This window comes from Gossypium raimondii, chromosome 7 (genome assembly GCF_025698545.1).
Source record: "Gossypium raimondii isolate GPD5lz chromosome 7, ASM2569854v1, whole genome shotgun sequence".
Taxonomy (NCBI): domain Eukaryota; kingdom Viridiplantae; phylum Streptophyta; class Magnoliopsida; order Malvales; family Malvaceae; genus Gossypium; species Gossypium raimondii.
This window is the reverse complement of record NC_068571.1, coordinates 26,898,095-26,970,183: the sequence shown is the minus strand read 5'-3', so window position 1 is coordinate 26,970,183 and position 72,089 is coordinate 26,898,095. Positions and strand designations below refer to the sequence as shown.

At 33.7% G+C, this 72,089-nt stretch overlaps 1 protein-coding gene, 1 long non-coding RNA gene and 1 other non-coding gene across 3 annotated transcripts; all 3 read left to right on the top strand.

Annotated features, from left to right (window-relative positions):
- The first annotated feature begins 28,543 nt into the window (after nt 1-28,543).
- LOC128042670 (small nucleolar RNA R71) lies at nt 28,544-28,649 on the top strand. The gene has a single exon (XR_008198185.1). It is a non-coding gene; the product is annotated as a small nucleolar RNA R71 (small nucleolar RNA).
- A 14,892-nt stretch (nt 28,650-43,541) lies between these two features.
- Nucleotides 43,542-45,349, top strand: LOC105798129 (uncharacterized). The gene is made up of 4 exons (XR_001134932.2): nt 43,542-43,879; nt 44,061-44,141; nt 44,313-44,396; nt 44,981-45,349. It is a non-coding gene; the product is annotated as an uncharacterized LOC105798129 (long non-coding RNA).
- Nucleotides 45,350-60,971: 15,622 nt separating this feature from the next.
- Nucleotides 60,972-62,606, top strand: LOC128042531 (uncharacterized). The gene is made up of 6 exons (XM_052633897.1): nt 60,972-60,981; nt 61,095-61,219; nt 61,536-61,661; nt 61,734-61,813; nt 61,970-62,197; nt 62,426-62,606. The coding sequence occupies exons 1-6, from the start codon at nt 60,972-60,974 to the stop codon at nt 62,604-62,606; spliced, it is 750 nt and encodes a 249-aa protein (XP_052489857.1).
- Nucleotides 62,607-72,089: the final 9,483 nt, after the last annotated feature.

Genomic DNA, 72,089 nt, shown 5'->3' with positions numbered 1-72,089 from the left:
GCAACTATTGCTATACGTGAATTCTGTTAGAGGTAAGTAACGTTCCCAAATTCTCGTGAATTCCATCACACAGCTTTGCAACAAGTCTTCCAACACTTGTATCACTTTTTTCTATTGCCATCTATTTGTGGATTATACGATGTACTGGAATTAAGCTTTATTCCTAAAGCTTCTTGCAAACTTTTCTAAAATCTCGATGTGAACCATGGATCTAGATCAGAGGTAATGAAAATTAGTACATTGTGAAGTCTCACTATTTCAGAAATGTACAACTCCGTCATTTTTTGTAAAGTTTAACTTGTATGAATAGTTAGGAAATGTGCACACTTCGTAAAGTGATCCATAATCACCTATATTGCATCCTTCTTAGTGGGAATCCCTGGCAAGCTTGACATAAAGTTCATGGTGATCCTTTCCCACTTCAATTTAGGAATTTTAAGTGGTTAAAGTAACCCTGACGGATACTACTATTCTACTTTCACCTTTTGGTAGGTTAGACACTTCGCCACAAATTCTGTGATAGCTCGCTTCAATCTAGGCCATCAATATAACTCTCAAAGATCACGATACATCTTTTTACTTCCTTGGTGCATTATATAATAACTATTATGATCTTCACTAAGAATCACATCTTCAAGCTCTTTATCATTAGGCACACAAAGTCTTTTACGGAAACATATTATTTTTTCTTCATTTAGTGCAAAGTCCTCGTGTACGCCTCATCCCACTTGACGAATCTTCTTCGCTAACGTTTCATCTAAAGTTTTCTTCTCTTTGATTTGTTGTGATAGGGTCTGTCTTCCTTGTAACTTTGCAAGTAGTCCTCCATCACTTGTTATCCTCAGTTGCGTGAAAAGTGCTCACAGCTCACTTACTATCTTTCCATTTAGGGCATCTGCTACCATATTTACCTTGCTAGGTGCAACACCCCAAACCTGGCCTGGAAGTTACGATCGGATCTGACATGCCACATAGAAGTGTTTTATGAAATCAAAGTCTGATGGGAAAAATTCGTTCAAGAAAATAAAAAATTTGATTAGTTCTTGCTTCTTAACACCAATTGGTAAGTTTTAAAAACACCATACGGTAAAACCTTTGTTATTGAAGGTTTAAAATTCGCAGAATCAAATTAAAAGAGTTTGTTCACGTTTGTCTTGTAAAAAATAGTTTTTGTTGTGAAAACTTATTTGCATCCGTTAGGCAGTTTCAAAACTTATTTGCATCCGTTAGGCAGTTTTTGTTGTGAAAACTTATTTGCATTCTGTGATAGGCATGGGCCCCAGGCTATATCTAACTGAATTCTATTGATTATCTGTATGCATGTTTTCTGTGGGGATTACACATTGAGTTTGCAAAAATACACCCTTTCTCTATTTAATCTGTACAGGTATTCCTCAGACTTGACGGGTCAGTGCAACGGAGGACTCGACGGTGGCCACACTTAAATTTTAGACTGTTTTCCGTTAATGCCTAGAATTTATTACTTATTTGGGGTTTTTGATGTATCTTCTGGACTATGGACTGGTTGGCTTTAAATTTGGGAGTTTATACTATTTTTTACGGATTTTTTTAAAAACTGAAACTCCACAAAACACAATTTTTTCCTAAAAACTAAGGTTTTTCGTAAATAGAAACGATTTTCCCTAAATTAATTGGTTATAAAAGCTTCCGCTAAGAGACAATTTTTCAAGCAAATCAACTAGTTTTTTTCGAATTAAATAAAAGCTAACTTACTGTAACACTTTTTAAACTCGACAATTTTATCTTTAAATCCCTTTCCATGTGACATCGCCAGATTTGGCCATAACGTCTAGGCCGAGTTTGAGGTGTTACATTTAGTGGTATCAGAGCCAAGTTGCAAAACTCGGCTATGGATTTGGGTTTTAAAACTTGGTTTTAAAGAGATGATTTTTAAATGGTTTGAAATATTTTTGACTGAGTATGTGGTACGCCGAGTCTCTGGCGTCAATTCTGTAAGTGTTCTAAAAAAATTGATAAGTTTTTAAAAATATGAGTAGTATATTCTGAAACTACTATAGGTAGTACACTGTACTAAGGACACTGTAGATAGTGTATATTGAAAACAGTAGTGAAACTGAAAACTGTAGTAAGACTGCGATTCATGATAACAAACTCTAAACTTGTGATACTATTTTGCATAAAATATCTACTAATAGATATCGAAACTGTAACTGATTCATAAAACTGTTAACACAAATAAGCTATGAATTCTACGATGAGTGACGAGGTATCCGCAGGCGGGGTACTAGAAGCCGAGGTAGAGGCCATAGAGGGGTTCGAGCTGAGTCATTGTCATTAGGAAGCATGCCAAATCTGGATACGAGCGAGACACCAGTTTCACCTGCTACAGAGACTGGGTCTCATGATCGCTGGCCAAGGACGTTGCCTTGTCCCAGGCTATGCTGAGGATATTAGAAAGGGTCGTTGGGCCCAACACTAGATCTGAGGGCCGAGGGTCGGTTATGGAACAACTCCGATCCAATAGGGCTGAGCTATTTAGGGGTGTCACTCAAGTTGCCCCTAGCGTGATCGAGTACTGGATGGAGGCCACGGAAAGAATCATGGAGAATCTGGACTTTACCCCTGTACGGAAATTGAAATGGGTTGTTTCTTTGCTTTGCGATGAAGCATACCAATGGTGGCTGATCGTTAAGGAGAGCACTCAGCCCGAACCACTGACTTGGGATTTCTATAAGTCTACTTTTTAAGGTAAATATGTGAGGGCAACCTACATTGACGCTAGAAGATGTGAGTTTCTGAATCTCACGTAAGGGGATCGTTCAGTGGCCGAGTATGAAGCCGAGTTTCTGAGATTGAGCTGCTATGCGCGAGGCATGGTGGCGACTGAATATGAGCGTTGTGTCTGCTTTGAGGACTGTTCTTCAGATTTTGAGGGAAAAATAGCTCTATGCTAAGTTCAGCATGTGCGAGTTCTGGTTAAGTGAAGTAACATTTCTAGGTCATGTAGTGTCTGCTAAGGGGATTCGAGTCGATCCTCAAAAAATTGAGGCTGTATTGAACTGAAAGTAGCCTAAGAATGTGTCTGAGATCCACAGCTTTTTGGGGCTGGTAGTTTATTACCGATGGTTTGTGGAAGGATTTTCACTGATCGCAACACCCTTGGCTAAGCTGTTACGTAAAGGTGTACCATTTGACTGGACTAATACACAGCAAGAGAGCTTTGAGAAGCTTAAGACTATAATGACCGAGGCTCCTATTTTGGTATAGCCTGAACCTGAAAAGGAGTTCACGGTTTATAGTGATCCATCACATATCGGTTTGGGATGTGTGTTGGTGCAGGATGGTAAGGTGGTTGCATATGCGTCTCGTCAGCTTAAGATACACGAGGCAAACTATCCGACGCACGATTTAAAGTTGGTCACTGTAGTCTTTGCATTGAAAATCTGAAGGAATTATCTGTACGGTGAGAAGTGTATTATCTACACTAATCATAAGAGCCTCAAGTATCTCCTCACTCAGAAGGAGTTAAATCTTAGGCAGCGTAGATGGGTTGAGCTGCTTAAGAATTATGATTGTACCATTTAGTACCATCCCGGTAAGGCCAATATGGTGGCCAATGCATTGAGCTGTAGGGCTATGACCGATCTGAGAGCAATGTTAGTTCGACTTAGCCTATTCGACGATGGAAGTCTAGTGGTAGAACTTTAGGTCAAACCAACGTGGATTGAATAGATTCGAGGTAAACAATTGGGGATAAGTCTCTCAGGTTGCGTTTTTGTCAGGCTGAGAATGGTGGCACTACTGATTTTGGGATAAACAGTGATGCGGTACTTTGTTTCTGCAGTCGAATTTGTGTACCGAATGATGAGGATTTAAGGCAGTCGATTCTAAGAAAGGCGCATGGTAGTACCTATACTATGCATCCCAACGGGAACAGGATATAACGAGATTTTCAAGAATTGTATTGGTGACCAGGGTTGAAGCGTGAGGTTACTGACTTCGTTGCTCAATGTTTGACTTTTTAGCAGGTTAAGGCTAAACATCAGTTACCTTCGGGTTTGCTGCAGCTAGTTAAGATGTTGTTATAGAAATGAGAGTGAGTAACGATGGAATTTGTTAGTAGGTTACCTCTAATACCCACTAAGAAATATTCTGTCTGGGTCATCGTGGATCGATTGACCAAGTCTGCTCACTTCATCCCGGTAAGGACAGACTTTTCTCTTTAGAAATTAGCTAAGCTCTACATATCGAAAATAGTGAGACTGCATGGGGTACCTATCTCGATCATTTCTGATCAGAATCCTCATTTCACGTCTCGGTTCTAGAAGAAGCTTCATGAGGCTCTGGGTTCAAGATTAGACTTCAGTACTGCTTTCCATCCTCAGACAGATGGTCAGTCGGAAAGGGTGATTCAGATAGCAGAGTTTGCCTATAATAATAGCTTCCAGTCTAACATTCAAATGGCACCTTACGAGGCACTGTACGGTCGTAAGTGTCGTACCCCTTTATGTTGGACTGAGTTAGGTGAGCGACGTGTTCTGGGTCCTGAGTTGGTCTCTGAGATAGAGGATAAGGTTAGATTGATTCAGGATCGTTTGAAAGCAGCTTCTGATAGGCAGAAATTGCATGTGGATTTGAAGAGGCGTGAGATCGAGTATTCTGTGAGGGACTTAGCTTTTCTCAGGGTCTCGCCATGGAAAAAGGTTCTGAGGTTCGGTCGCAAGGGCAAGCTGAGCCCTCAGTTTATTAGACCTTACTGCATTCTAAAATGTATGGGACCTGTCGCTTATTAGTTGGAGTTACCTCCAGAGTTGGACCGCATTCTTGATGTTTTTCACGTCTCGATGTTGAGGCACTACCACTTTGATCCCACACATGTTGTTTCTATTGAGGAGATTGAGGTTAGGCCGGACTTGACCTTCGAGGAGGAGCCGGTTTAGATTCTGGAGCGTGATGTAAAGGTCTTTCGAAAAAAGTCTATTCCCTTAGTGAAGGTTCTGTGGCATAATCATAGCACTGAGGAGGCCACGTGGGAGCCTGAGGATGCGATGCGTCAGCAATATCCTCATTTGTTCTGATCAGGTAAAATTTCGAGGATGAAATTTTCTTTTAGGGGGTACACTTGTAACTCCCCAAAATTTCTAATTTTGTTATTGTGAAAATATGACACAAATATCTGTTAGCTTTAGTGGTTATGTGTTTCGAGAGTGTTTGGGAGGTCCCAAGTTCAAGCCTTCACTTGGGTAAATTTTGGTATTTTGAATAAATTAGGCCTTACTCTTGTTTAGTAGGCTTTTATTTGATTGTTGGGTAAATTACATCAGAGTGGGCCTGTTGGTCTGGTGGTTAAATGGTGTGTTATTATGGTGGAGGTCTTGTGTTCGAATCCCTATGCAGGCAAGTGTATTATTATTCTTTCCTCAGATTTCGGGATAGAGTTGTGTAATAGGGGGATTCTGAGTAGTGGATGTGTAGTAGGAATTAGAGGAGAAGATTAAGGGATTTTGAGGGTTATCGGGATTTTATTTTATTTTTCCCATAACTAAATTTTGACTCTCTTTTCTAAAAAAAATTATGTTGTCTATTCTTCTCCCTCTCCTCTTGCCGAAATTCTCTGAGTTTTTCCATCTTTCTCTTCTTTTTCTTCTTCTTGATTTTTCCCTATTCCATTTATTTTCCTTCGTTTTCGCACGTGGTTAGTGCTCACTTAGTTTTGGTAAGTGTTTCTCTTCATTTCTGTCATGATTCTCTTAACGACTGAGTGACAATGTTTTTTCTCTGCAATTTGGGCGTAGGGGGTAGGCTCAGACTGGTGAATTCAGTGTTCTCGTTTTAGCAATAGTTAAACGGAAGGTTATCGTTAGTGGTAAGTTGGGTTTCTGTTCGTTCTTGGTTGTCGATTTGCTTGTGAATCCGTTAAATTGATGTTGAGTGTCTTGATTATAGGCTTTGGAGTGCTCGGGGACTGTTTTAGCATCAAACAAAACCAGGTGTGTACCCGAAACGCAAAAAAAAAAAGGATTCAGTGAAAAGTCGAAATTGCTTGTTGTTTGGACAGCAGCAGTAGGCTAAATTTGAAAATTCATAATAAATTGTGGAATTAAATCTTATTTATTCTTGTTTTTCATAAAAGAAACGATGTAAGTAATAGAAATGTAAATCGTGAGGTATAATAAACTTTGTGAGACAGGGTCAGATTGAATTCGGGTTCCCCTGTTCTGACTTTGGAGAATCATCAAAAATTGGAGAAAAATAATTAGGGGTTAAAATTTACATGTTTAAATTATTAATGAGTCTATTTTTAATAGAAACAAATGGAAATATCATCCAAAATTTTTACTAAGAGATAATTAATTTTTAGCAAAGAAAGGACGAAGCTATCAAATAGCAGAACAGGGGTAAGTTTGATTTTACTGTACTTATTGGCTAAACCAAAAATTCTAAAAATTTTATGGTAGAAAGGTATTTGAGTCTAGTTTCAAAGACATCAAGTGGATCTTAATTCAGAATTCTGTAGCTTAAGATATAAATAATTTAGTAGTAGTGACTCAAGTAGACACCTTTGAAGGAACATATAAGTAAATAGTGAAAACATATATGAACAATTAACTAGCACGGGTGACATTAAAAATGGATCATGTGGCCAATGCCAATTTGGGCCGAGTGGGCCACATGGGCATGTGAGTCCATTTTTCTGAAAAGTTCTGTAAGGTTGCACGGGTCGCCCAAGTCGACTGTAGACCTACTGTAGGGTCGGTAAGCTTTACTTAAACCCCTATATGTGTGATCTGTCTGTCTGATTTCTATACCGAGCATGACTTATGATATCTGAATGTATGTACTATTAATTGCATAATGGCATGACATATTTTGTATGTTGCATTTCATCGGGGTGGGTTGGTGATATTTAGAGGAAGTGTCTGAAAGGATATTAAGGCTGTTATTTGGCAGCTCAGCTGCAACCTTCTGATTATGTGCCGTATTTCAGTACAGCATGGTGTGTAAGGATGAGTGGGTTGATTTAATCCCAACAATGTGTGTAGGGTTGGACGAAGATGGTGTGTAGAGGGTGGTGGGTAGGATTCTGATTTACTGTATCTACATTCTGTATCTGATATGCGCCAAGGACCTCATGTATTTCTCGGATTGTATCTGTAAAATCCCAATTTTGGGCCTAATCAGATAGTGGTTTTGGGATCACAAATCCGATGAGGAAAAATTTATTTTTACTATATTTTTATGGCCTACAATTTCACGGAATGGTTTCGTGAAAATTTCGTTCAAAAATTTCGACGTTTGGGCACTCAATTTAGTCAAAAGGACCAAATTGTAAAAAGTGCAAAAGTTGAGTTTTATATGTTAAAGGTATTTAATTGTTATGGAACTATAAATTAGGGGTCCTTATATGGTAATTAGAACATTAGTTAGTGATGGACAAAAATGAACATGAGATAAGTGAAATAGGATTTTTTTAGAAAGGGCATTTTAGTCATTTAGTAAATAAATGAATTAAAATGGGAAAAAGATGTGAAAATTTTGTGTTCATCATCTTTGCTTGCTTCCAAATTTGAAAGAAGCGATAGCTAGGGTTTCTTCACTTTCTCAAGGTCATAGTAAGTGATTCCAAGCCCCGTTTTTAATGTTCTTTCCGTTTTTAGAATCCCGGTAGCTTAATTTAGCTTATTCTAGCAATAATTTAACCTAAGTTTTATATTTGGAAAAATACCCATAGGTGAAATATGTTTATTTTGGTGTTTTATGATAGAATTTGAAGCTAGAAACTATGTTAAACAACTTTTGCTAGTCGATTTTAAGTGAAAACGAGTAAATTGACATAATCGGTAAAATACCTAATGTTCATAAGTGTTAGAGTAACAATTTGATGTTGTAATGAAGGGAAAATTTTTCAGCATATTATAAAACATAAGAATAAGAGATGAAGTTTAATTTCCAAGCTTTGGGGCAAAAGTGTAATTATGTAAAAGTTTAGGGGCAAAAGTGTAATTTTTGCAAAATTGAATCAAGGACTGTTTTGATGAATATGAGTATTAAATAAGCTAAATTTGCTATTATAGATCAAGAAGAACGAAATCTGAAGCTAGACCAGGGAAAGAAAAAGATTGAGGACTAAACTGTTAGATTTGATCACATTTTTTGTACCGAGGTAAGTTTACGGTAAATAAATACAATATTTTAATAATTATTATTAAATTTTTTATTTTCCAGCAATTATATATTTATTTCATGAATTTATTTAATGTTGACTCAAGTATGAGATGACAGAGAATCAGTGTTAAAAAGTCCCGTTGAAACATAAGGAATGTATCGGATACAAATGTCATGACATTTGGGTAAAGAGGTCCCATGTAAGACCATGTCTGGGACATGGTGTTGGCACTGAGATAAGAGGTCCCATGTAAGACCATGTCTGGGACATGGTGTTGGCACCGAGATAAGAGGTCCCTTGTAAGACCATATTTGGGATATGGTGTTAGCACCGAGATGAGAGGTCTCCCGTAAGACCATGTCTGGATATGACATGGGCATCGATGTGAGAACTCTCATGTAAGACCATATCTGGGATATGGCATTGGTAGTACAAAAAACATCCCATGTAAGACCATGTCTGGGATATGACCCAAGTATTCTTAATATTCCAATGTGGCTCAACGGGCTAGAAAACGTATTATGTTCTATGGAAGTTCAAGTAAAAGTATAATTAGCAACTTCAAGTGAATTATAAGAGTTAAGAATATGTTATGATATCAGTGAGAACCAATATTTCAGCAAGAGAAGAGTAAGTTGTAATCTTAAGCTATCTAAATAGGTAAGTAAATAAACAAGTAAATGAGAGTAAGTAAAGAGGAAACTTAAGAACATGATACTTGCATATCATTATTTGTGTTAAATGTTGTTATTTATTTACTTGTAAACTTACTAAGATTTATGCTTACTTCTTTTATTTCTTATTCTTTCATATATTATTATCAAGCATAGTCGGGATCTTGAAGACGTCGGAGAGCGTTCACACTATCAACCACCACAACTCGATATTTTAAGACGATAAATGTTTCGAGCTATGGCATGTATAGGGACTTAGTCATTTTAATTGTATATTCTTACATTATGACCAAAAGATGATATGTAAATATTTGATGATGAATAGTTATTAAAATGGCTAAGTATGAAGGTGTTTGTTGTTATAAAAGTCTAGGTGATAAATTATGCATAGAAATCATGAAAAAGTAAAAATTAGCAGTGAATCAGTTTTTAGATAGCAGTAGTGACGGGATTTTGAAAAATCACCAAGGATAGTATAAAATGAATTAGAGAGTGGATGAGATGTATAATTAAACCTTATTGAGTCTATTTTCATAGAAAAATAACAGTGTAGACAAAGGAATTATATATTCTGAGATATTTTCATTTTAGTTAGACAAGGTCAAAGTGGTTTTCGGAATCCCTTGTTCTGAATTTGGAAAATCATTAAAAATTGTACAAAAATAGTTATGAGTTTTAATTTATATTTCTAGATTCCTTATTGAGTATATTTTCTCTAAAAACAAGTGAGAGCACCATATGAAGCGTGTATAATGATATAATTAAATTTTAGTGATGAGAGGTCAGAACAGTCGATCAGTGAAACAGGGGAGACTTTAACTAATAAACTATACTAATTGGCTGAACCAAAAATTATGAAAAATTTATGGTAAAAATAAATATGAGTTTATTTTTATGGAAAATTTACGGATCTAAATTTTCAGTTTCATACATCGAGTTATAATTAATTTAGTAACTGCTACGCAGGTGGATAGCTTTGTTGTGAATACTGAAATTAATTTTAAAAGCAAATTTTTATGCCTTAAACTAGTAAGTTAAGTCAAGTAACGCCTCGTGCTTGACTCTGAAAACGGTCTTGGGTAAGGGGCGTTACATTTTTGGTATCAGAGCAGGTTTAGTCGGTTCTCAGAATATTCAGTATGAATAAGAGTCTAGCTATACATGCCATACTTATATATTTTGATAGTGTGACGACTCCTAACGATTTTGAAATGTTCTCTTTTATGGTTATGGATCCCGAAAGAGCTGGTACAGGTGATGTAGAAATTAATGCGCCCGCTCTCACAGAAGGGACGGTACCACCAGATGTTAATGTTAGTGAAAGGCTCATTTCAATTAGTCAGGGAGAAGGGGATTGAGAAGCCTTTTTCCAAGCTATGAATGATTGGTTTGCCGAGTTCGTTCGCACGAATCCGGCTGTTAGACCTCCACCCCCTAATGATTCTCAGGTTCCCCATGTAGCTTCTCCAACTGTAGGTATAGTTATCAGGGAAAGGCCACTAAAGACGATGATGCAGAGAAAGCAGAATTTTGGCTCGAGAATACTATCAAAGTTTTTGATCAATTATCTTGTACACCTGAAGAATGTATGAAGTGTGTTGTCTCACTTCTCATAGATTCGACTTATCGTTGGTGGAAGACTCTTGTGTCAGTGGTACCTAGTGAGAGGGTTACTTGGGATTTCTTTCAGGAGGAGTTCCATAAAAAGTATATCAGTCAAAGGTTTATTGACCAGAGGGTAAGATGAATGTTACTGAGTATGAACGTGAATTTGTCAGACTCTGTAAGTATGCTCGAGAGTGTGTATCTGCAGAAGCTAACATGTGCAAGAGATTTGAAGACGGGCTTAATGATGATATTCGACTGTCAGTGGGTGTTTTAGAAATCAGAAAGTTTGTTGTTCTGGTTGAGAGAGCTTGTAAAGTAGAGGATTTGTTAAAAGAAAAAGAAAAGGGCAAAGCTAAAATTGAAGTTCAAGACTCGAAGAAAAGGCAGATGAGTCAAATAGTTCTCTTGCCATGATTCCTGTTATGTCTGCTCAGAAATGTTTGAGAAAAGGGTATGAAGCTTATCTTGCTTTTGTATTGAATACTAAAGATCCAGAGTTGAAAATTGAATCAATGCCAGTAGTTTGAGAGTTTTCCGATGTGTTTCTAGAAGAATTGTCAGGTTTGCCTCCTATTAGAGAAGTTGAATTTGGTATTGAGTTGATTCCATGTACAACTCCTATTTCTATTGCTCCTTATAGAATGGCCCCATTGGAATTGAAAGAATTGAAAGCTCAGTTGCAGGAATTAAATGATAAAGGTTTTGCAAGGCCTAGTTGTTCTCCGTGGGGCGCACCAATGCTTTTTGTGAAAAAGAAAGACGGTTCAATGAGATTATGCATAGATTACCGGCAGCTTAATAAGGTAACTATAAAGAACAAATATCCACTGCCTAGAATTGATGATCTGTTTGACCAGTTGAAAGGAGCTACTGTGTTTTCCAAGATAGACTTGAGATCCAGTTATTATTAGTTGAGGGTTAAAGAGTCAGATGTTTCGAAGACTGCTTTCCGAACTAGGTATGGTCACTATGAGTTTCTTGTGATGCCATTTGGATTGACTAATGCTCTTACTATTTTTATGGACTTAATGAATCGAATTTTTAGACCTTACTTAGATAAATTTGTAGTTGTGTTCATTGATGATATTCTAATTTATTCTCTTGATGAGATTGAACATGCTGAGCATTTGAGAACCGTTTTACAGATTTTGAGAGATAATGAGGTTTATGCCAAGTTTTGTAGAAGTGAGTTCTGGCTTCGGGAAGTTGGATTCCTTGGACACATGTTAAAGCCACATGAGAAAAACTATCCCCACATGACTTAGAGCTGGCTGCTATTGTATTTGCGTTGAAGATTTGAAGACATCATTAGTATGGTGAGATGTGCCGAATATTTACTGATCATAAAAACTTGAAATACTTGATGACTCAAAAAGATTTGAACTTGAGGAAAAGAAGATGGCTAGAGTTGATTAAAGATTATGAGTTAGTGATCGACTACCACCCGGGTAAGAAAAATGTTGTTGCTGATGCCTTGAGTAGAAAATATTTATTTGCATTGAGATCTTTGAATACCAGTTTGGCTTTATTAGATGACGTTTCCATTTTAGCTGAGTTGAGGGCTAAATCGATATTTCTTGAAGAAATCTATGAAGCTCAGAAAAATGACAGTGAGTTGCAAGTTAAAAGAGCTCAATGCGAAACGGTTGTAGAGTTAGATTTTCAAATTGGTTCTAACGGTTGTTTGATGTTTAAAGACAGAGTATGTGTGCCAAAGAATGATGAGCTTATTCAGAAGATCTTACAGGAAGCACATAGCAGTATTCATCTAGGTAGTACAAAGATGTATAATGATCTGAAGAAAATGTACTGGTGGGCAGGAATGAAAAGAGATATTTTAGAATTTGCTTTTAGATGCTTGATCTGTTAACAGGTGAAGGCTGAACATCAGGTACCTTCAGGTTTATTGCAGCCTGTGTTAGTTCCTGATTGGATATAGGACCGAGTTACCATGGATTTTGTAGCAGGGTTGCCGTTGACACCGAAAAAGAAAGATGCAGTATAGGTTGTGATTGATAAATTAATGAACTCAGCTCATTTTATTCCGGTTCGTATGGATTATTCACTTGACAAGTTGGCTGAATTGTATGTTTCAGAGATAGTCAGACTACATGGGGTACCGTTATCGATTATTTCAGACAGAGATCTGAGATTTACATCGCGGTTTTGGAGGAAATTGTAGGAAGCTTTGGGTAAAAAGTTAAATTTCAATACAACTTTTCATCCTCAGACCGATGGTCAGTCAGAGAGAGTTATTCAGTTACTTGAAGATATGCTCAGATGTTGTGTTTTAGAATTTCAAGGCAGTTGGGAGAAATATTTGCCGTTGGTAGAGTTTGACTATAATAATAGTTATCAGTCGAGTTTGAAGATGGCTCCTTATGAAGCTTTGTATGGACGTAAGTGTCGTACGCCTTTGTATTGGAAAGAGCTTAAGGAAAATCAGATTTACGGGGTTGATTTAGTCAAAGAAACGAAAGAGAAAGTAAAAGCTATCAGAGATTGTTTAAAAGCAGCTTCAGATAGACAGAAGTCTTATGCAGATTTAAAAAGAAAAGAGATAGAGTATCAAGTTGGTGACAAAGTGTTTTTGAAAGTATCCCCGTGGAAGAAAATTTTCAGATTTGGTAAGAAAGGCAAACTAAGTCCACGTTTCATTGGATCGTTCGAGGTGACTGAAAGAATTGGGCCCTTAGCATATCGGTTAGCTTTGCCAACTGAGTTAGAGAAGATCCATAATGTATTCCATGTATCTATGTTACGTCGTTATTGTTCCGATCTGTCACAGGTGATTTCACCGACAGAGGTTGAGATTCAGTCAGACATGACTTATGTTGAAGAACAGGTAAAAATTTTAGATAGAGAGATCAATCAACTAAGGAACAAAAGTATTGCACTTGTGAAGCTGTTATGGAATAGGCATGGGGTTGATGAGGCTACAAGGGAGCCTGAAGAGACTATGCGAAAATAGTACCCAAATCTTTTCACAAGTAAGATTTTCAAGGACGAAAATCCCTAAAAGGGGGGAGAAATGTAACATCCCGATTTTGGGCCTAGTCAGAATAGTGGTTTCGGGACCACAAAAATCCAATGAGGAAAAATTTATTTCTACTATATTTTTATGGCCTACAATTTCACGGAATGATTTCGTGAAAATTTCGTTCAAAAATTTCGATGTTTGGGCACTCAATTTAGTCAAAAGGACTAAATTGTAAAAAGTGTAAAAGTTGAGTTTTATATGTTAACGGTATTTAATTGTTATGGAACTATAAATTAGGGGTCCTTATATGGTAATTAGACCATTAGTTAGTGATGGACAAAAATGGACATGAGATAAGTGAAATAGGATTTTTTAGTAAGGGCATTTTAGTCATTCAGTAAATAAATGAATTAAAAAGGGAAAAAGATGTGAAAATTTTGTGTTCATCATCTTTGCTTGCTACCAAATTTGAAAGAAGCCATAGCTAGGGTTTCTTCACTTTCTCAAGCTCATAGTAAGTGATTCCAAGACTCGTTTTTAATGTTCGTTACGTTTTTGGAATCCCGGTAGCTTAATTTAGCTTATTCTATCAATAATTTAACCTAGGGTTTATATTTGGAAAAATAACCATAGGTGAAATACGTTTATTTTGATGTTTAATGATAGAATATGAAGCTAGAAATTATGTTAAACAACTTTTGCTAGTCGATTTTAAATGAAAACGAGTAAATTGACATAATCGGTAAAATACCTAATGTTCATAAGTACGTGTTAGAGTACCAATTTGATGTTGTCATAGAAGGTAAAAATGTTCAGCATGTTATAAAACATAAGAATAAGAGATGAAGTTTAATTTCCGAGCTTTGGGGAAAAAGTGTAATTATGTAAAAGTTTAGAGGCAAAATTATAATTTTGCCAAAATTGAATCAAGGACTGTTTTGATGAATGTGAGTTTCAAATAAGCTAAATTTGCTATTTTAGATCAAGAAGAACGAAATCCAGAGCTAGACCGGGGAAAGAAAAAGATTGAGGACTAAAGTGTTAGATTTGATTACATTTTTTGTACCGAGGTAAGTTTACGGTAAATAAATACAATATTGTAATAATTATTATTAATGTTGTTATTTTCCAGAAATTATATATTTATTTCATGAATTTATTTAATTTTGACTCAAGTATAAGATGACAGAGAATCAGTGTTAAAAAGTCATGTTGAAACATAAGGAATGTATGGGATACAAATGTCATGACATTTGGGTAAAGAGGTCCCATGTAAGACCATGTCAGGGACATGGCGTTGGCACCGAGATAAGAGGTCCCATGTAAGACCATGTCTGGGACATGGCGTTGGCACCAAGATAAGAGGTCCCATGTAAGACCATGTCTGGGACATGGCGTTGGCACCGAGATGAGAGGTCCCCCGTAAGACCATGTCTCGGACATGGCATGGGCACCGATATGAGAATTATCATGTAAGACCATATCTGGGATATGGCATTGGCAGTACAAAAAACATCCCATGTAAGACCATGTCTGGGACATGGCTTTGGCATGTTATCATCAGATATGAGACCCAAGTATCCTTAATATTCCAATGTGGCTCAACGGGCTAGAAAACATATTATCTTCTATGGAAGTTCAAGTAAAATTATAATTAGCAACTTCAAATGAGTTATAAGCGTGAAGAATATGTTATGATATCAGTGAGAACCAATATTTCAGCAAGAGAAGAGTAAGTTGTAATCTTAAGCTATCTAAATAGGTAAGTAAATAAACAAGTAAATGAGAGTAAGTAAAGAGGAAACTTAAGAACATGATACTTGCATATCATTATTTGTGTTAAATGTTGTTATTTATTTACTTGTAAACTTACTAAGATTTATGCTTACTTCTTTTATTTCTTATTATTTCATATATTATTATCAAGCATAGTCAGGATCTTGAAGACGTCGGAGAGCGTTCACACTATCAACCACCACAACTTGGTATTTTAAGATGATAAATGTTTCGAGCTATGGTATGTATAAGGACTTAGTCATTTTGATTGTATATTCTTAAATTATAACCAAAAGATGATATGTAAATATTTTATGATGAATAGTTATTAAAATGGCTAAGTATGAGGGTGTTTGTTGTTATAAAAGTCTAGGTGATAAATTATGCATAGAAATCATGAAAAAGTAAAAATTAGCAGTGAATCAGTTTTGAGACAGCAGTAGTGACGTGATTTTGAAAAACCACCAAGGATAGTAGAAAATGAATTAGAGGGTGGATGAGATATAGAATTAAAGCTTATTGAGTATATTTTCATAGAAAATAACAGTGTAGACAAAGGAATTATATATTCTGAGATATTTTCATTTTAGTTAGACAAGGTCAAAGTGGTTTTCAGAATCCCCTATTCTGAATTTGGAAAATCATTAAACATTGTAAAAAAATTTTTATAACTTGTAATTTATATTTCTAGATTCGTTATTGAGTATATTTTCTCTAGAAACAAGTGAGAATACCATATGAAGTCTGTACAATGAGATAATTAAATTTTAGTGATGAGAGGTCAGGACAGTCGATCAGTGAAATAGGAGATAGTTTAACTAAGAAACTATACTAATTGGCTGAACCAAAAATTCTGAAAAATTTATGGTAAAAATACATAAGAGTTTAGTTTTAGGGAAAATTTACGGCTCTAAATTTTGAGTTTCGTACCTCGAGCTATAATTAATTTAGTAACTGCTGCGCAGGTGGACAGCTTTGTTGTGAATAGTGAAATTAATTTTAAAAGCAAGTTTTTAAGCCTTAAACTAGTAAGTTAAGTCAAGTAATGCCTCGTGCTCGACTCTGGAAATGGTCTCGGGTAACAGGTGTTACAGTATCTGAATGGGCTGAGGCCCAAACTAATTCTTTGATGGGCATGGGCCCCAGGCTATATCTATCTGAATTCTATTGATTATTTGTATGCATGTTTTCTGTGGGGATTACACACTGAGTTTGCGAAAACTCACCCTTTCTCTGTTTAACCTGTACAGGTAATCCCCAGACTTGACGAGTCAATGCAGTGGAGGACTCAGCGGTGGCCACACGTAAATTTTAGACTGTTTTCCGTTAATGCCTCGAATTTATTACTTATTTGGGGTTTCTGATGTATCTTCTGGACTATGGATTGGTTGGCTTTAAATTTGAGACTTTATACTGCTTTTTATGGATTTTTTAAAAAATTGCAACTCCACAAAACACAGTTTTTTCCTAAAAACTAAGGTTTTTCGTAAATAGAAACGATTTTCCCTAAATTAATTGGTTACAAAAGCTTCCGCTAAGAGACAATTTTTAAAGCAAATCAACTAGTTTTTTTTAATTAAATAAAAGCTAACTTACTGTAACATTTTTTAAACTCGACAATCTTGTCTTCAAATTCCTTTCCATGTGACATCGCCAGATTCGACCATAACGTTTAGGCCGAGTTTGGGGTGTTACACTTTTGCTTCAGGTTTCTATTCAATCAACTAGTCATCACCCTAGCAGGATCTCTTAGTCTTCCACTAAAATGATGAGACAGCAAGAACTACTTATCTCTCGACCTCATAGTCCAGACCGGTTCGGGTTTAAGGTATTCACAGATAGACCATACCAATTTTGGGTTAATTCCCACCTAAATGACTTCTTAGGGTTGTCAAACCTATGGTTTAACTTCTTCTTCTCCAAACCAGCTGACCTGCTAAGAAAACCTTACACGACAATTAATTAGTCATACCTCCACTCGCTAATCTCTTATAAGAGGATTAGTTTCTCATGGATTTCGTAAACGCAATAAAATTGATGTAAAAGATAAACATGAATAATAAATCAAGAGAAAAGATTTAAGAGAATCCTAAATTGTATTTGAATACAGTGTAGAATCCACAAAAGAGTTGAACGAGTCTACAAGTTAGATCTCCCAACAAACACAAAGATAAAAACGAGAAGTAACCTAAAACCTAAAAAAAGGGAAAAACTAAAAACTGAAATTACAAAGAAAATTCTAAAGCATGAAAAATGTTCATAACAAGTGTTAAATAAGCCTATTTATAGATTTAGGGTTGTCCTCCTCAACCCTAGGTTAATTGATGCTCTCGTATTAAACATTTAATTGTGAAGATTAAAAAGCCTCTGGCTCATAAGTGTTTCTCGTACAAGACCGATGTCGCGACATCGAAGGCAGTATGCTCACGAAATCCCTTGGCTGTGTCACGACACCGAAGGCAGTCTTGGAATTCTTGTACTTTGCTCCCTATGTTGTTACATCAAACTCCCCGTGTTGCAACACAGCAACCAGTATTGAGTTTGTACGCCCTCTGGTGATATCCTACACACTCACTACGTATGTTAGCTCACCCTTAGGCCTCATTCGGCCCCTAAGGTCAATAGAAGACTCAAACCACACTTTTTATTGAATGTAAATGAAACTATGAAAACTTAATTAAAATAAATTGAAATTTCTTGTATTTAAGCTCCTCAAGTGCAAAAATTAGTTTAATCTGCTACACTGAATTACGATAGATCAGTAAGTTTATAAGGTGAGTTGTAATTGGTTCAATGAGTTGAAATGAAATGATATGAATTAATTGTTTGTAATAAGGACTGAATTGAATAGATTCAAAAATATTATGTATAATATTTAAATATGAAACGGTATTAATGTTGTGGTGAGTATGCTGTAAAATATAAGAATTGTTGATTGGTTGATTGGGACTATGATATGGAAATTGAGAATCGATTATAAATGAATGAGAGAAACTTGTTACTCTAATAATTGTTAAGGTAGGGTTGGGTATAATTGGCATTTCATACGATAGGAAGAGTTCAAGGACATATGACTACGTATCAGGGAGTGTGACCGCCTTCAAACGCACCACCATCCCGAGTGTGAATACTACAACCAAAGATGTAAGAATGAGGTGGTGTACCCAAGTATACAGGTCAAGTTGTAATATATTTTTTACAACGAAGTAAGTGAGTACTAAATTATTATTAACCTAATGGCAAATAGAATTAATTAGTAATCTAAATAAATTATATTACGAATAAACATAAATAAAAGATTTTTTAGGTTTTTATAAATAAAGAAATAAAAATTACATAAAAGAGTGAACTTCATAAAACTAATATTTAAACTAAATCAAATATAGGCCTGGGTGATTAGCTCACTTCGGTGGTCATAAGTAACTCCTATTTCCGATTTCTATTCAATTGACTAGTCTTTACCCTAGAAGGATATCTTGATATTCCACTAAACTAATGAATCGGTAGGAACTACTTATCTCTCCCCACAGTTCAAATCAATTTGGGGCTAAGGTATTCACAGATAGACCATACCAATTTTGGGTTATTTCCCACCTAAATGACTTCATACGACCCTCAAGCCTAATGTTTACGTTCTTTCTCTCCCCAATAGTTGATCCGCTAAGAAAACCCTACATAAAAATTAATTAATCACACCTCCACTCACTAACCCCCCATAAGAGAATTAGTTCCTCGTGGAATCCATAAACACAATAAACTTCATAAATAAGATTTGCATAAAGAATAGATCAAGAATAAGGTTTAAGAGAATCCTGATTGTATTTGATTGATGAAATTGCAGAAATCCACAATAGTTTGATTGCGTCTACAAATCAAGTTCACTGAAGAACATGAATGGAAATAACTTGAAAAGAAATCTAAAGCCTAAAAGAAAGAAAAACTGAAAACTAATTTATAGGGAAAAACTAAGAATATGAAAACCCCCTAATAAGTGTTAAATGAGCCTATTTATAGAATTAGAGTTAGTCGTCATCCTTAACCCTAGGTTTGCTGATGTTTTAGTGTTAATTTTCATTGTGTAGACAAAAATGCCCTTCACTCGTAATTGTTCCCGTACAGGGCCGGTGTCACGGTACCCTAGTTCCTATGTCGCGATATCAAAGGCAGTATACTCTGGTCCAAGTTTGGCTACAGGGGTGTGTCGTGACACCAAAGATAGTTTTGACATTCTTATATTTTGCTCCCTATGTTGCGACATTAGGCTTCCTATGTTGCAACACAGCGACTGGCCTGAAGCTATTTTGCCTTTGAATGATGTCCTGCATGCTCACTTAGTCTGTTAGCTCACCCTTAGCCCTCATTCGACCCCTAAGGTCAAAAAAGGATTCAATTTTCACTTTTTATTGAATTAAAAAAATAGAAAAACTAACTAAAACATAATGAAATTGCTTGTATTTGAGCTCTATAAGTATGAAAACTAGTTTAATATGCTACACTAAATTACGGAAGATCAAGCTTCCCCGCACTTAAGTCATTGCTTGTCCTTAAGTAAGGCAAGATAAAAATAAAAAGTAAAAGAAAACCCTTGAGAAAGTATAGTACAGAGATTGAATTCGGAGTACATAATAGGCATTTTCAACATTACACATAATCCTGGCATGATATATAAATGACTTACGACTTTCAATATCAAACACCTAAGTTCAATATATTACAAAGTATACAAATAGTAAGGTCTTTGAACATAGGTATCCATCAATAAATCATACAGTAATTTGATTATCTAGCAGAATACAAACAGACGTTATTGTAATTACCTAATGTGACGTCAATTCATTAATAGATATACCTAGATCACATAGGGCTTTTCGGCTTGTAATGTTCTGAGGCATGGGACAGGTATGGAAATAAAAGATAAGGAGCATCAAAACAATTTCAGGCACGAAACTAGTTTGACACATCATATTATTCCCTAGTCTTTACCCTTAATAACCCTTACCCACTCACCGCTTTAATTCTCCTTCTCTCAGCTTCCTTATTTCTCCATATAGGAAGTCACAATATAATAAAGCAACTACGGCTAGCTCATGATTTTTTGTGCACTAATGGAAAAATTTTTTCTACTTTTATGACTTTGTCACTTTTGATCTTTTTTAATACATCTCACTCAAAATGTTTTTATTTTTCACGTACTTTTTCTACTCGTTTTGACTTTTTCTGAATTTTTCTTTTGTTTCGCACATATTGGCTAACCTATAATCACTATATCACACTACTTCTTCCTATTTCACTCTTATGTTACAAAATCTGCCATGATGTTGCTACTTAACCCTCAATATGTATGGTCAAACGTCTAAATGCATGTAATTCAAGACCAAAGAAAAAAGGTAAGTACAAATTAATGTTTTGGCTCGGGTTTTGCATGAATGTTCATCAAGAAGAGTTTTCTAGCTCAAAAATAGGTACTAAAGATTGATAAATAGGGTTAGCATTTTTGCTTTGGGTATATGCCAGACAATGCCTTAGGTCATCCCTAGGCATCTCAATATTCATAAATTTAATCAATCAATCAATCAATCACAATTTCAACTATTTATCATACATACGAGCATGCTCGTTTCCCTGTATTTTATATATCATTTGGTTTATTCAATTACTCAAAACTTATTTATAGTGTAATATATAGAACTTAGTAGTCTAATGATAAAAAACCTAAAATCATTCATTATCACGCCAAATTTATAGTAAACACAATCAACCTATATATATGCTCCTAACCAATCACTTGTATTTCTACAACCTCAAGCACACAATTGACAATAAAAATTAAAAGAAAAGCATGAAAATCAAAAATAAATTTCCTATGTTACCCCTTACACTTTAGATAGCACATTGTCCCTAATGTGCAACCCTGAATAGATAAGGAAAGAAGTTACCCAATTGCTCGTGACATTGTAATAGTCTAATGGTAGGTGTTTCCTTCCTTGTTCGTTATAAGGTGAAAATTGTTGTGCTTCAATCATGTAGGGTTCTTACACTGAAAAAAAAATAAATATATAAAGATCTATTGTTAATCCTACTCCTAAAATGATAAACTAAAAACTATCTAAGTTAATTGCAGTCCCAAATATAAAATTTTTAGTCAATCATCATCCTCCTCATCAAAATCCATTTCATCCCCTTCACTTTCCTCATCCTCTTTATTTTCCCTTTCCTCGCTCCCTTACTCTTCCACTTCATGATGGGTATGAATCGAGCCAAGCATTTCTGATAGGTAATTAGGTATTCTCATGTTGTTCCATCGTGTAAATTCTTGAAGGACTAGGCATGTTTCTTGCATCCATTGTATCATTCTATCTATTTTTTCACTACTACTGTTGCCCATTTCTTTCCTAGATGTCAATTTTTCTTTTTGTTTGATCAAAGTCGGGGTGTCCATCTTTTCTTTTCTCCTCTGGTTCCAATATATAATTTGTTTTCGTTGAAGCTCAACGTATTGGGTATGCATAAAATCACCTATTAAGCTCCTTATTAGCCTTATAAATTGCTTGTTTTCTTCCATTGGAACATTTGCGTTCTTACAAAGTGTTGTCACGAGGTGGGGAAAGAAAATCTCGACCTTCTGGCCACTAATACATCTTTTCATACTTTGATGGATTTTTTCTCCAATGCATTTTTTTTAAAAATTCCATATAACAAAATAGCTCGAAATGTATTGACATTATAAGCATTAAGAGTAGGTGTGATTCTTGTGCAAATAAATTCATCTACATTTTAGCTAACCGGGAACACTATAGCTTGATTGAAATTGGTCAGAAGTCCTGTATGTATTTCCATTCACCTCAATTTTCAGTTAAGTATTTTACGATGTTTTCCATCTCAATATATTTAAAGCATTTTAAATCAGTTTCATAATAGGGGCATCGTAATATTTACAATTTTTTTCGGGGCGAATGGCACGTCCTTACCCTTTATTGTTACTGTCTTCCACATGACACCAAGTGGTCTCCAGGTTTCTTCATCCCTAAGAGCAGTATAAAATTCTTGGACGAGTAGGATAACAGCATTTTATTTTGTGATTATGCAAAAGTACTCCTATCTATGGTACCAGACTAGTGACCAAATTTCATTGCAAAGAACCATCAATGGCTCGAATCCTCTTTTATGAATAAATGTTTTACCTTGTAATTCAAGGAAATATTTTTCGGCATTGGGGTTTCAAAATTTCAAAGGATTCAAACCACTACTGGTTCTTGGGTATTAGTCTTTCTAGAGTTCCTAGGTGACATCTTCAACATTTTAAAGCTAGATACTAAATAATAAAAATCAAGCAATAATCAATAGAATAGTAAGAACAAGATAGGAACTCTTAACCTTGACTTTAAAGTCTTTGTTGTTTCTCTCCAAAGATTGTTGTGACGTCCCTTTATAATGCTTGATATATAGCCTGCACCGAAAAAAACACAAAGAAAAAGAAGGACTTACAGCACAATAACAAAGAAAAGAATGATTTTAGGGTTTTAGAATTTTTGTGAGGTTTAGAGAGGATTAAAAGGGTAAGAGAGGTTTATATTTTAATTAAAAGTGTTTTTGGGTTTTAAAATAAGGTTTTTTAAGTTTCAACCTGGGTAAAAATTAAGTTTAATGATAGTGGGTTGTGTGCTGGGTTAGGTCGGCACTACAAAAAAATGAAAGGATGTCGCAACACAAGGGTTTCGTGTCGTGACACCTCTGACAAGATGCTGATGTCAACACACGCTCTGAAATTTTTGAGCCATGGGATATCCTGCTACCTGTGTCACGACACAGAGGTGTTGTGTTGTGATATCAAGTTGATTTGCTCGATTTCTTGAATCTAGCTTCGGTGTTACGACCCGGAGGTGCCGTGTTGCGACCCCAACTCTATTTCAAACCCAATTATCAATTTTCAAAGTGTTTCGAGTTACATTAAACAATAATAAAAATTAGTTTCTAAACTACTTTTTAGTTATAAATACAATAATATACACAATTTTTAGTTTAGTTTGGAAATGTTAAGTTTTTCTATCGGATTCATACGTCAACTCTGTTAGTGTACACATGGATACTCTTTTGGTTCTATTTCTGTCAATATTTTTCAAACATCCATCGTTGCACTCCACCTTTCTCCATTTGCCCCGCTATCTGAATTTGCACTTTCATCCTGCACTTATCATAGAAAATGCCCTTTCTGGCTCATGGTAGTTAGGGATTTTTACACATATTTCAAAACATTGATTCCCTATTGTTGCCCTATTTACCTCATTCTATTGGTGGCCACATTGAAAACTCTCGGTTCACAGTCCTCATTGAAATCCAAAATTACGAAGTTTACAGAGATGGTAAAATTTCACACCTTAACCAACACATCTTCAAGTATTCCCTTTGCTTATACTGAAGACCCGTCTGCTAATTTTATTGTAATCTGTGTATTTTTAAGCTCCCCTAACCCAAGTTTTTCATATATAGATAAGGGAATTAAATTAATACTAGCTCCTAAGTCACACAGAGCCTTACTAGAGTGAATGTCCCCTATATTTATTGGGATTGTAAAACTCCATGGGTCTTTTAATATCGGGGGCATCTGTTTAGATATAATTGCACTACATGAGGCACTTACATTAATTGCTCTCCAGTTTCTATTTTTCTATGCCAAGACATAATTTGTTTTAAATACTTAGTGTATTTAGGAAATTTTTCAATTAAATCAATTAAAGGAAAATTAATGTTTAGAAATTTGAATAAGTTTAGAAAACTTACAAATTCTGTCTCATTTCGTCTTTGTTTTTCATCTAACCGTGAAGGGAATGGTACCCTTGCCAGTGCAAGTTCCTTGATTGGCTCTTCCTCCTTCTCAACAATTGGCTCGACTAACTCCTCTTGTTCAGCTTCAGTCTCAGCTTGTTACGGGTCCTGTTGAAGATTGTCGGTATCCCCTTTGTTCTTCTCTGGAGTTGGGTTTTCTGGGTTGCTTAGTGCTTGGCCCAAGTGGAGCACAATTACTTTCACTTACTCATCTTTTCTCTGAGGATTATTCTCATTGTTGCTAAAGATTTCGGTGCCAATATGTCTTTTGATGTTTCCCATCATGCTCATTAATTGGCTAATTTGATCTTCAAGCTTAGTCAATGTTTTTGTTTGTAACAGCCCGATTTTAGGTTTAATCAGAACAATGGTTTCGGGACCACAAATCTGACGAGGAAAAATTTATTTTAAAATTTTGACATTGGTTGCATTATGATAGGAAGGTTGCATGAAAATACTAATATGAAAATTTTATCAATTTAGTGATTAATTAATGAAAAAACCTATTTGTATAAAATGTAGAAATTGAATTTTAGAAGCTAGAAGAGTTAAATAGCTATGAAATTCAAAACTAGAGGTCCTTATATGGTAAATATACTATCAATCAAAAGATGGTAGATTTTATGGATGAATCATCCATGGAATTTGAGAAAAGAAAAGGACTAAATTGGAATTTAGGGAAATTAAAAGATGATAATTAATTACATGAACATATCATCTTTTTCTATCATCTTCTTCCCCAAAATTTACATGGAAACCCTAGGAGAGAGAAAAGAGACTTTCCTGGCATAAATTGATAAGTAATCATGTCTCGTTTTTAATAATTTTTATATTTTTGAGATCGAGATAACATGTTCTCTCTATTTTCAGGATTTATTTGAAAATTTATCAAGGTATGGAAATTGTGCCATGGATGAACATGCTGAAAATTGAAAATTTATGGTAGAAAATGAAAGGTTGTTAGTAAATAAACAACTTTTACAAAGTGATTTTGGCTGAAATTGATATTTAGGGACTAAATGGTGAACTTGTGAAATTCAAAGGAAAATTATGATTTTTTGTGAAATCTATGGACTGTTATAGATATATATGAATTTTGTTTAGGCTTGAAAATGGGATTGAATTGCATGAATTTCATTTTTCGAGCCTAGGGACGAAATAGGAATTAATGAAAAGTTTAAGGGCGAAAATGTAATTTTTCTAAAGAGTAAATTTTGAACTAAATTGAATAATGTGAGTGTTAAATAAGTTAATTGTATAGTTATAAATCAAGAATGACGAGAAATTGACCTTGATCGATACAAAGAAAAGTGAGAAAAAGTGAAAAATTATGAAAGAGTACATTCAGCAACAAAACAGTTTAGACAACAACAGTTCTATGACTTTGAAAAATCACCAAAAATGGTGTAAATTGAAAGAGGTTGAATAATATATGAAATTAAATCTTAATGAGTCTATTTTCACATAAAAGAAACGTGTATATAAAAGAATTTTATATTATGAGATATTTGAATTTCGGTGAGATAGGGTCAAAATGATTTCAAAATTTCCTGTTCTGACTTGGACAAATCATTAAAATTTGTAAAATAATAATTATGGGTTCTAATTTATATGTTTAAAATCCTTAATGATTCTATTTTCAAGAGAAATAAATGAGGACATCATTCTAATTCTGTATAGTGAGATAATTATTTTTTAGTGAAGAGAGGTCGGAACTGTAGAATAGTGAAACAGGGGAAACTTTAAAGAATAAACTGTACTTATTAGCTAAACCAAAAATTCTTAAAATTTAATGGTAAGAAGATATGTGAGTCTAGTTTCAGGGAAAATTAACGGATCTTAATTTGGAGCTTTGTAGCTCGAGATATAAATAAATTAGTGACTCTGAATCAGACAGACAGCTTGAATTTACATACAGGAAAATAGTGATAGTATGGATAATGTTGTTTAAATGTGTTATACACATTAAGGATGTGGAATGGAGAGGAGGAGGAGGAAAATTATATGTGAATATTCAGCTAATATGAGTTTATTTTAAAATAGCTAATTTACATGTTATAGGTTAGGGGACTAAATTGAATAAAAGTAAATTTTAGGGTAATTTTGTAAAAATGTCAAAATGACCAAATTTCGTGAAATGAATTTTTATTATTTAAGTTAATAAATTGAATAAAATATCAATTTAGATCAAGATCGGGCATAAAATTGAGGGAAATAAAAATTTCCAAAATGCCCCTATATCTTAGTATTTCGCAAATTAACTTTGTAAGTTCGTATGAACTATATTCTATACAATTTTGATTAAAGTGAAATTTATTTGGTGATGAATAGTATATATGTATATGTGTTAGTATTGAATTAAATTTAGAGAACTGAATTGAATAAGAAATATGTGTTTGTATCACTATAATTCAAACTTTATCATTATGTGTTTAATTTACTAATTATGTGGGGTAAGTATTTTAAGGTAAGTGTTTATTAAAATGATAAATTTATGATTGGGTATTGAAATTGAGACCGATACTGAACTGAATTATGGAATACTGAATATTGTTTTGAGTACTGAATTGAATTGTGAAGTTACTGAATATTGTTATGTATACTGCATTAAACTGTGAGATTACTGAAGTAATGAATTACTGCAATACTTTGAAACTGATTGAAATAAGGAATTATAATTGATACTGAACTAAGATGGAAATTGTACTGAAAGGTGAATTAAATACCCTATTAACTAGTCGGGCTAGTCGGATATAGTTGGCATGCCATAGAATATGGAAGAGTACGGGTTTTTGCCAGCTTACTGATCAGGCATTTATATGCCGACTACTATTACTGTTACTGTTATCGATTCGACACTTTGTGTGTCGAATACTGTTACAGTTACTGTTACCGATTCGGCACTTTATGTGTCGAATCATCGTTACTATCATCGTTATGATTCGCACTTTGTGTGTTGAATATCTTTATTCTTATCGCTATTCTATGATTACTATTTAGGTACTGTGTACCGTTAAGGTACAATGTGCCGTACTACTGTGTTTGGTTGGAATCCACGTATCCGCCAAAGCCCGAGTCTGTTAATAGGGGTAATTAAATGAAAAGTTAAATCGAGCGAAATGAAACAGTTGAGCTATTGAAAGAAAAGTGATTGTGGAATATAATTTGAAAATATGAATTGAATATGAAAATGTGAAATGAAAACATGAACTAATTATTCATGAGATAAATAATGGCTTAATGTGATAGTATATGATATTAACTAATGAAAGCCAAATTGAATTATTATTGGAAATATATTATCAAATTTAATACTTATTTTAGATTGAACGCGGGATTGAGTACAATCGTTCTGTGGCAAAGGATGAATTGTTGGATAAGACCATAGTTGGACTATGGCACAAAAAGAACGATATACTCATATCCGTAAGTTGTTCTTTGATTCAGTAAGAAATGGTAAGAGACTTATGTGTTTGAATTGAAAGAATTATAGATTATTATTGATGTCGATCTGAAGGAAGTGTGTTTATTGATTATATTGTATTTGACAAAAGAAACTATGAAGTATTAGAGTTATTTAAAATCCTACTAAGCATTCATTGCTTACGTATTTGTTTTTATTTATCCTACAGATTATCGGAAGCTCGATTGGGTTGGAAACTTGTCGGAGATATATCACACTATCCATTGGTTATATCGGTACGTTCGAATGATTGGATTTTGGATATAGTGGCATGTATAGGTATTTTGTTTAATAATGACCTTTTTCCATTAACACGAGTAGAGGCACGGGCATGTGTCCCCAACTTCTAAGAAAAAAATTTGAAAAGTTGAGAAATGACCGTATTTAATTTGTAAACTCCAGTAATGCTCCGTAACCTTGTTCCGGCGACGAATTTGGGTTAGGGGTATTTACATTGTTGTATTGGTGCACTCAATTTGCACCTGTTTTACATCAGCCCTCATTGATTGCATCTTCCCCTTGATCTGATCCAAATGTTGACCACATATAGTATGGTCATTTGGGTTGGCCCTTTCCTAAGGTTTCTGTAAATAATGAGGTTGTTAAGTATTATTTTCGGCATAATTAGAGTTATTACCTCCTCCCTTGTTTTCGCCCCATCTCAGATTTGGGTGATCTCTCCAGCCGAGATTATAAGTGTTTGAATAAGGGTTTCCACCCCTATTCCCAATGTATTTCATGTTCTTGATTGGATTATTAAGATAACGGGTGAAAGGTTTATGTCCTTCGAACGTCGACAAAGCACTGGATACAGACTCTATGCAGTTAAGTCTGTCAAAAATTTGTTCATATCTATCATCTTCTTGGAAAAATTTTACCGTTGACGGTCTCTGGCCATAACTAAATCTTTGATTTGGCCTCTGACAGGAATTCATTGGCATGTTTTCAATTAGATCATACACATCCTTTACGTTATGTTCATTAGAGCTACTCCTGCGGCTTCTTCTACTCCTGAACGTGCGTGTGCATCCAACCCATTGTAAAACATCTGCAATCTCATCCACTCGGGTAGACCATAGTGTGGGCATATTTTATCTATATTTTAAAATTTTTCCAGGCTTCCTGAAAGCTTTCTCCTTTTAGCTGCTTAAAGATAGCAATCTCTTTTCTTAGTTGGATTGTCTTACTAATTGGAAAGAACTTTTGTAGAAACTTCTTTGCAAGTTCATTCCGTGTGGTGATGGATCTTGTTGCCTGCGAATCTAACTAAGTAAACGCGTTATCAATCAAGAAGAAGGGGAATAGTTGAAGGCGAATAGCATCATTAATGACCCCGTTATACTTAAACGTATCCTGAAGGAATCATTTTAGATGCTGATTCGGGTCCTTCGTCATAATGCCTCTGAACTGTAAATTGTTTTGAATCATCTAGATCATGGCCAGTTTCATCTCGAAGTTATTTTTTGTAATGGTTGGTCTTGTGATGTTGCCTTAAACCATATCTAAATTTGATAGTGCGTAATCCTTTAGGGTTCTTTCTTCTCATGCCATATGCTGGTTTAACGGTAATTGCAGTGATGGTGGTGGTAAGTCTTGAATGTTAAGTTCGTTAATTTTGTTGAATAGGGGATTGTTTCGTGGTGGTGGTAACCAACATGTGGTTGGTTCTACATCTGTTGTTGTTGTTATTGTCGGTGGTTTCAATGTATTTGTCTTTCTAGATTAGTGGCTGGCTCTATAGGTGTCCCCTGACTACGAGTCGTACATTGAAACCAAAAAGAAAATAAAAGACCTTAGTGAAAATAAAGTAAAAAAATTGTACCTAGAATTTATAAATTTCCTAGTTATTCTATAAAAATGCAAAAATTAAAATTAATCTACTAGCGTTGCCTCTATAGAAATTGGGCCAACAACTTGACTGCCTCTAGACGTACCAACGCCCAGAATGTGTATATTGCAACTAAAGATGTAAGAATAAGGCGGTGTTCACAAGTATCCGGGTCAGTTTGTAATATAGTTTTTACAATGAAGTAGGTGAGTACTCTGAGGATCGTACCCAAGGGAGGCGAGTACTAAATTAATGTTAACCTAAACACAAATAGAATTAATTATTAATCTAAATAAATTATATTACGAATAAACATAAATAAGAGATTTTTAGGTTTTTATAAATAAATAAAAATTTCATAAAGGTGTGAACTTCATAAAACTAATATCTAAACTCAATCAAATTTAGGTATGGGTTATTAGCTCGCTACGATGGTCATAAATAACTCCTATTCCGAATTTTTATTCAATCAACTAGTTGTTACCCTAGCAAGATCTCTCAATCTTCCACTAAACTAATGAGTCGGCAAGAACTACTTATTTCTCGACCTTATAGATTAGACCGATTCTGGGCTAAGGTGTTCACAGATAACTCATACCAATTTTGGGTTAATTCCCACCTAAATGACTTCCTAGGGTTGTCAAGCCTAAGGTTTATATTATTCCTCTCCCGAACACCTGACCCACCAAGAAAATCCTACATAATAATTAGTTAATCACACCTCTACTCACTAACCCCCATAAGAAGATTAGTTCCTCATGGAATCCATAAATACAATAAATTTGATAAATAAGATATGCATAAAGAATAGATCATGAATAAGATTTAAGAGAACCCTGATTGTATTTGATTAATAAAATCGCAAAAATCCACAATATTTTGATTGCGTCTACAAATCAAGCTCTCCGAAGTACACGAATGGAAATAACTTGAAAAAAATCAAAAGAATAAAAGAAAGAAAAACTAAAAACTAAATTACAAGGAAAAATTTAGAATCTGAAAACTCCCCTCTAAAAAGTGCTAAATGATCCTATTTATATAATTAAGGGTAGTCGTCATCTTCACCCTAGGTTTGTTGACTTTTTGTGTTAATTTTCATCGTGCGGACCAAAACACTCTTTGCTCATAATTGTCCCTGTACAGGGTTGGTGTCGCAACACCCTAATGCCTATGCCATGACATCAAAGGCAATATAATTTGGTCTAGGTTTGGCTACAAGGGTGGGTTGCAACATCCTTTGGCTATGTCGCAACACTAAAGGTAGTCTTGAAATTCTTGTATTATGCTCCCTATGTTGCGACTTTAGGATTTATGTGTTATAACACGACAACCATCCTTGAGTTATTTTGCCTTTGAATGATGTCCTGCACACTCACTGAGTCCATTAGCTCACCTTTAGGCCTCATTCGGCCCCTAGGGTCATAAAAGGACTGAATTTACACTTTTTATTGAATTAAAACTAAAATAGAAAAACTAACTAAAACATAATGAAATTACTTGTATTTGAGCTCCTTAAGTATGAAAACTAGTTTAATTTGCTATACTGAATTACGACAGATCAGAGTGCTGGACCTCACATTTGTCAGTTATACAGACCAGTGTTGGGTGCATCTATTGTCAATTTTGATAATCCAGTGCAGGGTGTAACTTATTATTTTCGGATTTATCCAACAAGCACAGAGTGCCAAATTGGTGTGTTAGTTGGATCCATGTATCCGTCTGAGTTCGAGTCAGGTTAATAAGGAAATAAAACTTGGAATTGGAATAGCGATATGTGAAATGAATAGAACTAAAGATGGTTATATTCTTTGAATTCATGAGATGGAAATTGAGATGAAATGAAATAGTTAATGCTTAATATTTCAAATGTTTATGAAATAGAAGTGTTATGCCTTATACTAGTGACATTTGTTAGATTCGGGTAATGAAACTAAGAAATAGTAAAAGTTTACATGATAATTTGCATCTTACCAATTACTTTTAACTCATGCATTTGAATGAAATATATTATGTTTTAATGTTCAAATTATAGAAATATCATTAAGCTATACTCAGTGTACGGTTTTATTTTTCATGCGTAGGTTAGGTTCTTTTTGGTTTGATTGTCAACTTCAGCATCCAGCGGCAATCTCAGACTCAAGTGTTGGTGATGTTTTAGTTATTAATGGCATTTACCAAAAGAGTCATTTGTTTATGCTAAGTTAACTTTTGGATTTTGTTGGCATTTTGAGAATCATGTGTATATATATATGTTTGTATCATAGAAATGGTCATGTTAATGTAATCTTGTTGAGTAGTTTGGTATGTATGCTTAATGATTTAAATGGTGAGTAGGTGTTATATCATGAGATGAGTTTGGTAGGTAAATGGTAGTGAAAAAATGGATGGTTTGTATTGCACTTAAATTAATTTGGTAAGTTTTGGTGTATGTCTTTATGGTTGATATTTGAGTTATTTCAAGATGTTTTAAATGGTTAAATGAAGTATGCTAGGTTGATTATGTTGAGGTACCATTCAAGGCATATTACTTTGGTTTGAATGTATTATTTTGGTTGATATATGATATGTCGTATTTCGGTGTAACAGATTAAACTAGTTTTTGCACTTGAGGAGCTTGAATATAAGCATTTTTATTATGTTTTAATTAAGTTTTCTTAGTTTCGTTTACATTCAATAAAAAGTGTAATTTGCGTCTTTTATTGACCTTAGGGGTCGAATGAGGCCTAAGGGTGAGCTAATACACTTTCTGGGTGTGCAGAAGACTATTAGAGGGCGTACAAACTCAATATTGGTCGTTGTGTTGCAACACGAGGAGTTTAATGTCGCAACATAGGGAGCAGAAAGCAAGAATTCCAAGACTACCTTCATTGTCGCGACACAACCACTAAGGTGTCGTGACACCAATCCTATACGAGAAATACTTATGAGCCAAGGGCATTTTGGTCTGCACAATCAAATATTAAACACAAAAGCATGAACTGACTTAGGGTTGAGGAAGACGGTAACCCTAACTCTATTAATAGGCTCATTGGACACTTGTTATGAACAGTTTTTCATACTGTATAATTTTCTTTATAGTTTTATTTTTTAGTTTTTCCCTTTTTTCTTAAGCTTTAAGTTATTTTCAGTTTTGCATTTGTCGAGGGATCTGATTTGTGGAACTTGATAAACTTTTTGTGATTTCATGCTTCAATTAAATACAATTTAGGATTATCTTAAACCTTTGTCTCTTGATTTGTTATTAATGTTCATCTTTTGCATCAAGTTTATTATGTTTTTGAGATCCATGAGGAACTAATTCTCTTATGTGGATTAGTGAGTGAAGGTATGTTTAATTGATTGTTGTGCAGATTTTTCTTAGCGGATCAACTATTTGGAAGAGGAAAAGCTTAAACCTAGGCTTGGCGACCCTAAGAAGTCATCTAGGTGGGAATTAACCCAAAATTGGTATGGTCTATCCGTGAACACCTTAACCCTGAACCGGTCTAGACTGTGAGTTTGAGAGATAAGTAGTTCTTACCGACTCATTATTTTAGTGGAAGATAGAGAGATCCTGCTAGGATAACGGCTAGTTGATTGAACAAAGAACCTAAAGCAACAGTTAGTTATGATTACCGAAGTGAGCTAGTCACCCATGCTCAGATCTAATTCAGTTTCCATAGCAAATTGCCCAAAGTTTTTCCATTTATATTATTTTATTCTTTATTTATAAAAATACCAAAAAAATTATTTATGTTTTGTCATAATATAATTTATTTAAGTACTAATTAGCTCTATTTGTGCTTAGGATAGGATTAATTTAGTGATCGATTACCTTGGGTACGATCCTTGGAGTACTTACCTACTTCATTGTAACTATATTACAACTTGACCCGTATACTTGCGATAGGATTTTTACTCCGGACGTTGGTACGTCCAGAGGTGGTCAAGTTGTTGGCGTCATTGCCTTGTTGGCAACGTCACTAGATTGATTTTAATTTTTGTAGTTGCTAAAATAATTAGGAAATTTTTCATTATCGATAAGATTTTATTTTTCTTATTGTTTCTAACATCTTGTATTCTCTTTCTGGTTTAGTGTATGACTCGTAGTAGGGGAGCACCTATAGAGCCAACCACAGATCCAGAAAAAATACCTCATAGGAATTATCGATAGTAACAGCAGTAGCAACAGCAGAAGTAGAACCAACTGCCTACTGTAGGCAATTTACCACCATGAGACAACCCGCTATTTGACAAAATTAAAAATAATAATGCAGAAGATCTACCACCACCACCATAGCCATCCGAAAATAAACATATGGCGCGCAACGAAAGAACCCTAAGGGACTATGTGCTACCAAGTCTAGAGATGGTTCAAGGAAGCATAACAAGGCCAGCCATCATGGCTAATAATTTTGAGACCAAACCAACAAAGATCCAGAACAATTTGCAGTTTAGAGGCATAATGATGGAGGACACAATGATTCTATTCATCTTTGATTGTTCCCCTTTTCCTTAATACATAATGCTTTCTCTTGGTTAGATTCGTAGGCACTAGGATTTATCATGACATGGTATGAACTTGCAGGAAAATTCTTACAAAATTTCTTCCCTATTAGTAAACCAGCCTAACTAAGGAGGGAGATTGTGACTTTTAAACAATTAAAAGGAGAAAATTTTTATAAAGCTTGGGAGCGTGTTAAAATGCTAATTCAGATATACCAACGGATTACCTGAGTGGTTACGACTGCAAATGTTGTATAATGGGTTGGATGCACACGCACAATTAGGATTGGATGGAGCATAAAAGGAGCCCTAATAAATAGAACATACGATGATGCGTATGAATTAATGGAGAATATAGAAATAAATTCTTGCCAGTGACCAACTGAACGTTACAGATATGGCCAGAAGCCATCTACGGTAAAAGCTGTCTAAGAATATGATAGATTCCAACAAATAGTGGACAGACTCAACCATATAGAGTCCTCATCTGGTGTATCGTCCATATATGGATGAAACAAACCTCTATTCCATTATAGGAATAATCCTATCGAGGATGTGAACAACATTGGGAATATGGGTGGAAACCCTTATTCAAATACTTATAATCCCAAATGGAGAAATCACCTGAACTTGAGATGGGGTGGAAACCAGGGAGCAGGTAATAATCCTAACCAGGTTAAAAATTCTAATTATCAACCTCCTTATTTACAAAAGCCTCAAGAAAGGGCCAACCCAAATGACCATATTGTATTTGGCCAACGCTTGGATCGGATCAATGAGGAAATGTAGTAAATAAGGACAAATGTGAAACTGGTGCAATCTGAGTGCACCAAATCCACAAAAACATTGACTAAATTAGAAGATTAGATGAGTAAATTGATGAGTATGATGGGAGACATTAAGAGACAAATTGCATTGGCATTCCTAGTAATACTGAAGATAATCCTCGAAGGGAAGGGAAGGAGTATGTGAAAGCAATTGCACTCCTTTCGGGTAAAGCACTGAGTAGCCCAGGGACCCTAACACATGAGGGAACCAGAGAGAATGCTGAGGATGTTCGAGAAGACCCCTAAGAAGTTGACAAAGAATCGAAACCAGAGGAGATAGCCAAGCCGGTAATTCAGCCGAGAGATGGACCAGTTAAAGAACTCAAACCTGTAAAAGTACCATTCCATTCATGGTTGGAGGAGAAACAAAGGCGGGATGAATATGAACTTGTAAGTTTCCTGAACTTATTTAAAACATTAAATTTTAACTTGCCTCTTATTTATTTGATTGAAAAAGTCCCTAAAAAATTAAAATAGGAGAGTAAGTTAACATAAGTGCCTCATGTAGTGTGATTATATCTAGACAGGTCCCCCAAAAACTTAAGGACCTGAGAAGCTTTGCAATCCCCATAGAGATAGGGAATATTCACTTTGGTAAAGCCCTATGTGATTTAGGAGCTAGAATAAACTTAATGCCCTTATCTATATATGAAAAACTCGGGCTAGGAGACCTCAATAACACTCAAATCACATTACAATTAGCTGAAAAATCTTCAATGCATCTAAAGGAAGTATTGGAAAATGTGTTTGTCAAAGTGCACAACTTCATTATTTCAGCAGATTTTGTGATACTCAATTTTCAGGAATACCGTGAGATACCTATCTTGTTAGGTAGACCATTCTTAGCAACTTCAAAATCTACCATTGATATGGAAAAGAATGAATTAACCATGAAGATCAGTGGTGAAACTAAAATTTTTAAATGTGGTCACCAACAAGATGAGGTAGATAGAAAGAGATTAGGGAGACAATGTTATAAAATATCTGTAAAAATCCCTAACAACCCTGAGCCAGGGGAAGTATTTTTCGTGATTAATGCAGGTCAAAAACTAAATTCAAAGAGCGAGATCAGTGCAAGAAGGTGAAATGGCCTGATGGATGCTGGACAAACACTGATAGAAAAAAGACAAAGAGAGCATCATTGGGAACACTAATCAAGCTAACAGATGAATTTGGCAGCAAAACTTGACAATTTTAATTAAACTCTAATTTTATGTATATTATTGTATAATTTAACTATCTACTTAACTTAGACTATAATTTTTATTCACATTGTATTTTATAGGAATCGAGAACACTTTGGGAGCAGAAATTTGCCTCAAAATAGAGTTGCCGTCGCAACACGAAACTTCCGTGTCACAACACCGCGTCCAGTAGCAAAGGATCGAGAAAATCATCTAAATGTCACAATGCAAAAGACAGTCTACCCAAATTTCCAAAATTTAAGAGTGTGTTGTGACATCAAACCCCGATGTCGCGACAACGGCAAACTGTCAGGGATGTCGTAACATGGAACCCCTATGTCGCGACATCGCTGCAATTTCTGCATAGTTGACCCGACCTGATTGCGCAACCTGACGGCATAAACCATTTTTTAACCTGATTTTTAGCTTTAAAATACCATTTTAAAAACCTAGAAACTATTTTAACCTAAGACTAAACCCTTTTTAGCAATTAAACTCTCCCAAATCCTTCAAACTTTCTTAAAACCTCCTAAATCCTAAACCTCTTTTTTACTTTTCATAATTTTTTTGTTGCAAATTCCTACTTTTAAATTAATTTCGTGTAGAAATAACTGGAAAACAATCAAAGGAAAGACAATAGTCGAACTTTTCAAGGAATTCTAAAGAAATTATCCAAGATTAAAGGTTCCTAACTCATCTTTTTATTGTTCGATTGAAAATTTTGCTGTTAGTTTATTAGTATTAGCCTAAAACACCATTGAACATGCCTCCAAGAAAAGTTAGGAGAACTAATGAACCGAAACCATTAACGGTTCCAAATCCCTCTAATTTCCTGAATCAAAATGTTGAAAAATATTTTCTAGAACTTTAGGGAAAAACATTTATTCAAGAGAAGGGATTTGAATCGTCTATGGTTCTTTGCCTGGAAGTTTGGCCTTTGGTCTGATACCATAGATGGGAACGTTTCTGTGTGATCCCAAAATATTCTGATGTGGTCCCGATAGTTCAAGAATTTTATGCATCTTTGAGGGACTAAGAGTCTAAAAGGACTGAAGGCTTAACTTGGGAAACAGTACCAATACTAGGGAAGGAAGTACGAATTACCGCTAGAATTATTTGCGAATTTTATAAAGCTCCATTTTATGAGAAAGACATTGTAGAAGAAACAGATATGCATCAGAACATGGATACCAAAATATGAAACGGTGTGTCAGCAACCAGAAAGTGGGAGTTTTCTTTCCCCACTTAGTGGCAACTTTATGCAAAAGAGTGGGTATTCCAATGGTGTCTACTGAGCAGTCCACGAAGCCATCCCAAAGCGTAATTGGAGATACACTGTATACGTAGTACATAGAGCTTCGAGTGAAACAATTAAAAGAGTGGAACAAACACCAACAAGAGAAGATGACTACTCTAGTCTCATCTCAAAGGAATGCAAAATCGACAACCCGATAGGAAATTGGCAAGAGTAGATATTCAAAGTTGGATTGGATGATACACTGGATGCAAGAATCATGCCCAATTTTTCAAGAATTTGCACAGCAAAACAACATTAGAGTACCTAATTATACGTCGAATATGTTCGGGCCAACGCATCAAGAAGAAGAGCATGAAAGTGAAGAAGAAAGCGAAGATGAGGAAGGAGAGGAGGATGAGGAGATGGACTTTCAGGAAGATGATTAAACTTTTATTTTTAAAGAATGTAACCATTGGGATAATTTGTGTTAACTTTTGTTTATAGGAGTAGATTTTTATTTACTTTATTTTTTTGTTTTAAGTTTTATATGTAGGAACCCCACGTGGAAGAAGCACAAAATTTAGAACTCACAATGATCAAAGGAGGAAGCACCCACAAACAGTTTACAGAACTACCACGATCAATTGGGTAACTTCTTTCCTTATCCTTTCAAGGCTACACATTGAGAACAATTTGTTATCTAAAGTGTAGGAGGTAACATAGAAAATTTGTTTCAATTTTTATGTTTTTCTTTTAATTTTTTTGTCAATTGTGTGCTTGAGCTTGTAAAAATACAAGTGATTGGTTATGAGCATATATATAGGTTGATTGTATTTACTATCAATTTGGTATGATAGTAGATGATTGTAAAATTTTGATTATTACTAACTATTTAAACTAAAGTGTCTAATTGCTTAATTGGTCCTCTAGCTAATTAAAATTTCATAGCGATTGAACTTTTACTACTTTTACGATTTAATCCTTGTACTCTAAATAAATATCAATTCAATAAAATTACTATATTTTAATTCAATATATTACTAAATAAGAATCGTAAGTATTAAAAAATAATATTTACAGACTTGATCATCAGAAATGGGATTCTAAAACCACCAACACCACTGCAAAACGGGCTGTTACAAACTTAATGCCCTTCTCTATAGCTTGGAAGTTAGATATGGGGAATATTATGCCTACATTAGTCATACCACAAATTGCTAATAAAGCTCTGTGTGATAAGCTTATCTTTCTGACAAATTTCACCATTATAGATATGGAGGAAGATTTAGAGGTTCCATTTATATTTGGCAGGCCATTCCTTGTAACTAGAAGAGTACTAATTGATATTTAGGAGGTAAACTTATAATGAGGGTGAATGATCAACAAGCAACTTTTAATATTTTTTCTTCTTTGAAATATCCAAATGATCTAGAAGAATTTTTTTAGTTCATATGTTAGATAGGGTTTCTTTTGAGAATGTTTTTTCTATCAACTCTTTGAAACATATTTTGTTGTCTAAAACTGATAAAGTTTTAAATAGTTTCAAGAATTCATAAAAGCATTAGACTCAATTCCGAAGCATGTAGAATCTATATCCAAGTTTGAATAATTAGGATTGTCTTGGGGACTTTGAAGGTTATGAAGCTTTCAATTGAAGAGCCATTAGTTTTCGAGCTCAAGCAACTACGGTCTATTTAGGCTTTGCTTGATAGAATGGAAAGAAAATTGAAAATATGGAAAATTGAAATGGTTGAAAAATAAGAAGATGAAAAATATAATTTTCTTTCCACAGGTGTGCTTGGTAGGCAAGATGAAAAATGGAAACAAAAAGTAATTTTCTTTCCTTTTATTGCTTAGTAGAGTTGAAAAATGGAGGGAAGGAATAGAAAACATTTGAAAATTGTATAATTTAAACTAACATATTCTTCTTTCTCATTTTCTCTCCTATCTTCATTCCACTTTGGAAGCATTGGTTTTTGTCCATTAGGATGGAAAATGACCATCTCTCCTATTCTCTTTCCTATCACTTTTCTTCCCTACCAAGCAAATTCAAAATTTACAGCGTGTTTGGTTGGGGGGAATGCATGCGTATTCCCCCTATGCAGCGGGCCCACCAGAAAACGGTTGTTTGGTTCGCTGTTTTCCCATTCCCCCCCCCGAATCGGTTACTCCCCCATTACATTGATTGCGCGTAATAGGCATTATGCCCCCTTAGCTCCGATTACCCATTCCGCGTCTTTCCCTTTTTTCTCTTCCGTTTTTTGCCCTCGTCTTCAACACTCCGATTCTCCCACGCTTCCTTGCACAGGTAATTTCTTTTCCCTTCCACTCACTCTGTCGTCGATTATTGTTCATCGTTTCTTTGATTTTCTTCATTTTATCAAGAAGGAGAAACCGATTTCCAGAGGTATTTTCACTGTTCATTTAAAATCGATTTCCCTTTTCTCATTTTAGGTTCTTGTTCATCGCACTCTTCCCCGATTTCCCTGGTTACAGGTTAGTTTTCCAGAGTATCAAATTTTTTGTTTTTGTTGCATCTTGGTCTTTTTGGAATTAGAGGCATAGCAGTGCAACGACGATCACCTTACTAAAGAAGAAGTAATCGACAGAGTCCTTGACGTTTTCAAAAGCTTCCCCAAAGTTGATCCTTCCAAGGTCACCCCTTTTTCTCACATCCATTTCACGATTTATTGTTTGATTTTATATTTCGGTGCTTGGGTGCTTAGGAAGAAATGATTTTGAAGTTATTCTTTTCTGGAACTACTTGATATTTCACCCGATTTAGAGTTTGCGAATCGGATTTAATTTTATTTCCGTTAATCGAATATTTGGGATCAACTAGGTACCATTTTGATTGGTTGATCTGGTGTCTTTGTCTGCGTTTCTAGAAAAAAATGTGGGTACTGAAAATAGCCTTAAAATTCTAAGTTGTGGGAATTTTATGCTTATTGGTTATCCATTTGTGAAAGTGAAAAGTTCAGGTTGATTGTCTCAATAGGAAGCAATTTCAGTAGTAGCATTAGCATGCTTAAGCTTACATTTGCATTGCAGTTGATTCTGCATTCTAGATTCCATTGAAATTACTCTCCTAGAGTTGTGCTAAATTTGAGGTTGTTTATATTGTTATGTATGTTTAAAAGAACAATGGACTGGTCTCAAAACCTATTTTGATGGATCATTTGCTTTGTATGGTGGCATGACTTCGAGATAAGTTATTCACTGGAGGTGTCAATTATTTTACTTGTTTTCTAATTTTATAAATGACAATGTAGATGCCACATCCTTGAATGTCAATACACTGGTTACTGCTGAATGGGTTCCCAGCTCTGAAGCTAAAGGTATGAAAATTTGAAAATTAGTGCTTTTGAATATAATTTGAAATTTAAGTTGAAGAACAGCCATGAAGTTTGAGATTAGGTGTCGGCACTGAAAATCTCAAACATTATATATGCAGATCCAGTCTATTCATGTTGAAGGTCGATTAGATGAGAAGGTACTTCCAAGTTCGGTTAAGTCTGATGGTACAAATATGCATCTTTGAACCAGCCTGATTCATCGTCTTTTGCAGGTTGGTTCAGACATGGAAATCGACAAGCAAGGTTTCAGACATGGAAATCGAAAAGCAAGGTACTGAGTCTAATTTATGTATGATTTTGTAGCTACCTAATTATGATTTCGAGAGTTTCCCTTTAGAACTAGCAATATTAGAGATGAAATGATTTTGTAGCTATCTAATTATGATCTCGAGAGTTTCCCTTTAGAACTAGCAATATTAGAGATGAAATGATACATCATATTCATACACAGATAAATAACTCAAACATGACAAGAAGATGTGTTATTCAAAATCTGTAAAATATGAATTATTAATTATGAATTGTTATATGATGATAACATGACTGTTAGCAGAACATGGCATAGATACACAAATTACTAGGTAACATTTTTTCTTTTCTAGGAAATTGACTCCTTATTTGCATGATTTGGCCATTTGAACGAGATGAAATATTTGTTCTAGTGTTTCCCATTTCATATATTTTGCCAAGATCAATTGCTTGACATAGAATAGTTAAGAAAGCGAAAAGATATATGCTTTAAGGATCTTTTAGTCTTGTGTTTCTATGCTATATTTGCTAGATTAATTGCTTGTATGATGCTTTCTCCATTTTTGCAAGAGCTGGTGGAAATTGTTATGATTGGTGTTTGTTCCATTAACATATTTAAGCAATCTTTAGTGTGTTCAATGTTGGTAAGATGTTCAAAATGTTAAAAAGTGTCGAAGGCGCTAATGGTTATGGTGGTAAGACTCTTTGATAATTTAATTCCATTTTCATTTGGTTGTCCTTACATGTTTCATTTCATATGTTTCCTAGATTGAGTCGACCTTTTATGCTTGTGATTTCAATTTTGAGTTTTGACTTATTTTAGTCATACTTAAATGCTTGAGTTTTGACTTGCGGCTTTAATAGCTCTTGTTACATTGGGTGAAGAATTCTACTTGGGAGGGTAAGCCTTAACTTTTAACCCATACATTGTTGCCTACAATCATACTTTGCGGGGTAGGAGTGACTTTGAATATAGCTTGCAAAATATGTGAAACTTGAGGTAGTAGGAGCAGACATTGATAATGGTGGATTGTATCTGGTTATCCTAGGAAAAAGTGAAGAGAGCAAGTATCTGTCGAAAATGAACCAATCTATTCAATTAATCGAAAATAATGACATGGAATCCACCTTCATTCGGCCGTTGTTGGGAAATAAATTGCGAAATGAGGCAAATGGATGAATTTTCATATCGACTCCATGGCAAAGTCATCATCCAATCCACACTAATGCCATTTGAAGCGACTTCTTCGCTATTGAAATTGAAGGACAACAAACGTGAATGATGGAGTTTCTAACAATTGAAATGGGAAAAAGAAAAGTTGAATTGTTTTGATCAACATGCATCATGGATGACATATGAAATATTTTTATTATTAATTACGAATGGAACACGAGGTGCCTTCTCGAGCTCTAATGACCATGCTTATGTATTTATTTATGTTTATTTGACCTGTTGGTTTGGATTATCATTTTGTGAAGAAATTCAATGGTAATGTTGTAACTTTTGATGTTGTAAAATTTTATAACATATGAATTATGACATATAAATTAATGAAATCATGTAACCTTTTGTTAATATTTGAATATTATATTTATGCAAACTATAATTCTCAAGTTATTTATTACTTTTAATATTTTTTTGTAGAATAATTAAATTATTTTATTCACTAATGATATTTTAGCACATTAAATTTGTATTGCGGTTTAAAAATAATAAATGAGATTAAATATTTTTTATATTATTATATATTATAATTTTAGTAAATTAATATAAGAATAATTATATTAAGAATTTTATTAAATTATATTTAATAATAATTATTTTAAATTATTATTAAATTATTTATTATTTATATTAATAATCTTATTAAAATTTAATAACAATAACAATAAATCATCTACCTAAAAAAAATTCTGCTAAGGGTATTCTAGTCATTTTAGTTTTTTTCCTTATGCTATTACGCCTCTATTCCATTACATTCAACTAAACAATTGAATTACTATTATGCCTATATTCCATTACGCCTCTATTCCATTACGCCTCTATTCCATTACAGCGAACCAAACGTGACCTTATTTTCTTTCCACTTTTCCACTCACCATTCCATCCCTCCACTTTTCATCCAACCAAATATACTCTTAAAGTATGATTTTCTCGATGATAATCAAAAGTTATAGGTTATAATATCAACATAATTATGATAAAAATCTCATTGAGATGTAATCGATTGAGATTTCAATGAGATTTTCCCTCAATACTTATACTAATATGACTAAAATTAAAATCTAATTGAGTAAGAAATCTAATTGAGATTTTTTCGTGATTTAGAATTTATCCCTTACAATTTGTGAAAAAAAACATCAAATATAATACAATGTTAAAATATAAATTTATTATAGGTTATGAATATTTAAGTAAAAATATGTAATCCAAATATTGCATAAAATAGTAATAAATACTATAAATATATATTAATTATTTTCATATTTTAATAAAAACTTTGATTTAATGACAGTAAAATGTATATGTTCCATTATATAATTGGTAATACATGGTGAATTCTTAATCATTCAATAACGAAAAATGACGTAAAAGTCTTATTACATCATATATATAATGATTCGGTTCAAATTATATTAATTTAAATTTTTTGAATAATTTTATTATAAGTTTTAATTTTTTTGAAAATAATATCTATAATTATCTATAATCCTTTCCTAACTCATAAATAAAAAATAATGTATTTCAAGACACTCAAATTCACATATTCTTACATTAACGACAATACTTATACCAATTAAATTAAAACTCAATCACATTAACCAAAATTTTAAAATGAAAATGCGATTTAAAATTTTATCATTATAGACTTCCAAATTCCAAAAGTTATATATCATTGTATTTTAAATATGTAAATACAGGTCACTGAACAGAAAAATCCAAAACCGAGAGGTGTTCAGCAGCGCCGACTTTCGAATTTCCGTCGCATAACGTTTTCAAATTAAATTTAGGGTTTTTAGTTTTTTCCCCTCTCGAAATCTTCTATTAAAGATTAAGAAGAGATGGAGTCTGAAAACGGCGATGCTGATCATTATTTTCCCTATGTATATATTTCTGGTATAATTATCGCCTTCCTATTTTAGTGAATGTTATATTGACTGCTTCTGATTTCGCAGAGCAAACAACGATACTTTGATGGCGTTTATAATAATGGAGCTGAGTTTCCTCAGATTGATAAAGTTAGCTCTCTATTTTTCCTTAACTTCTCCCCTTTTTCTTCTAAAAGCAATTATTTATTTGTTTTAGCAAATTTTCAATTAAAATTCATAATTTCGGATGCAATTCGTTATTAGTTATTTTAAATCAACATTTAAAAAAAAAAACTAATAAAAGTTGTTTCTGATTTGCCTTTGTTTCAAGATTACAATTCAACCTGTCATTTTACGGTCACAATTGAATGGCACCGTAAAGGACAGAAGTCAAGTGGATAGGAAGTAAGAGGTTTGATACTTTGATACCTTAACCTTCAAATTGAGAATGTTATATTGTTCCTGATCTACGATACGATTTTAAGTTTGGCGAAGTACTTCATTAATTTAATATTGCGAGTATCAGTATAAAAGGTGTTTTTTTCTTTTCTTTCCGGGGTTTAAATGCTGTTGCAATTTGAAGTAAATGCAAGTACCACTGATTGATCCAAGTATGTACTGGTTTGCAATTTCAAATATTGGTTCAATGCTGAAATGCCTTTCCCAGGTAAATAGACCTTTTTAGTTACTTAGTAGTGGGATGTCATGTCATTTCCCTTCCCTTACTAGTTCATGAGCAAATATTGTGACTCATCTGGTTAGTTAGTCTCTTATGAGCGTGAGGAGAATGTCCATCCTTGATATGTTTATTGCTTCTGTACCTGAAGTTCTGAGCATATTGTGAGTTAGGTGCTTTGAAATTTAAATATATAAACTCATCATTAAAAGAAAAAAGTGTCGAACAGAAAGTTAGAGACAGAATCTCATTGGACCTTTATCTTATTTTGGGGTTCCAATAGTCAAAACTTTTAATTTCACAAATCACAATTTGGTTTCCATCAAATTAGAGGATAGTAAGAAGTTAGGAAGTGAATGTAATATTAATCCTTGTGGACATTACATATGAATTACATATATTTCATTTCCTCCAAAACTTTTAAACCATTTGCTTTTCATTAAGTACTTTGAATAATATAGATGCTGTTTCAGTCTAGCAAAGTCAGAGTGCTTTTAGATTTTATCATAGGGTGCCTAATTTTAAGTCCTCTATTGTGTCAGTGTTGTACTTACATTCTTATTTTCTGTTTTCAGGGAAGGAGCTCTTTTTAAAAATGCAGGAGATGTTAGTCCCCTTGGAGAAGAAGCATCTTTGGTTTCCACCTTTTGATAGGAGGTTTCACCTTCATGACTTGATTGAATCTGGGATGGTTGCTCAGGTTTCAAAAGATTATATACCACTAGCAGTGAGAATTGGATAGTGTTGCTTTTCTTTTGGTTCAGTTTTGAATATGAGGTGTAGCTACTAACTCATTTAATCAGCTTTTTATGCTTTATATCTTCTGTTAATAAATTGATAGAAACTTATTATCAAGTTGACGATTGAACAAACAACCATATTCTTGCACTAATGTGCGTATGCATGGATGAATGCAAGATGAAGTGAGTATCTTATCTTTTAAATATTGTATCATTTATTTAGCAACTTCCATGATTGGTTAAACTACTGTAAGGCTTAACACTAATAATATCTCAGTTGAATGCTTGTCATGATGATCAATTGCAAGTTCGGTATTTCTTTAAAAGCGAAGTGAACAACTCTAAATGACCTTTATACAGTTATGCGGACCTGGACCTTAACTGAGAGAAGTTGAATATGTATACCAAAGATATTAGCACATGTAGTAAACATTGGAATGCTAATGCTACTGAAAATGCCCCCCCCCCCCATTTTTATCTTTTTTTAAAAAAAAAAAGAATTTTTGAAGGTAAAAATTTGTTGTTAAACATTCATGGTATCAACTACATTTGTGAGCACTTGCATTCATAAATATGTGTGTATCCTTGAAATATTAAACATAAAAATTGTAATATATATGATCAAATACTTAGAAATTCTCTAGTATTACTGAAAGTAGCCAAACAAATAAAGAGGTTATGAGACTTTTCTTTTATTAGAAAATTCTTAAAATAATCCTTTTAAATCAAATTTAAGGGAAGATAGAAGCTGGTAATTTGGTTAATGTTAACCAGAAAGGCTCTTCGAATGACCAACTTATATCTCTGCAAAAAAAAAAAAAAAAAGACTTTTCCAGTTCATTTATAATTCAATTTGACCAAGAATTGAAATTTTTACCTATATACCTATGATATGAATCGATGGGGGTAAAGAATTTATATCAAATTGTAAGCATGGAGAACCTAAGGGTTTGGACAGTGGTGTAGCTGCCACCTACTGGAATCTTCAAAATTTAGAAGTATTATATTGGTGTAGCAGCAACATTTAGTTCTAAATTTATATTGTTGTAGCAAGAATCTCCAAGGAAAATATTTTGCTTAGCTTGTCAACCTACATATATACTAACTTGGCTGATATGCCTTGAGGCTTAAGGGTATCAACCTTGTATCAGAGATAATTACATTCTTGAGGAAGTCAACTATGTTTTTAGGGATCGTATTTTATTTGACGATAGATGATGTTTACAATGGCAAATATGATATCTTATGAAAAGCTATGAAAGTAGTCATCTTGTTGCGAGATGGCCATTCATGCAACAACTCACACATTTTGCGGACATTATTGGCATAAGTTATCTGGCGAACAGGCTAAACTCGAGAAGAATGGCGGACTGTCAGTTGGAAAACTGTCGAGCAGACAACCTTTGGCAAACTATTTGGCAGACTGTCCAAATATGAATAGACTAGCTGATACACAAGACCCAAGTTGTCTTGCAAATCAACGTGCGAGCTATGACGCTACGAACTATCCCGAAGCTTTTGATACAAGCTAACAATTGTCAACTTGTTTAGAAAATTTGTTAGATTATTTTATTTATCTTTAATTTGATAGGTTAATATAAATAGTGCTAACTAGACAGAAATCAACCAATAAGTAATCTCATGCACTTAGACTTGCCAACTTGTTAAGTTGCAGTTGGTAAATTTTCCTATTTAAAGTGTATACTTTGAATGTAAAAAGAGTATTAAAAAACTAGTAATGAAAACAAGTCACATTTGATTGCTAAATTGATATGTCTATCTTTTCTTTCTTAGGCTAAAAACCAACAATTGGTATTTAGAGCCTGTCATCTTTGAGGGCCATTGATTTGTTAAGAAAGAAAGAAAGAACAACCTCTATTTCCTTGTTTTTGCAAAAAATGTCTTCAACTAGTTTTACACCTCTTCCACCACCAGTTTTTAATGGTGAAAACTATCGTATTTGGGTAGTCAAGATGAAGACCTACTTACAAACTTATGACTTATGAGAGGTTGTGAATGCGGATGTAGAGCCACCACCATTGCAAGCTAATCCAACAATAGCACAAATCAGGTAGCATAGTGATGATCGTGCTAAGAAATTCAAGGCGATGTCATGTCTTCAAAATGGTGTTTCTGATGTTATTTTTACTAGGATCATGGCTTGTGAGACTCTAAAGCAAGCTTAGGATAAGCTGAAAGAAGAGTTTCAAGGTACACAGAAGACAAGACAACAATAGATTATCAACTTGAGATGGAATTTTGAGAATTTGAAAATGAAGGAGTCTGAAACTGTCAAACAATATTATGACAGAATCATGGTTGTTGTAAACAACATAAGATTGCTTGAAGATCAGTTTCCTGATAGCAGGGTAGTCTTGTGAATACACAAGACTCGCAAATACACAAGATGTAAGTTTTCTTGTGAATCAACATGCGAGCTATTACGCTGTGGACTATCCCGAAGCTTTTGATACAAGCTAAAAAGTTGTTAACTTGTTTAGAAAAGTTATTAGATTATTTAATTTATCTTTAATTTGATAGGTTAATATAAATGGTGCTGATTAGACAGAAATCAACTAATAAATAATCTCATGTACCTAGACTTGCCAACTTGTCAAATTGCAGTTGGTAAATTTTCTTATTTAAAGTGTATATTTTAAATGTAAAAAGAATATTAAAAAAAACCAATAATAAAAATAGCAAGTCAGATTTGATTTCTTTCTTAGACTAAAAACCAACACATCGAAGATGTTGGATAAGGAGTTGATCTTAGAGAAGCTTATGCTTCTATTCTATCATTACTTACCCTACAGCTGTAAATTCTTCTCATTGACTGAGTTTGCAAGTATCACCATCTATGAGAACTGCTATTAAATTCCAAGTTTAGTGCATCTGCTATTGTTACATCAATTTGTATTGTCACACTAACTAGAGAGAGAGAGAGGGTAGGACTTGCAAGCTTTTGGAGTCTTGTGATATGACTTCTATAGGCTTATATGGAGTACTGGATTCTTGTTGCCCGCTCCTCATAATTAGGACAATTAATTGTTAAATGATTATCTTTTGGGGGTCCATGATGTTTTAGACTTTATGGTCATTAATAACTAGGAGTTTGTCATATTTGCATTGATTTCTCTTAAAATGAGATAAGAATTGTTCCAAGGACATTAATCATATTAGACTATGATACCTTTTCATTTATAGGTGGATAGCTTTCGTTAATGCATGCCTTGACAATTTGCTTCAACTACAAAAGCATGTCGTGTGATATTGGCCAGAATCTAGTTTATACTTAATCCCAAGGTTTCTTCAGTATAATGCATTTGATCTGATTGCATTTACTTTTTTTACTATCTTGGATCAGCTGTGCTCGAGTATGCTGTCTATAGAAATATTAATGTGTAAATTGAATGCGAGGGTGATAGCATTGACGTATATGGACAAGTGTGCTGGTTTACTACTAGCTTCGGAACCGGTTTCTTATATTAAGACATTGCTCAATTGATTATTTATACCTTTATCTGAGAACACTTCTAGTAGTGGTATGAACTCATTTGCTTTTTTATTGTATTGTAGGATGATTTGGATGGAATTCTATCCAAAACCATGTAAGGGAACTTAATAATTAAAATTTTGTTTGGACATGAATTGCTTGAATTATATGAAATTAAGCTGCCCTAACCAAAAGTATGACTAAATTAGCATCCAGGCAGCTTCCTCTTCCACTTCCGGCCAAAAGTCGAGCCCTTTCGTACCATGGAAAACAGTAAGGATAATATGCATTAAGTTTCTATTTTTTTTGTAAATTTAAAATTTAATCACTATACTTTTATTTCTTGAAATATAGTCATTCTATTTTTTTAGATTTTAAAATTTAGGTCCAACCTTTAATACTGTTAAAATTATTTTTTTAATTTTAAGTTTATTATGACATCATTCTTTTTAGTTACATTGCTACTAAATATTTTTTTTAAATTTCAATAACCAAAAAAAAAATAACAATGCTAACAATTAAATTTAAATTTTAAAATTTTAAAAATAAATAAATTAAATTCTTTAAAAATAAAAATATAGAAATTAAATGCTCAATTTTTGAATACATATATTTGTGACACATTTTAACCAAACAATAATGTAATTGGCTTGGCAGTTTTCATCCACGTGGATTTATCAATCATCTGAGCACAACAACCCAGCCTAAACCCTCCCAATCCCAGGCCAGCCCATGGGGCTGATGTCTATCTCCTCCATATCCAGCCAATACCATCATTTCTTGCAGGCTCACACCGGATCACAGCTCATGGTTTAGTCCTTGAGCGGTGGTGTTTGGCAATCCGTGTATTTGTATTTTATTAGTGCATCATCATAATCGTAATTAAAGTATAACTTATTTATTTAAGTTTTGATATATTAATAATTTTGAGTTAATATTTGATATATTGATAATATATATTTTTTAACTTCATAATTAGAGTTAAAAAATTATTATATGTCTTTTTCTTTTATATATATATATTTAATATTTTAATATATTTTATAAGACATTTATCATCATTTCAACCTTGTTTATGAAGTTTAAAAACTTCATTAACAATATAATAATATTTTTCTAATAACTTTTGCTATGAATATTTGGTGAGTATTTGTCAATTGATAGTATATATATATTTTTATTTCACAAGTAGTTTTAAAAATTGACACGTGTCTCTTTTTTAGAAAATATTATACTTCTATAGTACATTTGTCCACCCTCTAACCTTGTTTATGGAGTGAAAAAGTATACCGATGTTGTACTAAATATTTTCCATTTATATTTTAATATAATCATGTATCCTTTCTTATGATATTTTCTTTTTGTTTTATATTAATTTGGTCATTCTTAGTATTTGGATTATATCTAGTAATTGAAGTAAGGTGTTAACCGTTTCTCATGATTTCTTTTATTACCTAAAAATGAATTTGGATTATAATTAATTTGTTAGATTAAAATTCACATACGTCGAAAATATTTTGATAGAATTAGAGATCTTTCCATTACAATTATATATAATAAAATTTAAATTTAGGCACTCAAGAATTTAAAGCTTTAATCTTTACCAATATTACTAAACCTCCATTTTAATTAAATAAACTTGATATGAAATAATAAGTTGATTGGGTTGATGTAATGCTTTCAAAAGTTCTCACGCCCTATTGGGTTTTTTAGGAGCAAATTAAATTAGGCAAAACATAGTTCAATGAACTTAGGACTCTACTTGACCACCTAACATATAATCATCCGTGAAGCTTTTTAAAATATTTTTAGTGAATTAAAAATATAAAATACTGTAATTTCAAATTTAGATATAAATTGTGGAGTTTTTTTTTAAATATACAACATGAAATTAAAAATAAATCCTATAAAAGAATATCAAAGATGACGAAAAGAAACAAGAATCATTTTGACTGATCTTATCAATCACACACGATGGGGTACAATGAATATTATACAGAAAGCCCTGGTGGAAATCTGGTAAATAAAATAAAAGGAAAGGCCATATAGGGATAATATTCTATTCGAGGTTAGATGACAATTTTGGAAGGCATCACCGTCAGAAAGTGTGCTAAATTACAATACAACAGCAGTTCTGAAAGCTCCCTGAACTCAAAGTGTATATTGCAGTATAAATATCATCTGCAATCTTCGAATCTCTTATTTAAATGCAAATATAGTCACACAAGGAAAAAATTCTGCTGTTTCTTAATATTTAGGAAATGTCTCATATATAGTGACATATTTATTATTATAATTAAGTCTTATGTCCTGTTGCTTTTAGTTTAGAATTACACGAAAAGAAACAGATCAGAGGATCCGAATAAACTTTTAAAAAATAATTTTTCTGACCTATGGCTCTAGTTAAAACAAATAAAAGGCTTAGACTGACAAGAGTGTAGTTAGGCGGATAAGTTCTTTTAATTTTTATTTAAGAAAGATTCTGTATTGTTTTTATGTTGTTGTCTTTGTGTTCCATAAATTGTTCTATTTTTTTTTTCTATGTGCAGGGGGACCATTCTTGGACTGTATGGGAGTCGACATTGCGATACGTATGTATGGACATACATAATATTATGTTTTACGTTTTGGAGTATGAAGCTTTTGTGATTTGTACTGTGCCTCCTATTTGCACAATAATAAAGGGAAAGATTATTTCTATGTATAAGAAAAACTCAATATATAATAATATATAAGGAAGGTATGAAGGGTATATCTACTTCTAGTCGGGTTGGATCGTGATCTAATTTTAGTCTCATCCAACCCAATTTTACTATTCATATACGTAAAATATTAATGGAGAGTGATTGATTTACACTAGTGTAAAACTAAAGTAGTTTTATACCTTTTCGTATAGGAGTGAAGTCAATAATTTTTTTGGGAGGTGCTAGAATTAAGTTGTATATTTATACAATAGCAAAAATAGAATTTCACCATCTTAATAACTTATATCTTTGTAATTTTAAAAGATTAAATTAAAATTTTATCGTTTTGAAGGTTGAAATGCAATTTTACCGTATATTGATTTTAAAAAAGTTTAAATTATAAAGAGGCTAAAAGTGAAAATTTCTATTTTAAAAAGAGTCAAGTCCATTACCAAACCTGGTACACCACAGCGTCTGTATTTCTTTAATCTTACACCGGTATAAGTAAATCATCCTATTAATAATATATATTTTTATAATTAAATTTTATTACTTAATTCAAATTCGAGCTAAAACTGAATAATGAGATGTTAGTTAATAACAGGGATATACCTCAATTATTTCCATACTTGGAATCACTCTAAAGATTCAATGAAGGGGAGGGTTAATCAGCAACAGTTTGATTCTGAAGGAAGTAATTGCCTTGAGTAGAAGAAAATAAATTGCATGACAAGAAGTTGGGTAATTGATTAATTGTAGGTCCTGCCAAGATAAACATGGGGAAACATGGCTTTTGGATTAGGGGGTGATGAGTGTGTGGATTCCAGAGTTAAATCCATTGTGCAATCAAACACCTGCAGAGGTTATTGGTTTAATAGATCAAACCACATTATTTGTATTAAGAAATTAATTTTAATTATGGAAGATGGTGGGCCATTTTACATGTAGAGAATCTGAGATTGATTGATATATAAGGCTGTGAAAACGTTGTTAATTTTGTCATTTTGATTTTTTCAACAACCAACGCGGTACTAGACACGCGTCTTCTTTGTCTCTCTCAACATGTAAGATTCAAACATGTTTTTCTTAATCTGTATATAATAGTCAATGTAATTAATATTTTTCCCGTTCTAGCTAGAATACGTACTCTTAAGTGTAGTGGAAATTAATCAGCTTTATTTGCCCTAGGATGTGAATCTTGAGCTGACAGACATTAAGAAGATCACTCTCACATCTTTACTTTCTTAGCTTAAACACCGCGGACATATATGTATGTATGCATCCTGCAGACTGTTCCTAGCAGTTGAATCTCATAGTACTATTCTTCTCCTATATATCAAGAAATGGAGGTTAATACACATGTCAGATTTCCCAACACAATTTTTTTCGACAACGAATACTAAATGCAAAAACTTTATTATTATTTATTTCTTTTAAAAATCGCAATAGTATGGATTATTGAGAAGCAAATAATAAGAGGATGGGAGGGACCAATCTCATCCACGTAAAAGCAAAGATGTTAATGGTAGGGTTGATGATATTGGACAAGTGGGTCTTTGATGGTTGAAATAATTGGCAAACAAAGAAAAGAGTTCTTCATGTTTATAGTTATGCATGGGAATATTCTGTCTTTTTTTCTTCCATTGTTGTCTGCATTTTTGTGGTGATTGAAGAACAGTAGAAAAATTAAAATAAGAAAGAAGAAACAGAGAAAGGGCAGGCGTCTTTAACTCTGATCATCATAAATCACACGATTTCTCTCTGCAATTGCTGCTGCTTCTTCTTCATATTATATTATCCATAGAATTCTCCAGCTGTCGACACATGAAGCATTCAGCGCCATTAATTCAGTCGCATACGCGTCATATCCTGCAAAATTATTAAACTTATGTTGTCACTAGTAGTGTTTTTTTTACCTCTAGAAAAGAAAATAACATAGGGGAAGTACTGATCAGAAAATAATACAAGCAATATTATTACTGTTGACTTGTATAGCGGATGAGATGAGAGTAGTAATAAATACGGTAACAACTTTCCCATATCTCTCAATTTTGAATTTAACAAATTAGTTCATCTTAACAAAATTTAGACTAATTTAATATTTGTCAATTTTGAAAGTAAGCAATTAAAATAATAAATTACGATGTTAATGTTTTCCATCAATTATACATGATTTTGATTAGTATAATAATTTTAGCCTTTAAGTTTATACATTTTGTCAATTCGGTATTAATTTAGTAAATATATCCTGTAATATTTATATAAATGTGTAACTTTTGAAGCTGAATTTATTAAATTTTTATAATTAAGACTAAAATGACAAAAATATGTAAACATTAAATTATTATATCGATCAAATTTATATACAATTGACGAAAATTATTTACACAATAATTAATTGTCTTTAGAATATTTATTTCCGAATTTCACAATGATTAAATTGTTTGAGGAAAAAATAATTTGCTCAATTTTAAATTTGAAAACGAATTAATTAACTGTATGACAAAAGTATTAATAACTATGTCATGTAAATACAATTTTCGAAGTTGCTTTTGTGACTGCCAATCACATCCGTGGCTGCCTGATCAACGATGCTTATACTTGTAGATAACAATTTCCCACATTTTCAAGCTATCAACCGAATCTTTTGATGTGCTTACATTTTTGCAATAATTGAATAAATATTTGGGTTGAAAACGATGTAAAAGTTCTTAGTTTAGCTTTAATTTATTTGCAGAAATAAAACACGTCTACTGAGTGGTATTTTTCCGTCTACGTGGCATGTCTCCATTAGACTTTGGAGTGTTTATTTGTATTCTGTTTTTCATTAATTTTTGGGCTTCTTTATTTAATATAATAAAAATTTAATTATCATAATAAATATTTACGCTTTTTTGATAGCATGACACCCATCGGTGCCTAGCTTAATTATTTACTAGATTGTATACCCCACTACGTTGGGGTTTAAATAATTAATTAAAAATAAAATTTTAATTATACTAAATAATTATACATTAAAATACCTTTGAAAAATTATCAATTAAAATATTATTTTATAACATTAATATTTTATGAAAATAAATTTGGAATTAAATTAAGTTAAATTAGCAAAATATGAGATAATTTGAGTTTAAAAATATGATGTGATAGAATTAAAACATGACACACTATTCAATGTGCGAATCAAACACTTCATAATATAATTCAAAAATAAAATAATAAATGAACTAATAAAATAGATTTATTTGTATATATTTACTATGTAAATTATGTAAATAATTCTTGAGTATCAAATTGTGTCAAAAATTAAATATAGAGATAAAATCTGTTGAAATGATCAAGAATTCATTCATTTTTATCAAATACTGACAGTACATTCTACATTTATAGACTCTGCTAACTAACAAACTAGCATAAAACTAACTAGAACTACCCAGCTAACTGTTTTCCTTCTCAACACTCCTCCTCAAGTTGAGGGCTGATATATGTCTTTAACCCCCAACTTGGATACTAAATACTCATGCTGCTTAGTTCCTAAAGCTTTTGTCATTAAATCGGCAAGCTACTCAGTTATTTCAACATGTTGCATCTGAATCAATCCTTCTTTAATTTTATCTCGCACAAAATGACAATCAATTTCTATATGCTTAGTTCGTTCATGAAAGATAGGGTTGGCTGTAATTTGCAGAGCTGCATTACTATCTGAAATCATAGACTTACTAGGCTGGCTAAGACCGGTTTCTTTTAAAAAACCATTCAACCAAATAACTTCTGTTACTACTGCTGCCATACTTCTATACTCAGCTTCTACTGATGATCGAGAAACAATGGTTTTTTTTATACTTCCATGAAACAAGAGACTCTCCAAGTTTAACACAAAAACCAGTCATTGACCTCCTAGACATGGGACATGAAGCCCAATCGGAATCACAAAAGGTAATGAGCTGTGATTTACTAGCTGCAGATAATAGGATACCTTGGCCAGGATTTTTCCTTATGTATCGTACCACCCGAAAAACAGCCTCTAAATGTGATTTTTTTGGTTTGTGCATGAACTGGCTCAAGTGTTGAACTGCAAACATTATGTCCAGTCGCGTATTGGTCAGATATAGTAACCTTTCCAAAAGCCATTGATATACTGCAACATTCGCGATTAAGTCATCCCCATCAACCTTTGTTTGTACGGATTCATCATATTCAACCGAGGTAAGTTTTTGATTCTGTTCAAGAGGTGTACACACTGATTTTGCTTCTCCTGATCCCAGATCTGCTAACAACTCCAAAGCATACTTTCGCTAGTTCAACACAATTCCTTCGCTCGATCTCATCACCTCTATTCCAAGAAAGTACTTCAACGCACCTAAATCTTTCATCTTAAAATTTTGGTGCAGAATCTGTTTTAGTTCATTTATCATACTAATGCTACTCCCTATAATTAACAGATAGTCAACATAAATGAGTAAGATGACTATGTTACTTCCGTTCCTTTTTTGTGAGCAAAGAATAATCATACTTGCTTTGCATATAGCCTCATTGCGTTAAGGCATCAGTGAGCTTTAAATTCCATTACCGAAAGGCTTACTTCAGACCATACAGTGGCTTACGCAGACGACACACTTGAGACTCCCCCTGGCTGCGAAAACCATCCAGAAGTTCCATATAAACCTCCTCAGACAAGTCGCCTTGTAAAAATACGTTGTAAACATCTATTTGAAAACGAGGCCAATCATGAATGGCTGCCATGCTAACAACAGTCCTAACAGTGACATGTTTAACTATAGAGGAAAACGTCTCCTGAAAATTAACACCAGCCTATTGATTATATCTTTTCCCAACCAGTCGGTCTTTAAAATGTTCCACCGAACCATTAGAGTTATACTTGATTTTATAAACCCACTTGCAACTAATGAGAACCGCACCAGCAGGTAAAGGGACAACCTCCCATGTACCACTGGCCTCCAAAGCTCGAATCTCTTGTTGCATTGTATCGACCCATCTTGGATCTAAGATGGCCTCAGCATAGGTTTGGGGTTCAATCAAAGAAGAAATATAGGCAGCAAAAAACTGAGTATGAACAGGCAAATGCAATAAGGAGTAAACATGAGAAATAGGAAACAAACCTGTGGCACAAGAAGTGAAAGATTGGTTGGAGCAAACGTAATCCTTCATCCAAGTAGGTGGCTTGACAGACCGTGTAGTGCGACGTAAAGGGGTAATAGTAGGTGTCGAGGGTAGAAGATGGGGAGAAGAAGATACGGGTAAACTAGGTAAAGAGGAAGGAAAGGAATAGAAGGCGAATGTTCAAGTTGAAGAAAAACAGAGCTATCAGTGACAGGAAAAGGAAAAAAATGTTTGGTAGGAAAAGCAAAAGGAAATACTGTCTCATGAAAAACAACATCACAATTAGCAAAGAAAGTTTTTGTTTCAAGATTGAACAATAAGTAACCTTTCTGCACAAGAGAGTAACCCATAATCACAGACGGAATGGCCTTAGGAGAAAATTTATCACGATAGTTAGGTGAGGTAGCATAGGCAAGACAACCAAAGACTTTCAAACGAGAAAAATTTGGAGTTGTATTATACAAGAGTTCAAAAGGACATTTCCAATTTAAGAGAGGAGTAGGGAGATAATTAATAAAAAAACAAGCAGTTAAAATGCATTCACCCCAAAATTTACTAGGCATATGAGACTAGAATTTTAGTGACCGAGCCACTTCAAGCAAATGTCTATGTTTTCGTTCAGCAACTCCATTTTGCTGAGGATTGTGAACTCATGAACTTTGATGTAGAATGCCAAACATACTAAAAAAAATCATTGCATTCATTCTTGAAGAATTCATACCCATTATCACTACGAACAATTTTAATGCTAGTGGAGAATTGGTTCTTAACCAAGACAAAAAATTGTTTGAGACATACAAGTGCATCACTTTTATACTGTAACAAATACACCCATGTCATCCCTGTGTAATCATCAACAATTATTAAGAAAAACCTATGACCACTATGAGTAGAAACTTGATAGGGCCCCCACAAGTCTATGTAAATAAGGGAAAAAGCCACAGCAACACGAGATGTACAAATGGGAAATGGGAGCCTAGTTTGTTTAGCAACTGGACATACATGATATTTATGTATACTATTAACATTTGAGATTGTACAGGAAAAGTTAGAGACCTTATTGAGTCTTGAAACCGAAGCATGGCCAAGTCTAGTATGCCAAAGAAATGATGAGTCAATGGAAGCAATAGCTGCAATGGGAGGAGGTAAAACCACACTAGTATATCAAGATGGATCTAGGATGTAAAGACCACCTCGTGCCTTACCAATTCCTCTCATCTTTCCACTTGAGAGATCCTGTATGAGACAAAATTAGGGGTAAAATGAAACAACACAATTGAGATCAGTAGTAAGTTTCAAAATGGAAAGAAGATTATAATGAAAATGTGGAACATAAAGGACTCTGGTTAGCTGAAGGTCGGGTGAAATACAAGTGTCGACATGAGTAATTGAAACTGAAGAACCATTTGGAAGTCAAACACAAGGTGAACCCGATGCACACGTAACAGGGGATTCTAAAAATTGAAGATCAGACAATATATGGTCAGTAGCTCTAGTATCTATAATCCACTTGTGACCAATATCAGTCATACCTGCTAAACTGGCAGCAGCTTCAATTGTAGGTTCCTTGTTCAACAAATTCAAAATTTGATGGTACTGTTCCTAAGTAAACACTGGTGCCTGTGAACGAGAACTAACAGATTCAATCACTTCACTATCATGTGCAGTAGTAGTAGTAGAAACATTATTTACTATAGAACTGGAGTCATTGTTTGCTTTTTTTTTGGTGAATTTAAAATCTGCAGGATAACCAATTATCCTGTAGTAATTCTCTCTTTTATGCCTTTTAACCTTGCAATGATCAAAAGTGCCAGTAAAATGTTTCTTCTGTACCATCTGAACTGAAGAAAAAGAAACCGGATCAACCCCAATAGTACTAAAACTATGTTGTCTCTGTGACTCTTTTTGCATAAGCATCAAGTATGCATGATTGGCAGAGGGTAATGGATTCATCAATAGAATTTGACTACGCACAACACTATACGTTTCATTCAACCCCATGAGAAATTGAAACAGATGCTGTTGTGAAACATGCGCAATACTCTGTCTGGATTGGATACATCCACAAGAAGATGAAGGCACAAGCGCATCATATTCATCCCAAATTAATCGTAACTTAGTAAAATACGTAGAGACAGAAGCAATACCTTGAAGCTGTGATGCAATTTCACGATGCAGAAAAAAATTCTTGAACCATCAACTTTATGGAACCGCTCACTAAGATCATTCCATACTACTGCTGCACTAGATGCAAAAACAATGCCTGCCGAGAGTTATTTGCTAATCGTGTTTAATATCTAAGATAACATAATAGCATTACATTGCTCCCACTGATATCCTAATTCTTCTGGAAATGACTCCTTGGAACAAGAACCATTGACCGATCCCAACTTATTTTTAGCCAGCAACGCAATTTTCATGGTCCGGCTCCAAATATTATAATTTGTAACACCAGTCAACTGGTGAGATACTAACAGAATACCTGGAGTATCGAAAGGGTGTAAGTAAAGAAAATGATTGGAATCGAAGGTTTCTTAGTGTCCAAGATGCAAAATCCCCAAATTTAGAACTCGTGAGAAACGTTGAACAAAACAAGAAGCATTAAGCAGTAAGCGAAAAGTGCCCTAGAATGATAATCACCACTCGCCCAATAGCCAATATTTGGGCCATAAATAACCCAACTACAAACGAGCTTAACTTTTAAAGACCAAAAACAAGAAGCACAATAAAGCAAACTCGAAAAACCTAGAACCAGATGAATGAATCAAAGAACGTTGATGACCATGAATAGCGACTATGAACCTCTAGGAAAAAATAATCTTCAGACCTCTGATATATTGTTGAAATGATCAAGAATTCATTCATCTCTATCAAATATTGACAATACATTCTACATTTATAGACTCTGCTAACTAACAAACTAACTTGCATAAAACTAACTATAACTACCCAGCTAACTATTTTCCTTCTTAACAAAATATTAAATTTGAGCATAGTATGAGGATTAAAACTAAAATTTGATCCTTTTTTTATAAAAAAAGGTAAATGGATCAAAATAAAATTGGACCATCATCTTATAACGGGGGGAGGGGGGAGAGAACAATAGAACATGTGTCCCTCGAAGTATAAAATTATGTTAAAAATTAAATATAAAGATTAAATATCAAATTTGAGCATAATATGAAGACTGAAATTAAAAATTAAACATTATTGTATAAATTTAAAAAATTAAAAGAATTGTATTTACAATTGAACTATTATTTTATAATGTGGTTTCGGCTACGAAGGCTGAGAAGTTGTTGGGTAAAGGTTGTGAGGATTATTAGGCTTATGTGATGAATTTTGTTAGTAAGGAGTTAAAAGTTCAAGATATTCACACTGTTATGAATTTTCTTGAAGTGTTTCCAAAAGAGTTACTAGGTTTGCCACTAGATAGGGAAGTGGAGTTTGGAATTGAGCTTTATCCTGGTACTACACCGGTGTCTATTGCACCTTATCGCATGGCACCAAAAGAGCTTAAGAAGTTAAATATTCAGTTACAAGAGCTGCTAGATAGAGAATTTATTTGATCGAGGGTATCTCTGTGGGGAGCACTATTTTTTTTGTAACGAAGAAGGATGGTACAATGAGGATGTGTATTGATTATAGACAGTTGAACAAGTTGATGATTAAGAGTAAATATCCCTTTCCTTGAATTGATTACTTGTTTAATCAGTTCAGAGGTGCAATGGTATTTTCAAAGTTTGATATTAGATTTGGGTATTATCATTTAAAGGTGATGGAGTCAGATGTGTTGAAAACTACTTTTAGGACCCAGTATAGGCATTATGAGTTTTTGGTGATGCCGTTTGGGTTGACTAATGCTCCTGCCATGTTCATGGATTTGATGAACTGTGTGTTTCATTCATACTTGATCAATTCATCGTTGTTTTCATAGATGATATCTTGGTATATTCTAGTTCTGAAGAGGATCACGACGAGCACTTAAGGGTTGTTTTATGGATTTTTTAAGATAAATAGTTGTATGCAAAGTTAAGTAAGTGTGAATTTTGGCATAGGGAAGTGGCATTCTTAGGTCATGTTGTATTGGTAGAAAGGATTCAAGTGGATCCCAAGAAGATAAAGGTAATTTTGGAATGGAAGCTACTTAGGAGTGTTACTGAAGTTTGGAGTTTCTTGAGTTTAGCTGGTTACTATTGTAGATTCGTTGAAGGGTTTTCTCTCATTGCTACACCTTTAACGAAACTACTACGAAAAGATATGGTGTTCGAATAGACTGATGAAAGGTAGAAGAGTTTTGATGAGCTTAAGGTTAAAGCGCCAGTTTTGATTCAACCGGAACCTGAAAAAGGTTTTGTAGTTTATAGTGATGCTTCGTTTTTGAGACTTGGTTGTATTTTGATGCAAGAGGGTAAAGTTGTGGCTTATACTTCAAGGTAGTTGAAGACACACGAACGAAATTATCCTACTCATGATTTGGAGTTAGTTGCTGTGGTGTTTGCATTTAAGTTATGGCACCATTATCTTTATGGAGAGAGGTGTGTTATCTACACTGATCATAAAAGCCTTAAGTACCTCCTCACCCAAAATGAATTGAATTTATGACAAAAACATTGGATTGAACTGTTAAATTATTATGATTGTGTGATAGAGTATCATCTCGACAAGGTGAATGTAGTTGCTGATACTCTAAGTAGGAAATTGATGACGGTGTTAAGAGCTATGTTTGCACGCTTGAGTTTAGCTAGTGATGGTGGGTTGTGTGCTGACCTGCAAGTGAGGCTGACTTTTTCTCAACAAATTTAGGAGAACCATTAGATGGAGATTTATGGAAAATGATTTGACAGATTGAGCAAGGTATTAAAGGAGACTTTGATGTTGATGGTGATGGCATATTGAATTTTTGAGGTAGGCTGTGTGTGCCGTAAGATGTGAATTTAAGGCAAGTGATCCTTACTGAGACGCATAATAGCCCTTATGCTATGCATCCTGGAGTGGAAAGATGTATCACGATCTTAGGGAAATTTATTGGTGGGCTGGTTTAAAGCGTGATATTACGAATTTTGTGACTCAATGTTTGGTTTATCAAAAGGTGAAAGCTGAACATCAATTTCCTTCGGGTTTGTTGCAACTTATTGCGATTCCTGAATGGAAGTGGGAAAGGATTACTATGGACTTTGTTTCGGGTTTGCCTTTGACCCCGTCAAGGAAAGATTGGGTATGGGTTATAGTTGAACAATTTTTGAAGAGTGCACATTTCTTAGCTGTGTGAACCAATTATTTTTTGCAGAAGTTAGCAGAATTGTATATTGTTGAGATTGTTCATCTTCATGGGGTTCCAGTTTCAATTATTTTTGATAGGGATCCAAGGTTTACTTCAATGTTTTGGAAGATTTTGAAATAAGCTTTGGGATCGAAGCTTACTTTTAGCATGACTTATCACCTCTAAATTGATGGCCAATCTGTAAGGGTAATTCAAGTTCTAGAAGATATGTTATGAAGTTGCGTGATTGAGTTTATTGGTAGTTGGGAGCGATATTTTCCTTTAGCAGAGTTCGCTTACAACAGCAATTTCAAAATGAGTATTTGTATGGCACCTTTTGAGGCGTTGTATGGTAGGAAGTGCAGAACTCTTTTGTGTTGGACAGAATTAGATAAGAGACGAGTTGTAGGGTCGGATCTAATCTGTGAGACTGAGGAAAAGGTTAAGCTAATTTGTTATCGTTTGAAAGTAGCGTCCGATAGGCAGAAATTGTATGCGGGTTTGATGCATCGAGATATCAAATTTTAAGTTGGTGACAAGGTATTTTTGAAGGTTTCATCGTGGAAGAAAGTTTTGAGATTTGGTAGAAAGGGTAAGATAAGTCCAAGATATATTGGACCTTATGAAGTTGTTGAGAGGGTTGGTTTGGTAACTTATCATCTCAAGTTGCTGCCAGAACTTGAGTGAATTCATGATGTTTTCCATGTGTCCATGTTAAGGAAGTATCGTTCTGATCTGTCACATATTGTGCCAGTTGAAGAAGTTGAAATCCGTGATGATCTTTCTTATGAGGAAGAACCAATTGATATTTTAGATTATGAAGTGAAAGTGTTGCGAAACAAGATAGTTCCTTTGGTTAAAGTTTTGTGGTGCAACCAAAAAGTGGAAGAAGCTGCTTAGGAAACTAAGGAAGCAATGAGATGTCAATATCCTTATTTGTTTAGCTCAGGTAATTTTAGGGACGAAATTTTTTTTAGAAGGGGAGAATTGTAACACCCTAAAATAAGGCCTTGGCGTTTTAGGGATATTTTAGAAATTTTGGCCTATATGAGCCCGAAATTTTGTAAGGTTGGTACTTGATAGTGTTTTCGACTATGGCATCTTAACTGTCAAATCAAATTTTTAAAAAAGTGTTCTAGAAACCCTTAATTTTGAAAAAAGTATTGATTTGTAACAAGTCAAAACAATGAGCATTTATGTGGTAATTAGACCAGTTTTAAAATTTAACCTAAAAGCCACCCTTACCTACAATTTTCACGTTTTCTTCATTCTCTTCAAGCTTGTGCAGCCCATTGCTTTTTCCTTCACTATTCCATTTATTTTCATTCCCAAATCACAACACATTGATTTCCTATCATTCCAAAGTCATTTATTACCATAAACCTTCAAGGAAAACACCCAAAACTCCATAGATTTCACCATCTTCTTCAAACGTGGGGTTTCCAAATTTTTGACAAAACTCATTCATTCTTCCACCAAAGGTAATCATTCATGAATCCATAAGTTTTTAATGATATTTAGACTCTAAAACTGAATTATTAGTACTCAAATCGCATGTTTCAAATAAAAGTAAAAAACTGAGCCATTAATGGTGGATTTTGAGATTTTGCATAAAAACATGGTTTCAAAGTGTTTTTAACTCATTTTGGCATGATTAGAAGGTTTTTGAACTTATCTAGAAGTTTTGTTAATGATTTCTCATGTTTTAATGAATTTTATGAAAGTTGCCTAAAAGATGTCGAAAAATGTCGATATCATGAGTTGAGTAGATTTTTCTAGTTTGAAGGTTGTGAATTAGGCGTAGATAAATAATTATATGAATGAAACTCATTTTAGGAAAAAAGGTTGAGTATAGATCGAAATTTTAGTATTTGAAGTTGTTATGCTAATAGTTTAAGTTACATGAGAATTTAACTTAAAGCTTGTGTTTTAGTTGGTTTGAGTGAATATTTGGTTGATATATGACTATGGTTATTGTATGATTTATGTGTGTAAAGCTTCAGATTCTTTAGAAAAGAGTTATTTGAGCTTTTGGTTTTTGACAAAAGCATAAAGTGGTGAGTGTATGGAATTGCTACTCGTAAACATGAGTCATGTGTTGTTGGGAATTTAGATGTAGCCTAAACCTATACTCTAAATTTTGAGTATAAGCTTTCTTGAACTATACTTGTCTTATGGTTGCATGGTTGTGTAATATGAATGATTTATGTGCGTGGATATGGTGCTTATTGTGTAAAGTGCAATTATATACCCAAAATAAATGTGTAATATATATGTTATATGACTATGCTAGTGTTTTGCTAAAGTTGCTAATATGTGGTGTTAGTGCACGATTAATCGGTAAGTAACTATGTGTTGTTCTCAGAGATTTTGGCCTTGAGATCTTGGAACCATTGGATATAGTTGGCATGCCATAGGATTGTAAGTACTCACTTATATGTATAGTGGTTTTGGGGGTTGAGGCCCTGGGACATGTTTGGAGGGATAAGGGAATGTGAGCTAAGCTCTATTTAACGTGACATGTGAGGGGGGGAAAAGGAGAGCGTTAGCTATACGCTTCACTTTTAGGACATGTTTGACTCTACGAGTCTATGTGGTGTAAGGAGATTCGTGTATCCGATGTGTGATGATAGAGCTCACTACATGTTTCATAATCGAAGCGCCATCTTATCTTATGCTATATAATTTTGTGGAATATGTTCTATGCTTGAATGGTTATGTAAATGTGGTATGAGAATGACCTTTAGACTATGCATGATTTAGTACTATATGATACTAGACTTAAGAATGTACTACTTGTGAATAAATGTCTAGTTGTGTTGCATGATGATGTGTTTATTTTGTGGACATTCTTGCATACATCGAGCTTGCAAAAGCTCATCCCCTCATTTCAAGATTTTTAGATTAGTGTTGTCACGGTGTGGACGGTATGGTTTCCAATGGAGTGATCCATGGAAGTCTGGTGATTCTTCGTAGGTGTTTCATTATTCTTATTTGTTTTGGGGAGATAGGCAATGTGGTAGAACCTTTTTAAGTTGTTGATCTTTGGAAAATTGAGTTGACTTATGTGAATTTCATGTTATTATTATGTTAGAAGACTTAATCATTGATGTTGGCATGATGACAATTGTTCAGAACCAATTTTTGTTTTTTGTACTATTGATTAAGCCGTACGAATGATTATTTAACTTTGTACTTGATGCATGTTGTTTAGGAACTATTTGCGATGGGTTAATTGCATTCCTGTGTTGTATTTTTAGCTCCAGTAGCAAAGCTATCGATATTGGGCTTTGAAAATCAATACCTCTGTGAATTAAAATGTATAGGAAATAGAATAGAGAATTGGTATCGATACCTTTGCTCGAGTATCGATATTTAGGGGATAAATATCGATACTTTGTTCAGTGGTACTGATATTTCCCAATGATTGGGTTTTTCATCGAAAAACAATATTCTCATTTGATATCATTTTTCCAAGTGGTATCGATACCACTCGAGGGATATACCAATACCTTGTTATCAATATCGATACCTACTGACACTTTCATGGAATTTTGCTGATTAGCCCTTATGTATGAATCTGGCTGTGTGTGTGATCAATGAACGAATGATTTGCATGTAATAATGAGAATTAACCATTTGGATGACTTAAAAACTTACTCGGTTAACAAGAGACGATCAATTTACTTGAATCTAGCTCCTTGTTTTAATGTAAATGAGACAAGACGGTGGTGTGACATCCCATATTCGGGCCCTGCGACTAGGCCGGGTATAGGGTGTTACAGCCTTCAGTGGCAAGGAACGGTGGCAGCACTAGAGACGACGACGCTGAGAACGACCTAGGGTTTTTAAGAAAAATAGAGAAGAAGGAGAAGGGAGAAGGAAATAGGAAAGTTGAACAAGTGAGAGTAAAGAATACCGGTGGTGAAATTGGATATCAGTGGCAACCTTGACCAGTAGGGAGGCTATTGGCAGTAGCAACCCTGAGGGTGAGAGACGACTAGGGTTAAAGGAAAGGAGAAGAAAAAAATGGAAGAAAAGAAAAGAAGGGAGAAAAGAGAGAAAGGAAAAATAAGAAAGTGGAAAGAAAAAAAAGAAGAAAAAGGGGAAGATAGTGAAAAAAGGGGAAAAGAGAAAAATATAAGCTATTTTTATGCTTTTTGCCATATTTTATAATTCTTATAATTTTTGAAAATTCTATACATTTTATAATTTTAAAATTATATATTTTTATTTTAAATGATTTTCTATTATTTTTAATATTTTAATATTTTTCAGTTTTATAATTTTTAACAATTCTAATTTTTAAATTTTTAATTTTTTAAATTTTTAAATTTTTTATGATTTTTTTCTTAAAAAATGAAGAGAAATTACCAGATTTTTCCACAAGGCACAACCTTGGGATGCCATGTGCCAAATTTAACAATGCCAAAGGGCTTATATGGTAAGTTGGATTTAAGGTATTAATTAATTGCTTAAATTTGATTGAGGGTTCAATTGAGTGCTATTTTATATTGAGGGCTGAAATGATTTTTGAATTATTTTAAAAGGTTTTTTTATTATATAATAAGCCATTATGGAATGATTACTAAAAGATTCACACCTATGGGTGTCAAATTCTTTGTAAAATTCTTAGCATTTTAACTATAAACATTTATGTATTTTAAAATGACCATGGATAATATTTAAATTTTTTTGGAGTAGAAAATGAAAATTTAAATTGACCTCATCACCCATGGCTGCTGAGGTCCTATTAAAACCCTAATGGAACATTAACCATAAAACCTATAAACAACTCAATCCCCTTATTAGTTTTTCTCAAAAAAAAAAAGCTCAAAACATTCGCTCTTTACATTCTTTCATATTCTACATACCTAAGATTTGTAAATCTAAACTTTGAATCATACTAATGAAAGCCTCTTATTGAGATTTGAAGAAAGGCATGCTGCTGAGAATGATGATGTATTCTCGAATGGCTTGATGTAGCTGTAATTTGAAATAGATACGCCTAACTACAAAATTAGTCGTCACTTAAGAGATGTCGATTTCTATCATACTAACCAAATTGAGAATTTTACTTTTGTGTCAACATTCATCTTCACTCTAATTGAATGATGGAGACCTAAGATTGATATGTTTCATCTCCCATGTAACAAAGCAACAATAAAATTGGCAGTGTAGCATAATTGTCGGGCATTCTAGTGGATGGGCATCTAGTAATGGGAATTTTTTAATTAAATCCGACAGAGGTCTTCATTAGAGTTCTCAAAACAACCCTTAATAATAACTTCGATTTTAGTGGGCTTTAGATTAAGTTAACATGGTTGAAGAGCTATTTTGAGCATCTCTAAGAGAATCCAATACCTAAAAATATTCAACATTATATTAGAGCTTAGATTTTTCAATTAATTGAAGTTGTCCTGATGCGAAAAAAAATTTGGCAATTTAGTTCATTCGATGTATCTCCTATTGTTATCTAATTCCAAAATAGTCAGAAAATATACTTGGGGTCTATTGTTTTGGGCTACCTATACAGGATGCTATGTATGGTGTGTAGAGTGGGGAACAAGGAAATAAATGGTTGCCTTGTGATTTTACAATGATGGGGATGGTGTCAACTCCATAGATTATGCCTCTACCCTCAAAGAATCTTAGTTTTCCTCTTGCTAGAAGGTAAAATTAGAAGCATATGTTATAAAATGTTATACATTTTGAATGTTTTATATAAGTGCTAGCATTTGATATTTTAATAAGTGGTCCAAGTATTGTGACCATACAACTTACTAAAAGGTTAATATCGCTGCGATATGAGCATATCTATTAATGCTGAATCAAATAATTGGCAATTTGTGGGTTATAATGATATTTATTTAATATAATTAATATCACCTTATCCTTGCATTTAAATGCATTTCTTTTATTACTTTTTCAATTTGTGGTGATGTCATGCCGAGGAGTAAAAATTAATGTCATACTATCATCGCCTGCACATGCACACGACCATGTTTTCAATGTGTGCGCGCTTATATGCTTCTCTTGCATTAAGTGGTATAAGCCTGATAAGGTTTTAGGTATTTTGAGATAGTCCAAAAAATTTTGACAAATCAAGAGAACATGGATGAATATCATGATATAGGTTTGGGTTTGGGGTCGGAGCACAATTGGGCTATTAAATATGTCCAACACATCACCCATTGGGCCAATTGTCTTTAACATATTTGACATGTTGCATTGCTCTAGGTGGTAATTTTGCTCCATTTGATATTTATGTAGAATAATTTTGGGTCAGTGGTAAAACATATATGTATCACCTAACACATGCTCCTATACATCAGATTAAATGCCCAATTTTGGGTCATTAGAGGAGGAACATAAAAGCATAGGGCAAAAATCTTGAAGTAGGTCAATCTAGTGGAGTGAGAAATCTATAATCTTATGGCAAAGATCAAAGTGTAGGCAACATTGTTGAACTCAAGCAACATGGTTGAGGTTGACCTTAAGGGAAAGGTGGATGAAGAGGGAAATACATTACTACTAAAGGTGCCTTGGCTCTCCTACCTATCAAACTTGATGAAGATCTTGACTTTGTAGATGAATAGGTTGATTTTAGCTTTTCCCAAATCATGGATGAAAATCCAATGCACCCATTAAACTACAAATTCTTTCTATTTTTCTATTTTATTACTTCAAGTAGATAATTGTATGTACATATTTTAGGGTTTTCTAATGTTTTTTTATTTCTTTATGACTTTTAGATATTAGGGTATATGTAATGAAATTTAAATAACATATTTTAGTTAAAAGCCTAAACATTTTTTTGAAAAAAGACACAAGAAGTTGAAGTAATTCAATTTCATCATTTTGGTATAATTTTCGAACTCATTTTGATTTGTTTTGATTACAATTTATGGGTTAATTTCACTTATTTCGTTTATGATTTGGTATTTAGGTAGATTATACATTGGAGATTTACTAATATAGAATTTATATAAAACATCATATTCAAGGATTTTTCTAGAAAACATAATTTACATCACTTTACATGCTAGGACAACTGATTAGTTAATAACATAACACCACGTGATAAAAAAAACATAATCTATTTCCCTAATTTGCTAGAGCAATCTAAACGTGGACCCTTATTTTGGTTTCTAAAGTGATTGATGCTTCAACCTATTTCATTAAATCAACACCATAACTGTAGAATTTTGGAAGGGTATGTAGCTAGAGTGTTGGATTCCACAGGGATACCCCATTGACCAATTGATTTGAGCGACAAATATAATCGTCCATGTATGTTAAGAGTCATCCATACCACCACCTAAAGCCTAGGTGCCCCAACTTCTTAAGCCCATTTCCCTTATCCCTAACATTCAACTACTTGATGACTTCTGATGGTCACAGTAGCTATGTACACCCACCAATACTGATACCTATAACCCATTTCCCAAGTCGCTGGGTAATTTTCTCGAAAGTAGGAAAATTTTGTAAAGATGCTCTCAGAGTGGAAGAAACCCACCGAAAGAGTGTTGGTAACATCAAGTATCGATACATGCGTTGAATCTTTGGTACTCAACACCTTAGATTTTGTATTTAGTAATTTTTTTCACTTGGTAACTATTTCAAAGCATTACCAACCCTTAGCAAGTTTTCCTAAAATGTAAACAATAACCATTAGATGTTTTTTGCAAAATAAATAAGGCTTTAGGGATATTTATAGGGCAAAGACATTGCTAATCTTGCCAACCGTGAGATTTGATGTATAATAGACTATCCTTGACACCCATGGAACAATGTCTTATGGAAAAATGTTACCTTTAAGAATCTCTGATAGAGAAGATTGAATTCAACACCTATGCGTGTTGAGGTTAGTGTAATGCAATGTTTTATAAAAAAAATGTCCTTATTAAAAATCTTTGACAGAGAAGATCAAATTCAACACCCATGGGTGTCAAGCTTTGTGAATAAAATTTTGGTTATGGTTTATATTCAGGTTTTAGGTTCTTATCTTGAACACAACACCTACGGCTGTTGAGTTCAATAAACATCCAGTTTATACTACCCTAACCTTGAAAACTTTGACTAAATTTTTGACATGACACTACATTGAACATGACACCAATGGGTCTAAATTCAATAAACTTTTTAAACATTCTTGATTGAAGGAAACTATGAAAAATATTCATGGAATTTATTTGTGTATGAGTTATCAACTCATTTTGATACATTTGATCATGAGTTGTCTTTTAATTTCTTAAATGTACTAATTGGTTCATTTGGTAAATGGGTTAGGGTTCCTAATGAAAAATAGTGTAACAAAGTTTTATGGTTTAAATCATATTATAAAAGGAAATAAATAATGGATGCTTTTATTTGTATTACTAAAATTTTCATTACATCACATGTTAAGAAAACTAATTAGTTAATAAAAGTAAATTACACAATGAAAAAAATTAAAAATAACCCATTCCCCTAATCTATTCAAAAGAATTATAAAACTAAAGTGTCAAATTTGACAAAGATGATGGACATTGTCGATTGGTTAAAGAAAAAAATGTAAGCACCATGTCAGATCCATTTCCCTAAAATCATGTAGGTCACCTTTATATCTTAACCGATTTCTCTAAACCCTAAGTTTTGACTCCTCAATTTATTCTTCTTATGAAAAGCACCAAATTATCAAAGCAACACACCCTAAACTAGAGATGGGTGTTACACTTGGGAAAAGCATTTGTGTTAGTTGAGGTGGATCCATTCTATCAACACTCTAAATTAAAAATAGGTGATACACCTAGAACTACCTAAAGCCATTTTCTTGAACCCTAAATACCAGAATCCAATGACGTTAAGTAATAGTACTTGTGTTGAATAAGGGCATAATCATAACAAGTTTTCTAATGTTAGAAATTTTTTCACTCCAAAATTGTCTAAAAGCACTAAGTCACTTTAACCAATTTTCTTAAACCCTAAACTACTATTTATAGGCCAAAATTTTGAGAAAATTGGTAGTCATGGTGGCCAAGGTATGTAGCATTAAACTTGGCACCCATGGGTGAATTTTTAGTATTTCTACCAAATGAATCTATGAAAAAGTAGAATAAACTCACCATTTATGGGTTTTAAGTTTAGTAGATGAATTTTGGGTTGGGGTTTCAAATTTGGGTTTCTTTTTTAGTGTTTTGGGTAATACTATATTGAACTCAACACATGTGGGTGTCGAGGTACCTAATATTGTATAAAATCCTTAACCATGAGAAGAGTTTAATTATGGTTGGTGAAATGATAATGCATAAAACTCAACACCTACAAGTGTCAAGTTTAGTTAAATTTCATATATTCAAGTAACATGACAACCACAAGTCTCAAACTCCTTTTGATAACATTGTGACTTATGGTTTTTGAGTTTATGGTTTGAGAACTCTATAAACATTAGACTTCTTCCTCATCCCTTACCTAACACCCATATCTAAGCTCAAAATGGTAACCGATTACTTTAGTTCTTATATCCTAAATTTAATCATCAATATTTTAGGACTTAAGCTTTTAGGTTTAGGGTTAAAATATACAACAAACCCTAAAAATACACAAATAAAAAATTGTTAACCATTTTTCCACTCAAAACCATTTCATAGTTTTGGGAGATGGGTTTTTATATGATTTTTAAAAACAAGTTATTTTTATTCTATATAGTTACCATGTTGTGTTACGAATGAGATATTTGTCATCTTGATAGATTCCTTTGTTCGGTGATATCAAATTAGTAAGGAAGTAGCTTAAATACTTGATATCAGAACAAATCAGAGAATAATTTTTAAACAGATAGTATGTGCAATATGTACCATTTTCTTATTCAATTCGATGTCCAAGTCAAGGTATTGGTAATGTCAAATTTAATGATATATAGTACATTGGAACTACATCCAGATGAAAGGATGCCTAATTTTCATGTGCATATTTTATTTCAACATGAAACTGATGACTTGAGTGTCTTTAATGTCAAAGTGTGTGAGCTATGTCTACAAGTTGGAGGAAATGCACATCCTTGACAAAATTATTTAGGGTTTAACAAAATAGGTTTAAAGCTAGGGTTCAACTTGTCCCAGTTATCTCTAATTTGACATAAAACATTTTAATATATTCACTGATACCTTGTTGATTGCAAATTAGTTTTGAGCTCAAGGGTTATATAATGTCCTTAAGAAATAGAGCAGGTTGTTAGATGGATGATGCACACCATATGCACATTTTGTGTTGAAAGATACCTTATCTAACACTTAGTGAATACGTCATTGGCCGCCTCCAGACGTACCAACATCTAGCGTAGAAATCCTGCACAAAAGATGTGAAAAGTGGTATTCGCAAGTATATGGGTCAGTTTGTAAT

What these genes read in the sequence shown, in the direction of transcription:
- LOC128042531 (XM_052633897.1), top strand. An exon ending in GGTTGTGTGCTGACCTGCAA is followed by an intron (nt 61,220 to 61,535) that starts GTGAGGCTGACT and finishes GTTTATCAAAAG; the next exon opens with GTGAAAGCTGAACATCAATT. An exon ending in CCCCGTCAAGGAAAGATTGG is followed by an intron (nt 61,662 to 61,733) that starts GTATGGGTTATA and finishes TATTTTTTGCAG; the next exon opens with AAGTTAGCAGAATTGTATAT.